The 70423-nt window shown below is 48.9% G+C and overlaps 2 protein-coding genes across 3 annotated transcripts; one reads left to right on the top strand and one right to left on the bottom strand.

The window, feature by feature from the left end:
* Positions 1-29095: 29095 nt before the first annotated feature.
* Positions 29096-39021, top strand: AQP8 (aquaporin 8). The gene is made up of 6 exons (XM_002711852.5): positions 29096-29254; positions 29383-29630; positions 34156-34282; positions 35364-35578; positions 37186-37320; positions 38507-39021. Exons 1-6 carry the CDS (start codon positions 29243-29245, stop codon positions 38553-38555), a joined length of 786 nt encoding a protein of 261 aa, XP_002711898.2. The 5' UTR covers positions 29096-29242; the 3' UTR covers positions 38556-39021.
* A 1649-nt stretch (positions 39022-40670) lies between these two features.
* ZKSCAN2 (zinc finger with KRAB and SCAN domains 2) lies at positions 40671-66648 on the bottom strand. 2 transcript variants are annotated; one of them, XM_002711853.5, is made up of 7 exons: positions 65405-66645; positions 64252-64438; positions 62445-62536; positions 61981-62107; positions 55390-56073; positions 52357-52848; positions 40671-49446 (listed from the first exon to the last, which is right to left on the bottom strand). In XM_002711853.5, the coding sequence occupies exons 1-7, from the start codon at positions 65807-65809 to the stop codon at positions 48524-48526; spliced, it is 2910 nt and encodes a 969-aa protein (XP_002711899.2). In that variant the 5' UTR covers positions 65810-66645; the 3' UTR covers positions 40671-48523. The 2 variants fall into 2 exon arrangements, with proteins under 2 accessions (XP_002711899.2, XP_051703488.2); XM_051847528.2 differs by lacking the exon at positions 55390-56073 and having other exon boundaries at positions 65405-66648.
* Between the last annotated feature and the right edge of the window lie 3775 nt (positions 66649-70423).

Raw genomic sequence — 70423 nt, 5'->3', positions numbered from 1 at the left:
TCATCAAGTAGCCGGGCAGCTCTCTGGGACCTTGTGTTCTTGGTTTTATCCAGCCATTGTTTCCCAACTGTGGATGAGTGTAGTCCTGGACGTTTAAGCGGCGAGGGTGGATACTGGCTTTTGGGGGGCAGGGAGAAGATTTAAAGATACAGGGGTGGTCGTTGTGCGGTGTGTTGAGCCACTGCCTATGGTCCCATATCGGCACTGTTTGAAATCGCTGCTCCACTTCCCATCCAGCTCCCTGCTAATGCGCCTGCGAAAGCAGCAGAGGATGGCCCAAGTGCTTGGGCTCCTGCACCCACATGGGAGACCTGGATGAAGCCCCTGGCCATTGTGGCCATTTAGGGGAGTGAACCAGTGGATGGAAGGTCTCTTTGTGTGTGTGTGTGTGTGTCTCTAACTGTGTCTTTCAAATAAGTAAGTCTTAAAAAATAAAAAGAGTGAAAGGTTAGAAGCCAGGACTCAGGAAAGCGGAGGCTGGGATGGTGGGATACAGGAATCAAAGAACAAGACGCTGGGCCTGTCCTGGAGAAATGGCGTTGAAGGGAACGTCCACATCTTGTCTGGGGCAGGAGTCTCAAAGGGCCACTCTCTTGCTGGTGATGTGTCGGCCACGCGCCGGCAAGAGGTGTGGGCACGTCCTGAATTGCGGTTTGCCGATGGCCATCGTGACTTTCAGAGCCACTGAAGTCACAGTGTTTGGGGACAGTTTGTTACCGCTCAGTGGATCACCAGCACATGCCAGGGTAGGGGTAGGGCTGGGGGAGGAAGACAGGGCTGCTCACCCTGTGGATCCTTCCCGAATGCTTATTTTGTGCCAAGCCACGTGCTGCGGTCAGGATTCGGTTATGAGCACCATAGACCTGCTGTCTAGGCTCAGAGCACTGTCCTACAGCAGCTCAAGCTCAAGCTCAAGCTCAAGCTCAAAAATTAGTTCCTTTTTAAAATTTGTTAAAGGTTTATTTATTTATTTGAAAGTCAGAGTTACACAGAGAAGGAGAGGCAGAGAAAGAGAGGTCTTCCATCCGATGGTTCACTCCCCAACTGGCTGCAACGGTTGGAGCTGCGCCAATCCGAAGCCAGGAGCCAGGAACTTCTTCCAGGTCTCCCATGCGGGTGCAGGGGCCCAAGGACTTGGGTCATCTTCTACTGCTTTCCCAGGCCATAGCAGAGAGCTGGATCGGAAGAGGAGCAGCCAGGTCTCGAACCGGCGCCCATATGGGATGCCGGAGCTTCAGGCCAGGGCGTTAACCCACTGCGTCACAGCGCCAGCCCCTCCTTTTTAAAAATTTTTTTAAAAGTTGTATTTATTTATTTGAAAGAGAGCAAGATAAGGATTCTCCATCTGCTGGTTCATTCCCCGAGATGGCCACAACAGCCAGCACTGGATCAGGTGGAAGCCAGGAGCCAGGGGCCTCCTTCGGGTCTCCCACATGGGTAACGGGCTCCAGCACCTGAACCGTCCTTTCCCAGGCCGTTACCAGGGAGCTGGGTCAGAAGTGGAACAACCAGGACTAAACCAACGCCCATATGGGATGCTGGCACTGGAGACGGCGGCTTTATCTGCTAAGCCACAATGATGGCCTCTACTGGTTCCATTTTTTTTTTTTTAATTTATTTATTTGAAAGGCAGAGTGGCAGAGAGAAGAGACAGACAGAACTGCCATTCGCTGGTTTACTCCCCAAATGGCTGCAACAGCCAGGGCTGGGCCAGGCCAAAGCCAGGAGCCAGGAGCTCCTTCTGGGTCTTCCACATGGGTGGCAGGGGCCCACGCACTCGGACCATCTTCCAGTGCTTTCCCAAGCACGTTAGCAGGGAGCTGGTTGAGAAGCAGAGCAGCTGGGACTGGAACTGGCACTCCTATGGATGCCAGCGTCACAGGCAGCAGCTTAACCCACTGTGCCACAAGGTCCACCCCTCACAGCTGGTTCTTAAGGGATAGATGTGTGTGTGTGTGTGTGTGTGTGTGTGTTTAATATTTTTATTTATTTATTTTGAGAGGTAGAGTTACAAACAGAAGGAGAGACAAAGAGAAAGGTCTTCCACCCTCTGGTTCACTCCCCTAAGAGCCACAGTGGCCAGGGCAGGGCCAGGCCAAAGCCAGGAGCCAGGAGCTTCTGCCTTCACAGAAGAGCGCCCATTCCTCTTACTTCAGTCTTAACCCTGGGCAAAACCTGTGGCAGGAGACTGACGAGAAATCCTGGTACTGGTGTTGCGACAGGGAGGGACAGTCGTGACCAGGTAGTGGTCCCCGTTCATAGGTTTGACAAGGGTTCTTTAAGCAAAACTGAATGAGGAAATGATCCATTTGTCAGCTTGGTTGATTGTTTATTTTTCTTCTTTAAGGAAGAGACACGAGGGAGTGGGCCTTCAGCCTCGTGGTTAAGTTAGGGTGGAGTGCCTGGGTTCAAGTCCCAGCTCCCGCTCCTGACGTCAGCTTCCTGCTCTGGGAGGCAGCAGGTGATAGCTGCAGGAGTCGGGTTCCTGCCTCCTATGTCAGAGATGTGCATTGACTTCCCAGCTCCTGGTCCAGCCCAGGCCGTTGTCAGATCTGGGGGACGAACCAGAGGACGAGAGCTTGCTGTCAAATTAAAAAAAAAAAAAAAAGTAGGGGCAGGCCTTTGGTATAGGGACCCCCACATTTCATCCTGAAGTGCCTGGTTCAAGTCCTGGCTCTGATTTTTTTTAATTTTTAATTTTTTAAAAAATTTTTTTGACAGGCAGAGTGGACAGTGAGAGAGAGAGAGAGAGAAAAGTCTTCCTTTGCCGTTGGTTCACCCTCCAATGGCCGCCGCAGCTGGCACACCGTGCTAATCCGATGGCAGGAGCCAGGTGCTTCTCCAGGTCTCCCATGGGGTGCAGGGCCCAAGCACTTGGGCCATCCTCCACTGCACTCCCAGGCCACAGCAGAGAGCTGGCCTGGAAGAGGGGCAACCAGGACAGAATCCAGCGCCCTGACCGGGGCTAGAACCCAGTGTGCCGGTGTCGCAAGGCGGAGGATTAGCCTAGTGAGCTGCGGCGCCGGCCCTGACTCTGCTTCTGATCCAGCTTCCTGCTAATGAGCAGCCTGGGGGTCAGCAGGGAATGCTCAGATACTTAGGTCCCTGCCATCTGGGAGACCTGGAATGAGTTCCTTGCTCTCCTGGCTTTGGTGTGACCCAGCCCTGGCTGCGGTGAGTGGGCATCTGGTGAGTGAACCAGCAGATGGAAGATGTCTCTGTCTCTTTGCCTTTCCATCAAATGAAAGTAATTTTTTTTTAAAAGTAGACAATAGGTTATTTTTGGCATATAATTCAAAAGACATTCAAAAAAGTGAGTAACAGTGCTACAGGAAACCTCTGGCCACCCCTGCTCCTTACTGTTGTGACAGGTCCCCTGCCACGCTGACATCTGTAACAGATGAGAACTAGAAATGGAGTGGGCATGGTGTTACAGTCATCCTGGGACTCGTGCAGTAATTGAAGCAATAAAACCTGTTGTATCCCATTGAAACAGGCAGTTCCGAGGAACTTTTTAAACAATTTTTGACAGTCATCAACATTTATTATTTATTTATATTTTAATAGAAAACTTTTATTTAATAAATATAAATTTCAAAAGTACAACTTTTGCATTATAGCAATTCTTTCCCCCCATAACCACCCTCCTACCTGCAACCATCCCATCTCCTACTCTCTCTCCCATCCCATTCTTCATTAAGATTCATTTTTTTATTTTATTTTTTTTAATCTTTTTTTTTGACAGGCAGAGTGGACAGTGAGAGAGAGAGACAGAGAGAAAGGTCTTCCTTTGCCGTTGGTTCACCCTCCAATGGCCACCGCGGCCGGCGCACCACGCTGATCTGATGGCAGGAGCCAGGTACTTTTGGTCTCCCATGGGGTGCAGGGCCCAAGCACTTGGGCCATCCTCCACTGCACTGCCGGGCCACAGCAGAGAGCTGGCCTGGAAGAGGGGCAACCGGGACAGAATCGGGCACCCCGACCAGGACTAGAACCCGGTGTGCCGGCGCCGCAAGGCGGAGGATTAGCCTATTGAGCTGCAGCGCTGGCCTAAGATTCTTTTTTTTTTTTTTTGACAGGCAGAGTGGACAGTGAGAGAGAGAGACAGAGAGAAAGGTCTTCCTTTGCCGTTGGTTCACCCTCCAATGGCTGCCGCGGCCGGCGCGCTGCAGCCGGCGCACCGCGCTGATCCGATGGCAGGAGCCAGGAGCCAGGTGCTTTTCCTGGTCTCCCATGGGGTGCAGGGCCCAAGGACCTGGGCCATCCTCCACTGCACTCCCTGGCCACAGCAGAGAGCTGGCCTGGAAGAGGGGCAACCGGGACAGAATCCGGCGCCCCAACCGGGACTAGAACCTGGTGTGCCGGCGCCGCTAGGCGGAGGATTAGCCTAGTGAGCCGAGGCGCCGGCCCTAAGATTAATTTTTAATTATCTTTATATACAGAAGACCAACTCTATACTAAGTAAAGATTTCAACAGTTTGCACGCACACAGGCACACAAAGTTTAAAGTATTGTTTGAAGATTAGTTTTACTGGTAATTCTCATAGTACAAATCATTAAGAACAGAGGTCCTACATGGGTTGCAAGTGCACAGTGACTCCTGTTGCAATCAGCATTGCATCAACAAATGCATCAACATTTTTTAAAAAGGTTTTATATATTTACTTATTTGAGAGGTAGAGTTACAGACAGAGAGAGGGAGAGACAGAGAGAAAGGTCTTCCGTCTGCTGGTTCATTCCCCAAATGGTTGCAACAGCCGGAGCTAGGCTGATCCAAAGCCAGGAGCCAGGAGCTTCTTCCAGGTCTCCCACATGGGTACAGGGGCACTTGGCCCATCTTCCACTGCCTTCCCAGGCCATAGCAGAGAGCTGGATTGGAAATGGAGCAACCAGGACACAAACTGGCATCCATACAGGATATAGGCACTGCAGGTAGAAGCTTAGCTTACTGCTCCACAGAGCCGGCCGTTGGTGAACTTACTTGGCAAAGTATTAAGCCTTTTTAATTTTTTTTACTGTAATACAATTTTAAAATATGTTACCACAAAAACTAAAAAAAAGAAAAAAAAGAAGGAAAGCAAGTAGGAGGGAGACAGGAGGAGAGAGGGAGGGAGGAATATCATTATGTTCCTAGAATTGCATCCTCAAATCACATTGTATCTGTTAAAAACTGATCAAAAATTGAAATAAAAACAAAAAGAAATTAATAAGAGCTGTGCAAGCATTTTGGTGTAACGGGTAAAGCCACTCTGGGAAATCAGCGAAAATGGCCCAAGTGCTTGGGCCCCTGCACGCATGTGGGAGATCCTGATGAAGCTTCTGGCTCCTGGCTTTGGCCTGGCCCAGAACTGGTCGTTGTGGCTATTTGGGGAGTGAACCAGCAGAAGGAAAAACCTCTCTCTTCTCTTTCTCTCCCTCTCTCTCCATAATTCTGCTTTTCAAAATAAATAACTAAGTCTTTTTTAAAAATGTAGTTAACAAGAGCCGTAGTTGTCACATGTGTGGCAAATATTTTCCAGTTGACTTTTGTCTTTGTGTGTTGTACTTTTTATGAAACCTGATTTCTCTTTTTAAACTGAGATTTTCATTCTGAGGTCACTATAAATCCACGGGCAGTTGTGAGGCAAGATGCAGAGACACCTGGTCCCTTTCTCGGGTTTCCTCCTGTAGCAAACTGTAGTTCAGGATCACGACCAGGCAGGCTTTGGACAGCGGTGCGGGTGCGGCCCAAACAGAAGGCTCTGCTCCCACAAGCCCGCCCATCCGCTCCCTGCCCCCACCTCCTCAAACCCTGATGATGTTTCTCCGTTTCCGTAACTTTGTCTTTTTTTTTTTTTTTTTTTTTTTTGACAGAGTGGACAGTGAGAGAGAGAGAGAGAGAGAGAGAGAGAGAGAAAGAGAAAGGTCTTCCTTTTTGCCGTTGGTTCACCCTCCAATGGCCGCCGCGCTACAACTGGCGCATCGCGCTGATCCGAAGCCAGGAGCCAGGTGCTTCTCCTGGTCTCCCATGAGGGTGCAGGGCCCAAGCACTTGGGCCATCCTCCACTGCACTCCTGGGCCATAGCAGAGAGCTGGCTTGGAAGAGGGGCAACCGGGACAGAATCCGGTGCCCCGACCGGGACTAGAACCCGGTGTGCTGGCGCCACAAGGCGGAGGATTAGCTTAGTGAGCCGTGGCGCTGGCCAAGACATGGTTTTCAGGATTCTCTGCTGCATACTCTTAGGGGAAAAAAATGGATTTGGTTGAAAGGGGAGGGGAGAGAGAGCGGGAGGGAAGGGGGAATGAGAGAAATAGAGGGAGAGAGGGAGGGAAGAGGGAAAGAGGGAGAGAGAGAGGGAGTGAGGAGGGAGACGGGGGAGGGGGGAAGGAGTTGGGGGAAGAGAGGAAGGAGGGAGAGGGAGAGGGAGGGAGGGAGGGAAGAGAGGGAGAGAGGGAAACTCTCATTTGCTGGCTCACTCCCCCAAATGCCCACAACAGTCAAGGCTGGGCCAGGTGGGAGCTGGAACTCAGTCTTGGTCTCCCACCTGGGTGCTTGGGTAAGTTATCACCTGTTGCTTCCCAAGAAGGAGGAAGCTGGAATCCGGAGTGGCATTAGGGTTCAAACTCCGACAGTGCGATGTGGTGGGGGGGGGGGGCGCATCACAGCAGCGTCATAGTCGGTAGGCAGACACCTGCCACTAAAGGGACTCTTTTTGTAAAAAGTTATTTTAATTTTGATTTATTTGAAACAGTGACAGAGGGAGGAATGGAAGAGAGAGAGGGAGAGAGAATCAATCTTGCATCTGCTGGTTCACTCTCTGAATGCCTGCAGCAGCTTGGGCTAGGTCAGGCTGATGCTAGGAGCCCAGAGCTCAACCCAGGTCTCTGATGTGAGTGGCAGGAATCGAAGCACTTCAGCCTTCACCTGCTGCCTCCCCAGGTGTGCACTCGCAGGAAGCTGAATGGGAAGCAGAGCTGGGACTCCACCCCAAGCAGCAGCTTGCCAGCTGTCCACACCCCCGGCCCTAACTCCATTCCTCACTGCACTCTTGGGAGGAAGCCACCAGGCACAGCCCACTCTTTCTATGAAAACGACTTGGAATTACTTCTGCCTGGGGCATTTGTTTATTCTCCATGTGTTTACTTATTTGGTCACGTATTTGTTTACATCGGTATGCATTTACCCATTGATTTTATGCCTTGGGTTATAATCCAATGCTAGTTTATTTTGTCATAGGTAAATTTTTTTTTCTTTTTTAATAAATCTGTCAAACTTTTCCAGAATGGCTGAGCATTGCCGCCAGCAACCCTAGGGACCCAGTTTCTCTACATCTCTGCCAGCGTGTGCTGTTACTGCTTCTTTTTTTTTTTTTTTTTTTTTTAAACTTCTTCGCCATTTGGATCAGGGCATAGGGGAGATTTCACTGTGGTTTGGGTCTTTATTTTCCTCTTGGGATTGCTTTTGCACCTTTGTGAAGCTTTTCTGCCTTTTTCTGTTATTTTCAGTATTTTGTGTCTTGCTCAGCAAAGTTGTCCCCATTTCCCTAGTAAAAATGCCTGAATCCACATCTTTTTACATGTAAATGTTTGCCCTATCTGAGAATTATTTTGTTAGAACAAAAGAGATAATAAAGTAGTTTTTTTTAATTTCCCCCAAAGATTAGCCTATGGTTCCCACTGATTTGAAACTCTACCTCTATCATCAACTAAAATCCTGAAAATATTTGGGGCTATTCCTAGGGCGTTTATCCAATTCTGGGGGCGAAGGTATCTATTTCTTCCCAAGTCCTGAACTATTTCATCTATTTTCATTGCTCTTATTTGGTGCCTGGTAGAATTAATTTCCTCTCTTTCTCATCGCTCTCCTGGCTTGTTTCACTCACCCTTAGGGAGTCCAGCACTGACAGATGGAGTCAGCCCACCCCCAGAGAGCCTCACTCCCCTTCCGCAGGGGTGAGGGGAAGCGGCCGTCAGAATCGAGGCCCCCTTTCATCTCAGATGTGGCCGTGAGACTCATTCTCACTAGTGGGGTGTGAGCAAAAACGATGTGAGTCCGCCTTGGCCCCATGTGGCTGACAGGTCTGCTTCCCTGGGTGTCCAGTTCTCCCTCTCTGGTGACCCAGGGTGGTTGTGGGGTCAGGCATTCAGCCCCGTGGCTAAGATGCCAGCGCAGATGCCCCCATCCCATGTTGGAGTGCCTGGGTTCAATACCCAATTCCGGCTCCTACCTCCAGCTTCCTGCTCATGTGGCCCCTGCCACTCACGTGGGAGACCTGGACTGTGTTTCCAGCTCCCAGCTACCAGCTACCAGATGGCTGTTGGGGAGTGAACCAGCAAGTGCTCTCTCTCTGCCTCTCTACCTCTCAACTGAGTAAATACATAAATAAATTTTTAAAAAATTAGTGGAGACCCAAGATGGAAGGAAATGGCTTCCTTCTGAATGCCTAGGAATGATTTTTTTAAAATCACCTACCATATTGAAGCCAGCAAGATTAAGGTGTGTGTGCTTATTAGGTGGTGTTATTATAACTAATATATTTAATATAATTTTGCCTAGTTCTCCCAAACTCCACATCCTCTTCAGGGAGGCATTAAACTCAGAGAACTGACATATGGACTGTGATGTCTTTTGACTTAGTTAAGCCTTTCTAATTGACCATGAGTAGAACCTAAAATACAGATTTTTGCACTATTCGAAGATAATGACATTGGTTTCTGTATGTTGGATCATTCTGTGATATAGGTCTTTAATATTACCTAAGTGGAATCATATGATATATTCTCTTTTACAAACTTGTTACTCCAAAATTTCTGCAATACATATATATCTACAAATAGTGATTGGTAGGTTTTTTTTTTTAAACAAAATTATTTATTTTCATTTTATTTAAAAGCAGAGACAGACAGACAGACACAAAGAAATCTTCCAGTCACCAATCCACTCTCCAAATGCCTGCAACAGCCGGCGCTGGGCCAGGCTGAAGCCAACTCAATCCAGGTCTCCCACGTAGTGGCAGGGACCCAAGCAGTTGAGCCATCATCTGCTGTCTCCATGGTGCTCATTAGACAGAAGTTGGATCAGAATCAGAGAAGCTGGGTCTGCAACCAGGCGCTCTGATATGGGATGTGAGTGTCCCAGGTGGCGACCTAACTGTTATGCCACAAAGCACCCTCAGTCTGTTTTTCTTCTTAGAGGGCCACATAGTAAATATTTTAGACTTTGTGGAACAAATGAATGTTATATAGATATCTAATTATTTAGAATATTAAAACCTTCTCCGGCTGGTGCCGTGGCTCACTAGGCTAATCCTCCCGCCTTGCAGCGCCGGCACACCGGGTTCTAGTCCCGTCAGGGCGCCGGATTCTGTCCCGGTTGCCCCTCTTCCAGGCCAGCTCTCTGCTGTGGCCAGGGAGTGCAGTGGAGGATGGCCCAAGTGCTTGGGCCCTGCACCCCATGGGAGACCAGGAGAAGCACCTGGCTCCTGGCTCCGGATCAGCGCGGTGCGCCAGCCACAGCGCACCGGCTGCGGCGGCCATTGGAGGGTGAACCAACGGTAAAGGAAGACCTTTCTCTCTGTCTCTCTCTCTCACTGTCTGCCTGTCAAAAAAAAAAAAAAAAAAAAAAAAAAAAAAAAAAAAACTTTCTCCATTTGTGGTTCATACATGACAAGCAACTGGCCAGGGCTGGCCAACAGGCTGTGGCTGGCCAACTCCTAATCCACATCAGCAATTTAAAAAACTGCTCCACTAGGGATTCTATTAGTGTACGTGGGTGTTGCCTCCATGTTAATTTTGCTGTTATAAATGGCGTGGCATTGAGCAGCCTTGTGTGTCAGTCTTCACAGCTGTGTCCTTGGGGGTCACTTTCTAGAAAGAGTTATTGGTCCTAAGCATGCAATATTTTACTCTTTGACGCACATTGTGTATGTGCATATATGTATATACATGTAAGTGTATGTATGTATGACATATGTGTGTATTTCTGTGTGTATGTGCATGTATGTATGTGTGTATGTGTGTGCATGTGTGTGTGTTATCTCTTCACATCAGATTTGCCCCAAGGTTCCCACCTAACCATTTTGATTTACCAGTCTCCCAAATGAAAAAAGAACTCATATTGATGTTAACAAATTCATTTCTTTCTTTAGTAACCATGAATATCTATGGATATGTTATTGTGAATGTATTATTTATGAATTTTTTGTATCCTTTGCCCATTTTTCTCAGTGACTTTTTGCGTTGACTGAGATGTTACCATGGTAGAGGTAGTTAACACTGTATTTTTATGTCCAGTTTTTCACCCAATTGTTGATTTGTCTTTTAACCTTGTTCCCAGCAATCGTTTTTCTTTCCTGGCTTAGACTTCATCTGGTTCTCACTGACAGAACTCTTTCCTCCACAGGAAGTGTCAAGAACACCTGTCACACCTCTCCCCTTTTCCGGTTCCAGGTTTTCACCCATGTTTTATTTTAGAGCTTTTACGACCTCTTTTACATTTTGACCTTTGGTTCATTTAAAATTTATTTGGAGATAAAGATTTTTTTTGGATGTAGGTCTGTATTTTTCCTAACACTGTTTGCACATCTTTAACCCATGACCATGAACCCCAGTGTAAATACCTTTGCATATATTTGAGTCTAAAAGGACTCATTAAAACAAAAATAAAAACAAACTACCAGCCCCCAAGGAAAGGAATGTTTTGGTTTTTGCAAATTATTCACTCCTGGCCTTCAGTGAAGAATTCCTTGAAAAACAAGGTATGCCTTATCTTTAACTGGAAGCTCTTTCGCTTGGTAGGAAAGTGTATAGCGAAGATAAAAATCCGTGTTATTTAAGCTGATAGGATTGTACGTGTTTACTGTGAGAAACGGAGCTCTGCTCATGCTGTGCACATTTCTCTGTATATTTGTGTAACCATGATTGTGGAGGTGACGTAATCTGCAGAGCGAGTTGCCCTGTCTAAAGGGTTTAGGGAAAAAGATTGTGAGATGACATTTCACCGAGTTTGAGGAGCAAAAAGACCCAAGTCACTGGCTTCGGAAGTTGGCGCCGCTGAGTTCCAACGCTGCTTGTTTGCAGGTGTGTGGCCCCAGCCCACGGCCCTTTAGCCCTCTGGGCCTTAGCTCCCCCAGCTGTAAGGTGGGTATAATAACAATGACGTCCACTTCACAGTGGTGGGGAGGGCTGAATGAAATGAGGCTGGGGTCCACCACTGGTCCGCAGGTGTCCCTGAGCCCTGTGGTCTTCACTTAAAACCCCTTCGCCATCCCACATGGACACCTCTAACTGTGGTTCAGTTTCTACTTAACCATTTAACAAGCCAGCGCGCCACTGCCCGGTACGCTGAGCTGAATCCTTGACCTTCTGCCTTGTTCCTGCCCACCCCATCTCCGCTGTGCCTCACCTCTGCTCCCATTACAAGCCAGTCCTGGCACTTCACGTCCATCTTTATTCCAGCCAGGAATGTCCTGGCCCACCCATGGGTGAGACCTCGTAGCTGCAGCCAGAGGCTACCACACCCTGCGAGCCCTCCAGCTGGGGTCCACATGCTCCTGGCACCTGTCCCTCCCCGCTGACCTGTGTCCCTGAGGCCCTGGGTTGGTGGTGGTGGTGTGTGTGGGGGGCAACAGGGGCCACTACCAGATACCCCATTCTCCCCAGACATTTGCATTCCCAAAGAGAATGGGAATGAAAATGACTCCTCTTATTGTCAGAATTTCTAGCACTGTGACAAAGGAGAGACAGATCCTGTGCGTGGCTGTGACAGCCATAAATTCCAGGGCAGGGTATCCACATGTGGTTTCTGCGTTGTGTAACAGTTCTTTAAGTGGCTGCCCGAGTGGACGGTAAAGTCCGCGAGTGACAGGTTACTCATCCTCCTGCTGGGTAGAGGGGTGTGCCCCGGGCTGACTCAGGTGCTGCCCTGCCCTCCACCAACCACCAAGAGCCCGCGGGCCAGAAATGGCTGCAGCCTCTGGTGCATTCGGCATTCAGAAACCCCAGGAGCAAATGCCGGGGGAGAGGGAGTGTAGCAGGCAGGACAGCACCCGGGCTGAGCAAGCGAAGGACCCAGAACACAGGGGATGGCCCAGGCACGGATGCACCCGGCTCCCGCAGGCTTGTTCCACCCTGGGCTCTGTTGCCCTCCGAGTGGCTTCTTCCTCTTCAGATTCATGGCTCATCCTGGTGAGCACGGATGCTGGTGGCTCCAGCTGTGCATCCCCCCCCTCAGCAATCCCGCGGGAAGGGCTCCTCTCCATCCCCCAAATCCCCAGGAAAATTTCCAGAATTGCATGCGGTTGCAGGCTCAGTATCAGGATGGCCCGGGACATGGGACGTCTGATTGGCTGGGCTCCGGTGGCGTGACAAGCTTTGAAAGGGTGGGGGATGGATTGCAGGCGCTGAATGTTGGCAGGGAGGGGTGTCTGTTCTGCCCCGATCCTTTGAACCACCCATGGAAAGTCAAGAGAGCATAAACCAAGGAAGGAGGAACTTGGTCTTGTATGGACAGCCATGCTGATATCCGTTGCAAGGACAGAATGAGACAGAGAATCTAGATTCCTGCTAATGCTGACCCAGGTAGTTGAGTTCTGCTGCCCCATGAGGGAGACCTGGTTTGACTTCCCGGCTCCCAGCTGCCAGCTGCAGTCGCGGTTCAATGCAGCCATTGCAGGCATTTAGGAAGTGAACCAGCCGATGGAAGCTCTATTTCTCTCTCTCTCTCTTTCTCATCTTTCTCTCTTTCTCTCCCTCCCTCTGCCTCTCAAATAAATACATTTATAAAAGAGCGCAGGAGAATGAGAACAAGATAGAGTCTAAGGGAAGCTAATCACTTATACAGGGGGAGAAAAAGGGATTTTGTAATTTTAAGGAAAAAAAGTGACTTTTAAGACTAATGGAGGATCTATTATCACACCATTGTTCCTAGCAGGGTTGTTCCCAATAACCCAAAGGTGGAAACAACCCAGAGGTCTGTCAGCAGAGGAACGGGTAAACAAACAGTGGTATCTCCGTACGGTGGAATATGGTTCACTCATAAAAAGCAATGAAACTCCAAGGCCAACATCATAGCCCAGCGTGTCCAGCTGCCAACTTGCGACTCAGGCGTCCCCCCTCAGAGCACTGGTTCAAGTCTGCTTCCTTTCCAGCTCCCTGCTAATGTGCCTGGGAAGGCAGCGGAGGATGGCCCAAGTGCTTGAGCTCCTGCCACCTCCGTGGGAGACCCGGATGGAGTTCCTGGCTCCTGACTTCAGCCTGGCCCAAACATGACCGTTACAGTCATTTTGGGGGAGTGAACCAGCAGATGCAAGCACTCTCGGCCACCCTGCCTTTCAACTGGATAAATCTTTCAGGAGCAATGAGATTCTGACACATGATACAACATAAACAAACCTTGAGGATGTTATGCTAAATGCAAGAAGCCAGGCAGGAAAGGACAAATGTTGTAAGATTCCACCATGAGTTGTGAAATTCCTAGAGACAGAAAGTGGAATTGTTATGGGGGTGGGGGGAGCTTGGAAAGGGAGAATGGGGAGTCGATGTTCAATGCGTATGGGGTTTCAGTTTTACGAGGTGGAAAGAGTTCTGTAGCTTGATGCTTGCACAGCACTGTCGTGTGCTCAGTGCCACGGAACCTTACAGATGGCTGATGCCTGCATCCTATAGCACTATGCATGGGTCTGAGGCCTGCCTCTGCTTCTGAACCAGCTTCCTGCTAACGTGCACCTGGGAGGCAGCAGGTGAAGGCTGCACCCGTGTGGGAGACCTGGATGGAGTCCCAGACTCCTGGCTGTGGCCTGGCCCAGCCCTGGTTGCTGCAGGCAGTTGAGGAGTGAACCAGTGGATGAAAGATCTCTCCCAGTCTGTCTCTGTCTCTGTTGGCCTCTCTCTGAGTCTTTTTGCCTTTCAAGTAAACAAAAATTTACAAAAAGGCAAATTTATGTGCATTTTATCACAGTAAAAAATGCATGGGGTCTGGGAGGAAGAAGGCCTTTCTTCCCCTGGCCCCCTTGACCATTCCTTTATCTCCTACTTTGCCTGCTGCATTGCTCTGCAAACAGAAGAGGGGAGAGAGAACGTGCTGGACACATCAGGAAGGCCTGTAGGATGCCCCAGGCTGGCTGTGATTCTGGGCTAACACCGAGCTCATCCACCACACAATGCCCCATGCAGCCCTGAACGCCTGGGTCTGTGCGGGGACCTCGGTGTGTGTCACGGAGGCTTGATCAGCACCACGTGGATGTCAGACAGTGGAGCCTTTTCCAGATAGCCCAGATCCCCTTCTGCTCTCAACCAGCTTGGCCTCCGAGAGCAAATGTCCAGACACATTCTTGGTGGCTACAGCTGGAGCCTCCTGACTCCTACACACACACACACACACACACACACACACACACACCTGGGAGTTATCTGGTCTTCCATGTAGGTAGTGCTGGGGGTGAGCCAGACATTCTTGGTGGCTACAACTGGAGCCCCGGGACCTCTACACACACACACACGCACACACACCAGGGAGTCATCCGGTCTTCCATGTAGGTAGTGCTGGGGGTGAGCCAGCCCCAGAAATACACACACACACACACACACACACACACACGAACACCCTTAACCTACACCCTTCCAGCCATCTTCCTGGTATTTGTTAATTTTCAATGAATCACAAGATGTTTACAATGTAAAAATCCACTTCTAAAATTAGCTTCTTGCTCAATATCCTTTAAAGCAAGGGTCATGCAATAAAATTGCCTTGGATTTGACCCTATGTCCGGGATTCCATCTGACAGGGCAGTGACAGGGAGAGGGGTATCAAGACACCCTCCTGTGATCCATTCAGACCTCAACGGACAGGTGTCAATCAGCCAATCGGACACACGGAACAGGCCTTCTGGGGGTTAGAGACAGGGTTCAGGGTGAGGAATGCGTATTGTTTGACAAAATATATTTCACACTAGCCTACTTGAAAACATTTATGGAAAACAGAATGAAAAGATAACTATATTTTAGTGCAAAACATTTTTGAAATTCATGCATAGTTTTATTCATAATACACATTTGTATAAACTTAGATAAATTGAAAGGCAGAGAGAGAGAGAGAGAGAGAGCGCGCGTGTTCCCATCCACTGGTTCCCTCCCCAAATGCCCCCAGAGGAAGTCAAGATCCAGGCATTCAATTCAGGTCTCCCATGTGGGTAGCAGGAAAGCAGCTACGTGAGCTGCCACCCGTCTCTCCCGGGGTATGCATTACCAGGAAGCTGGAGTCAGGAGCTAGAGTCAGGGATTAAGCTCAGGCACTCGGCTGTGCAGTGTGGATGTCTTCATTGGCACCTTAACCCCTAGAGCAACCGCTCACCTCCCTCCCTTTTTTGAAGACCCCCACATATGGTCAGCCTCATTTTGAGAAATAAACAAATATTGGCTATTTTATGTTTCTTGAAAAGCGGGGTCACTTCGATAACCTTGCAATTGATCAGAATCAAAAGTTAAAATCTCCATGTACTGACAACAGTTTTCTTTAAAGACAAAGTCCTAAAGACAAACGCAGAAGGAGTTGAGTTGCTTATCCCTTGGCTGCTTCGAAAGCGTCACACTCCTCCTGCAGGAGTTAGGCTCACTCTAAGAACTCTTTGACCCTGCAGATTAAAACAACCTGAAAGCTTTGCATTGCATTCTTCATAGCATTTCTAGACCCTTATTCCATTATTTTTAAAAGTCTTAGGACCTGGTGTTTAATTTTTTTTTTTTTTTTTTGACAGGCAGAGTGGACAGTGAGAGAGAGAGACAGAGAGAAAGGTCTTCCTTTGCCATTGGTTCACCCTCCAATGGCCGCCGCTGCAGCCGGCGCACCGCGCTGATCCGATGGCAGGAGCCAGGATCCAGGTGCTTTTCCTGGTCTCCCATGGGGTGCAGGGCCCAAGCACCTGGGCCATCCTCCACTGCACTCCCTGGCCATAGCAGAGAGCTGGCCTGGAAGAGGGGCAACCGGGACAGAATCCGGCGCCCTGACCGGGACTAGAACCCGGTGTGCCGGCGCCGCAAGGTGGAGGATTAGCCTATTGAGCCACGGCGCCGGCCCTGGTGTTTAATTTTTAAATATTTTTTCTTTATCCTTTGGTTCCGCTCCCAGTCTTTCCTCCTAGGACTGGGTGAAGATGCTTTCGCTGGGCTTTTGAGGAAAGCATACTTGCCTAATCAAGCTGTGTTACTCCTCTCCTGAAAGAAGTCAGACATTTGAGGGGAGGAGGAAGAGAAGGTTAAGACAAATCTGGAGAAGATCTCTTTCCCAATTTTGCCCAGGGCAGGAATTTCTCTTCCACAAATCCATTTAAACAAACGCCTTAGTCTCCTCCTTATCAGAGGGGACATCTTCCAAGGCTCCCACTGAATGTCCGAAGCCCCAGATTATAGGAGACACTATTTGTATTATATTTCTTCCTATTCATGAGTACCCGTGATAAACTTAACTTATACATTAGACATCCTAAGAGATTAACAATAACAATAGCTGACAATAAAATAGAATACCTATAGTGATGTATGGTAGCAAAAGTTACTTAAAACTTGCAAGCTATTTATTTCTGGAATTTTCCATTTACTGTGTTTGGCCCGCACTTGACTCTGGGAAACTGAATTCCGGGAAAGTGAAGCTGCAGATAAAGGGGTGCTACTGTACCTCCAAATGAGTCCGTCAGAAGATGCTACTGGTTTCTGGTTCCAGATAGCCCAGCCCTTTGGAGCGCTATCCCACCTGTGGAAAGTGCAGTCTTGGAGTGGGTGTTGTGGTGCAGCCAGCTAAGTTGCTGCTCGGGGCACCTGCATCAAGGCTCACCTCTGCTTCTGATTCCAGCGTCCTGTGGATGCACCTGAGAAGTCCAAGTACTTGGTTCCTGCCACCCATGTGCGAGACGGGGATGGAGCTCCTGGCTCAGCCGTTGCTGTTGTAGGCATTTGGGGAGTGAATCGCAGCTCTCTTTCTCTCTCTGTGTCACTCCCTTTCATATAAACACACAAATACATTTTATTTATTTATTTTTTTCAGAAAGTGGCCTTTGGAGTTCACAAACTGATTCGGACCCTACTTCCGCGTGCGCTTTACTGAATTTGAATTTCAGTTTCCTGTTAGCAAAATGGGAATGGCACCACCTCATCAGGTTGACAGGGGGAGTAAACAGAACAGCGTTTGTGAAGGGCTCTACACAGGGCCTATGACTTACCATCTGTTAACCGTAATTGCTACTGATAACCATTTCAGTCACTAGAATAATAAAGCCTTATGCTTTTCTAAAGGTATCTTCTAACTGTGTATGTTTTTATGCTTATATATTAGAGTGAGAAAATGTTATAGTTAACAGCATTGAGATGGAGTTTGGCATTCTCATGTGCCATTAGAGTCACTTATGGATTTCCTCTTGATTATATCTAGAAGTTAAGTTCCTAAGAAATGATTCATTTTATTGCTCCTCTCTCTTTTTTTTTTTTTTGTAAGATTTATTTATTTATTTGAAAGGTGGAGGGCAGGGAGACGGACATGTCCTCTGTCCACCGGTTCACGCACCAGATGGGCTGAGCCAGGCCAAAGCCAGAAGCCAGGAACTCCATCGGGGTCTCCCATGTGAGTGGCAGGAACTCAAGCACTTGGGCCATCATCTGCTGCTTCCCAGACTCACCTGTAAGGAGCTGGATCCAAAGAACAAGTGGCCGGGATTTGAACGGGGATGAGGGCATCTCAAGACACAAGCTTAGCCCACTGCTCCCTAACACACGCCCCTATTTTTAATCTTTTTATTCATGAATAACACACACATAGAAAGCTACACAAGTTGTAGCAGCTCAGTCAACTTTTATGAAGTAGACACACTCATGTACCCAGAATCCATGCCAAGAACACACATGACAGCCCTCGTGTGCAGGTGCCTCCCGAAGTTAATGGTAGGTCCAGTTTCATGTATGTTTTTCACTTTGTAGTCTCCAGAGTGTATGTGTATTCCTTTGTGTCTGGCTAATCTCTCTCTCTCTTTTTCTCTCTTTAGATTTTCCTTATTTGAAAGGCCTAGTTACAGAAAGAGAGGGCAAGAGAGAGATTTTCCATCTGCTGGTACACTCCACAAATGGCCCCAACAGCTGGGGCTTGGCCAAGCCAAAGCCAAAGCCAGGAGCCAGGAGCCAGGAGCTTCGTCCAGGTCTCTCATGTCTGGGTGGGGGCCCAAGCACTTGGACCATCCTCCGCTGGTTTCCCAGGTGCATTAACAAGGAGCTGGATTGGAATTGGATCATTTTCGAATTATCCTATTATGGTTGAGACCTGAAGGGGGAGCTGTTTGCGTGAAAGAGGCAGGTGGTCCAAAGGCTTGAACAGCGGAGTCCTGAGGACACTCGGAGAATCTTTCCTAGCTCAGCTGTTTTCATAATGATGCCCACTCAGACTGTTCCTGGGTTTTTTCTACAATAAAAATGATGAAATCGATGTCCCTGTACATACACTCTCACCTACTAGCATTTTTATTTCTGTAGATTTCCCAATTTGAGGTTTGCTGAGTCTAGCAGTATATGTGTCTAAACATGCCATAAATATTACAAGTCTGTGTTACAAAACATTGTGCCGGTTCCCACTCCTAACAGCAGTGCATGGCTTGCCTATTTCCCTCACTTTTGTCAGCGCTGAGTGTTAATCGGTTAAAGATTGTTTTGCTAATCTAACAGTGAAAATGTTACTTCTGGGGCCGGTGTTGTGATGCAATGGATTAAGCTGCCACCTGTGACGCTGGCAGCCCATATCGGAGTACCGGTTCGAAGCAGCTGCTCCACTTCCAATCCAGCTCCCTGCTGATGAGCCTGGAAGGGCAGCAGATGACGGCCCAAGCCCTTGGGCCCCTGCACCCACATGAAGCTGTGGATGGAAGACTTCTGTCTCTACGTCTCTTTTTCTCTGCCTTTCAAATAAATAAAGAAATGTTTTCAAAGACAAAAAAAAAGAAAAAAAGAAAAATTTTTTAAGAGAGAGGAGAGACGGTGGAGTCGGAGGGAGCGGAGAGCTCTTCCATCCACTGGGTCACTCCCTAAATGGCCTCAACAGCCAGGGCCGTGCCAGGCTGAAGCCAGGAGCCAGGAACTCATGGGCAAGAGGGACCTAAGTATCTGGGCCATCCTCTGTTGCCCTCCCAGGTGCATTAGCTAGGAGTTGGATAGGAGCGGAGTAACCAGGACTCAAAATGGCACTCTGGTATGGGATGCTGGTGTCTCAATTGGTGAGCCAACCCCTTGCCACACAACACCAGTCCCTTTCTGTTTTTTTTTTTAATTGAATAATTAATTTATTTATTTGAAAGGCAGAGTTAAAGGGAGAGAAGGAGATATCTTTCATTCACTGGTTCACTCCCCAAATGGATGCAACAGCCAGGGCTGGGCCAGACCAAAGCTAGGAGCCAGGAGCTGCTTTTGGGTCTCCTACGTCAGTGCAGGGGCCCAAGGACTTGGGCCATCTTCCACTGCTTTCCCAGGCCACAGCAGAGAGCTGGAGTGGGAGTGGAGCAGCTGGGGCTTGAATTATAGCCGATATGGGATGCCGGTGCTGCAGATGGTGGTTTAACCGGCTACGCCACAGTGCCGACCCCCGCCCCCTTCTGTTGTTTTTGAAGTTCTGAAGTTTTTGAGGTTTGTAGTTCTGGCTGTTGGAGACAGGAAATGTCTTTTCATGTTTATTGACCGGTAGAATTTCCTCTTCTGTAGTTATTAAATGTGGATCATAGAGAAAAGGGTTTCTGATGGTTTATATGAAGCACGTTCCAAGTGGCAGGCTCCCAGGAGGTCTTCCATGCGTGGAAGCTGCTTTTACGCCGTCTTCGCTGTTGTTACGCAGAGCAGGTGGCCAAATCATGGCCTGCTGCTGCTGCTGGGACCCAGCTGGCCGCTCCACCTCTGTGCCGCGCCTCTCTGAAACAGCCAAGCTGCCTGGTTAGCGTGCTGAGCTAGACATTGCGGGCCAGAGAGGGAGGTGCTGGTGACTGCTGGGAGCAAGGAAGAGGCTCAGGTTCAAACTAACCCACGGTGGGAAGAGACACAGGTGAAAGCCGGACTCACCTCCAACGGCTACGATGCCCCGGGTTCCAAGTGCGCAGATGCGGAAAGCAATGGTAGAGCTATTTTACCCAGACTCAGGGGTGCGGTTTCCGGAGAGCAGAGAAGTTCTGCTCACGGCTTCTGTGATGGTCCGAAGAACACAAACCTCAGGTTCCGCCTGAATTATTCACAGGGAAAGCCGGCCTCTCTGCCACACTGGGGATGACAGAGCAGCTGAAATGCTCTTTCCTGCATGGACTCCAAGTAAAAGGGCGCGCGCTGTTTTTGCCAGAGGCTCCCCAAACCTTCTTGCTTTATACTCCGCATCGGAGTCAAGAGAAACACCTGCTAGTTCTGTTTACTAAGTAGTGAGCGCCCCCACTCCCCCAAATTTTAATGCTTATGTTCTAACAGCTCAGCAGCCATTTGGGAAAAAAATAGCCCAAGTGCACTAAACACACACACATACAAACCCATTGTACACTCATACAATAACACAGGATTGAAAATAGCATGCTGAGGCTGGCGCCGTGGCTCACTAGGCTAATCCTCTGCCTTGCGGCGCCGTCATACCGGGTTCCAGTCCCGGTCGGGGCGCCGGATTCTGTCCCGGTTGCCCCTCTTCCAGGCCAGCTCTCTGCTGTGGCCAGGGAGTGCAGTGGAGGATGGTCCAAGTGCTTGGGCCCTGCACCCCATGGGAGACCAGGATAAGTACCTGGCTCCTGCCATCGGATCGGCGTGGTGTGCCGGCCGCAGCGCGCTGGCCCCGGCGGCCATTGGAGGGTGAACCAACGGTAAAAGAAGACCTTTTTCTCTGTCTCTCTCTCTCACTGTCCACTCTGCCTGTCAAAAGAAAAAAAGAAAAAAAAAAGAAAAGAAAATAGCATGCTGAATAATACACAGACATTAAATGCACGTTTCATTTGTATTTTGTTCGTTCTTAAGTAACTCATTAAATAACTCAATCTGTGGGTTCTTGAATGACTCTCATTCTTAGAGGCTACAGTGACTTTCCACGGAATGCATGTGCCTTTGGGACACCGCCCCATTTCTCAGTCCTTGGAATTAGCCCGGGCACTGCCGTCCTCATTCCTTCTTCCTCACTGATTTTCTTTTCATCTTTAAAAAAAAATTTTTTTTTTAATTTGATGAGGTGGGTGCTGTAGTGTAGCAGGTTAAACCGCCATCTGCAGTGCCAGCATCCCATAAAGGCACTGGTTCGAGTTCTGGCTGCTCTGCTTCTTCTTTTTTTTTTTTTTTTAAGATTTATTTTTATTTATTTGAAAGACAGAGTTACAGAGAGAGGCAGAGACAGAGAGATCTTCCATTCTCTGGCTCACTCCCCAGATGGCCGCAATGGCTGCGGCTGCACCCTTCTGAAGCCAGGAACCAGGAGCTTCTTCCAGGCCTCCCACATGGGTGCAGGGGCCCAAGGACTTGGGCCATCTTCTACTGCTTTCCTAGGCCATAGCAGAGAGCTGTATCAGAAGAGGAACAGCTGGGACTCGAACCAGCGCCCATATAGGATGCTGGCACTGCAGGCAGTGGCTTTACCTGCTATGCCACAGCGCTGGCCCCTGGCTGCTCCATTTCTGATCCAGCTCCCTGCTAATGTGCCCAGGAAAACAGTGGAGGATGGCCCAGATCCTTGGGCCTCTGCATCCAGGTGGGAGACCCAGTGGCTTCAGATCAGCCCAGCTCTGGTCATTGTAGCCATTTGAGGAGTGAGCCAGTGGATGGAAGACCCCACCCCCAACTGTGCCTTTCAAATAATTAAATAAGTAAACTTTAAAAAAATAAAATTTTATTTGAAAGGCAAAGAGTAGTACAGATATATGGGGGCAGAGGGAGGGAAAAATGGACAGAGAGATCTTCCATTTGCTGGTTCACTCCCCAAATGCCCACAAGAGCCAGGGCTGGGCCAGGTCAAAGTCAGGAGCCAGGAACTCACTCTGGGTGCAGGGACCCCAGCACTTGCACTGCCCCCACCAAGGGTGAGCATTAGCAGGACACTAGAACTGGAAGCAGGTCCAGGACTGAAACCAGTTACTTGGGTATGGGATGTGGGCATCCCAAGCAGCATCTTTTTTTCCTCCTTCAAGATTTATTTATTTATTTGAAAGTCAGAGTTACACAGAGAGAGGAGAGGCAGAGAGAGAGAGAGAGGTCTTCCATCCACTGGTTCACGCCCCAATTGGCCACAACAGCTGGAGCTGCACCGATCCAAGACCAGGAGCCAGCAGCCTCTTCCAGGTCTCCCACGCGAGTGCAGGGGCCCAAGGACTTGGGCCATCTTCTACTGCTTTCCCAGGCCATAGCAGAGAGCTGGATTGTAAGTGGAGCAGCCGGGACTCGAACCAGCACCCGTATCCTAGCACTGCAGGCGGTGGCTTTACCCACTATGCCACAGCGCCGGCCCCAAGCAGCATCTTAAACCCTGCACCGAATGTGCAGCCACTTCCACCTTCACCTTCAGGCGGCACTTGCCTTTTCTCATGACAGCTGCCATAAAACCAGCTTTGCACGGACACAACGTCACCAAAAGGAACAGAGGGGCATCTGATGTTAGACCGTAAATGCTCCTGTGCCCCCCGTAGTGTGAGCGGTGACTGACAGACATCGAGAATCACTGTTTCCTTTGAAAGTTTTAAATACCCATAGCCCCACTGTGAGCTGCCTGTGGCTCCCTGGGGTGCCCTGGCACACGGCCTGGGAGCTGCTGGTTCATTTAACAGGAAATCTGGAGTGGGTGGCCTTGGGTTGGTCTAGCGACTTGGTGATATATCAAGAATCCACCTTTTGGCAAATGGCGACACATTCTTACACTGTCTCTCCATGCAAGAAAGAGGTAGAGGGCCATGTGCCAGGCAATTGCAGAGGGAGAGAGAGAGAGAGAGAGAGAGAGAGAGATCCCATCTGCTGATTCCCTCTCCAAATTCCTGCAACAGTCTGGGCCGGGTGGGGTTGAAGTCGGACAGAAGCAGGGCACCCGATCCAGGTCTTCTACGTGGTGTTGGGAACTCCGCTTGAGCCAGCCCTGCTCTCTCCCAGGATCTGCATTAGCAGGAAGCTGGAGTGAGGTGCTGAAGTCAGAACTTGAGCCCAGGCCCTCCAGTGTGGGACCCAGGGGTCTTAACTGCAAGGCCCAGTGCTGGCGCCATGTCTGGCTTTTGCACTCCTTTTGGGCCTTCTGGTGAATGATGCACAGATGCTCCTGGGTGCAAAGACATCTTTGCATTGCTGTGCAGACAGGGATAAAAATCAGAGGACTTGGTCACGTTCAGTCAGAGTGGGATTGCAAACTTGGGAAGTTTGCCAACTAAACAGTTTCTTTGGAAGACGACATCTCTGGGCTTCCCAGGTCTTTAGTGGTTTAGGGAGGCCAGTACGTTGTATTTGGGAATGGTGGGACGTATAAGAATCCCCCTGTACTGTGAAGAAGTTGTTTTACCTGCATGGCATTGCAGACTTCTCTGGAAAGCCACTGGCTCCGAACCTATGCAGCCCAGCCTTGGCTCTCCAAGGGAGAGGCGTGTCGAGATGACTAATGTCTCGTTGGGTCAGGAGCCATGGAGGCTGTGATACCTGGTCTGTGGTATGAATGCCAGGGAGTTGGCCAAGAGGGCCAAAGAGGACTCCAAACAGAGGGAATGGCATGGGCAGGGAGGGGTGAGGGCGGGTGGCTCATCTGGTGAATTATCTGTGGATCATGTGACAAGAGGTGAATCAGGGGCTGCGACTTGACACCTGTGTGGTGTGGCTAAGGGAGTTTGATTTCGCCCAGAAAGCACGGGAGGCGCTGCAAGATTTGAAGTCCGAGAAGGACTCCATCAGGCTGGGGACCTGCAGCAGCCACCACGTGGCGGGAAACTGCGCGGGGCTCGCACCACGTCTTCTTTCCCTTCCTGCACACACAGCCCCACTGGAGTCTGAGGGGTATTTGTTGTGTCTAGGGGTCACCCAATAGCCACCTTTTGCACAATCCTCTGCCTTTTCTCTTTCCCCTTTTACTGAAGATTCTTGGCCGTGGAACCTGGATCACTGAGTTGCTGCGTGGCAGAGCGCCCGATGTGGACTGACTGTCACGTGAGCAGTGGACCCATCTTTATTTTGCTAAGGCTCAGAGATGTTGGGGTTATCAGAGCAGGAAGCCTGCTGCATGACCAGCCATGCCCATGGCTGCTAGTTTTTTTTTTTTTTTTTTTTTTTTTTTTTTTTTTTTTTGACAGGCAGAGTGGACAGTGAGAGAGAGAGACAGAGAGAAAGGTCTTCCTTTGCCGTTGGTTCACCCTCCAATGGCCGCCGCAGCCGGCGCACTGCGGCTGGCACACTGCGCTGATCCGAAGGCAGGAGCCAGGTGCTTCTCCTGGTCTCCCATGGGGTGCAGGGCCCAAGCACTTGGGCCATCCTCCACTGCACTCCCAGGCCACAGCAGAGAGCTGGCCTGGAAGAGGGGCAACTGGGACAGAATCCAGCGCCCTGACTGGGACTAGAACCCGGTGTGCCAGCGCCGCAAGGCGGAGGATTAGCCTGGTGAGCCGCGGCGCCGGCCTGCTGCTAGTTTTTGAATACTTGCTCTGAATTGGGCAGGTGCCAAGTGAATTGTCTTCCTCCATCCACACAACAACCCTAGGGGGTGGGCTCCACGGTTAGCCTGTTACAGAAACCTGGTGTGGGAAAACTCTCTTTGTTCAAACAGTGGAGGATCCAAGCAGTTTATTACGCCAGCAGGCTCAGCTGGAGTCATTTCCCGAGAACTGAGTAGCAGTCCCAGGTTTCTTACAGTATTCATAGGTTCATCAGCATCATACCTTAGCTGTTACAGCACTGGTGGGTTTAAATTGCAGCCTGTGTGACTTAGGACCACACTGCCAATGGTCGGTGGGTCTGGTATGTTTGTAAAAGAGATACCAGGGGCAGGTTTATTAGGAGAGATTTATGACTGGAGTTGACAGAAGCAGAACTCAGGACGTCTTCCCTCCCTAGCCAAGATGACACTGGGCAGCTGCTGCACTAGCTAACGGCGATCGGCCGCTTTTCAAGGTTTGTGTTGGGAGGAGGGGTCCGCTTTTCTGCCTTTGTCTCTGGTTGTGGCCGTGTTTCCTCTACAAGTCCACTTTTACAGAAAAGGACTCTGAGGCTGCGAGGGCAGATGGTGGGTGAGGGACAGAGCAGTCTGGTCCCCAGCTCTGGACTCAAGGGCCAAGCTGTGTCCTGCTGCCTCCCAGCATTGAAAGAATGGATGCAAACTGGGACGAGGTCAGATTGGGAGGTCTTGCCTAGGAAATGGGGGAATAATAGGTTATTGCAAATGTTAGTCAGGAGTTTGTTAGAAATATCAATTAAGGGTCCAGAGCTGTGGCGTAGAAGGTTAAGCCTCTACCTGCTGTTCCGGCATCCCATATGGATGCAGGTTCGAGTCCTGGCTGCTCCACTTCCAATCCAGCTCCCTGCTAATGTGCCTGGGAAAGCAGTGGAAGATGGTCCTAGTACTCAGACCCCTGCACTCACTTAGGAGCCCCAGAAGAAACTCCCATCTCCTGATTTTGACCTGGCCCAGCCCCAGACATTGTGGCCATTTAGGGAGTGAACCAGCAGATGGAAGATCGCTCTCTCTCTCTCTCTTTCCTTCTCTATCTCTGCCTTTCAAGTAAATAAATAAATCTTTAAAAAAAATTTAATAGGTTGTTATAAATATTAACCATTAGGTTATTGTAGATATGAATAGGTTAGGCCGGCGCCGTGGCTCACTAGGCTAATCCTCCACCTAGCGGCGCCGACACAGCGGGTTCTAGTCCCGGTCGGGGCGCCGGTTTCTTTCCCGGTTGCCCCTCTTCCAGGCCAGCTCTCTTCTGTGGCCCGGGAGTGCAGTGGAGGATGGCCCAAGTGCTTGGGCACTGCACCCCATGGGAGACCAGGAGAAGCACCTGGCTCCTGCCTTCGGATCAGCACAGTGTGCCGGCCACAGCACGCCAGCCGCGGCGGCCATTAGAGGGTGAACCAACAGCAAAAGGAAGACCTTTCTCTCTGTCTCTCTCTCTCACTATCCACTCTGCCTGTAAAAAAAAAAAAAAAAAAGATATGAATAGGCTATTGTAAGTCTTAATATGCTATTGCAAATATTGAGAAGTTATTGTAAATATTAATAGTCCTTAAGGAATGGTTATTTTAAGTATTAACCCTTAGGCTATTATAAATATGAACTAATAGGTTATTGTAAATATTGAGAAGTTATTATAAATATTGTTTCCCTTATGAAATGGAGGAAATAATAGGCTATTATAAATATCCATAGGTTATTGTAAAAATCAATCAATTCTTGTGACCATCACTGAACAGAATGTCGTCATAGATGTCGTCATTGAGAGGACGCATCTGAGGGCGTGGTGCAGGGCCAGCACCTCTGGCTGGTGCAATGAACGCTCTTTGGTGTGTTCCCAGAGACTGGGCAAGAAGTGAGGACGGCCTGGGGAGGAGAGCCCAGCGCGGTTCTGCAAGCAGGCCTGGCGGGACTGGACCTGGCCTGTGCGGGGCGGGGAGGGACCGGGAGGCGGAAGGCCGGCTTGAGAGCATCTCCTACCGCGGGCTGCGATAGGGCGGGGGGCGCGGGGGCGCGGGGGCGCCGGTGGAGAGCGGGTGGGCTTGGAGATAATCAGTCGGCAGCAGGGCCTGAGGCTTCCGGGGCGGGAAGATGCAGGCTCCCCCGCAGACAAAGGCTCGGAAGCCCTTGTCGGAATGCAGGCGCTTGCAGACTAAGGCTTTTGTCCGTGCCGCCACCGCCACCTGGAGCAGCGTCTTCAACTTATTTGTGCCTTGCGTTTATCATCTGAAGACAGAGATAGTAAGTCACAGGACTTGCAAAGTTGTCATAAGAAGATTCAGAGCGCTTAGCTGGCTGTGTAATGAACGGATCATAAAGGGTAGAAATTGCCATTCAGATTCCCTGATCTCTAACACGATGTGTCCATGCAAACAAACCATGGATGACCGCTGTCAGAATCCTGGCCTGTCTTGTTTGCTGCTGCAGCTTTAGCCAGCTCTCAAAAACAGTAATGAGCTCACAGCAGCTATTTAAATATTTGTTGAGGGCCTGATGCTGTGGCCTAGCGGGTAAAGACACCACCTGCAATGCCAGCATCCCATATGAGTCCCGGCTGCTCCACTTCTGATCCAGCTCCCTGTTAATGCACTTGGGAAAGCAGTGGAGGATGGCCCAGGTGCTTGAGCCCCTGCATCCATGTGGGAGACCTAGATGAGGCTTCTGGCTTCTGCATGGCCCTATCCTGGCGGTTTTGGCCATTTGGGGAGTGAACTAGTGGATGGAAGATCTCTCTCTCTCTCTCTCTCTCTCTCTGCCTCTCCTTCTCTATAACTCTGACTTTAAAATAAATAAATAAATCTTAAAACATTTGTTTAAAAAATTGTTGAATGAACCAATAAATAAACCCATCTCGCTGTTTCCCTCCCTTCCCTTCCACCTCCTTCCTTCCAGGAGGTTCTTCTGGGTCTCCCACATGGGCACAGGGGCCCAAGGACTTGAACCATCTTCTACCGCTTTCCCAGGCCATAGCAGAGAGCTGGATTGGAAGTGGAGCAGCCAGGACTTGAACCGGCACCCATATGGGATGCTGTCACTGCAGGCAGTGGCTTTACCCACTAAGCCACAGTGCCAATCCAATTATCTATTAATTGTGTAAAATAATCAGGTTCCTACCACCCAAGTCGGGGACCCAAACTGAGTTCGGGTCCATGGCTCCTGGCCATGGCACTCCACCAAATAAATAAATAATTAAAAAAATGGCAATGGAGTATGATAGCTTAGCCTACAAGCTCCCCACCCCCCACAGTACTAGAATAAAGGTAATATGACATTTGCCATTTTAGCCACTTTGAAGTGGACAGCGTGTGGTTAAGTATATCCCACTGAGAATGCGACCATCAGTGGCATCCCTCTCTAGGCCTTTCCCATCTTCCCAGACAGAACTGTGCCCTCTGAACCCTAACTCCCCGTTCTCCCTTTGCCCTTTGCCCCCCCTGGTACAAGCCACCATCCTCCTTCCCGTATCTGTGAGTCTGACTCCTCCAGGAAGCACATTATGTAAGTGGAAGCACATTATGTAAGCACATTATTTTTTTTTTTGCATGAGCCCAGGGTTATGCAATCAGGTAAGCTGTGTGGTCACGAGATAGCAACATGCCCAGAACTCTACATCCTCATCTGGAGAATGGCCGTGATCATAGACTTGCTGTGAGGTTTAAGTGAGGCGATAGGTCTAAGGTACTTAGCCCAGTACTTGGCATGTAGAAAGTGTCCTTTAAATGGTAGTGACCCTGAACTTCCCTACGGAAATGGGCACAAGTGTTAGGTTTGTTATGTGTCCGGCACCACCCTGAACTTTCTGCATTTATCAACTCATCTTAACCTCACGTTGACTCTGTAGCATTGGCTGTATTACTGTCATCCGCACCTCACCCAGGAGAAGGCCACAGAGAGGTTAAGAAAGGTGCTTCTGGCTGGGCAGCCAGCTCAGAGCGGCGCTGGGATTCAAAGGCAGGCAGCCTGCTTCTAGAGTCCACTTGGCTTTCCCAGTGCACCACGCTGCGTCTTGCTGGTCCCTGCTGCCTCCATCCGTGTGTGTGTGTGTGTGTGTGTGTGTGGTGGGGAGGGGTCGTCCTTCAACTTCATGCTGGTCCCGGGACAGGCTGTCGGGGTGCACGTGGGTGTCCGGGCCCCAGGGAGAAAGGAATGTCTGTGGGAACCATGGAAAAGTCATTGAAGTTGACTTCGCTGTTACTTACCACACAGTTGCACCCCGTGGCGCCTTCCTCGAGCCCATTTTACCTGGACTGCGGGGAGCTGGGCTGCTGGATCTCCAGCGCCTACTGTGTGGCCCCGGATGGTGCCACCATGTCCATGCTTTTGCCCCTCCTTGGCAGAAAGCCCAGCAGTTCTTGGCCACCCCCACCTCCCGCCCTGCCCTGTTGAGATAAAAAAAAAAAAAAAGTTTGCTCTTCTCAGCCTCAGAGCCACCTCCCACCCAAGGCTTTATTGCTTTCTCAACACCCTCGGGAGCCTCTGCAGTTGTTTAAAAGGAGCAGCGCCTGTAGCAGGATCCACAAGCCCTGTCCCGGAGAGACGCCTGTACCGCACAGCAGGTGCAATTTCCCAGCAGCCCTGGCAAGAGCCCAGGCCCTGTACCACCTTACCCCGATGTCTGGCGAGGTGAGCCCACAGCTGCCATCTTCTGTGGCAGCCTGGCAGTGTGTGTGTGGGGGTGGCTAGGGGGTCGGGGCTTCTGTCTGGGCTTGCATCCCACCTCCCGTGTGCATCCTGTGCCTTCCCCCACACAGGCAACCATGAGTCACTCTGAGCTTGGCGACGGCAGGGTGAAGGAGCTGACCCTAGGCAGCAGGTATCGGGAATCCTGGTACGAGCGGTTCGTGCAGCCCTGTCTGGTGGAGCTGTTGGGCTCGGCCCTCTTCATCTTCATCGGGTGCTTGTCGGTCATCGAGAACGGCCCGGACACCGGGCGGCTGCAGCCCGCCCTGGCCCACGGGCTGGCCTTGGGGCTTGTCATCGCCACGCTGGGGAACATCAGGTGAGAGCAGTGCCGAGCCTTCAGCCTGGTGCGGACTGCGGGGGCTGGGAGGTGGGGCACAAAGCTGTTGGCAGGGACCCCTGGACACACATGCAGGGCTGAAGGAGCACCATGGAGAGGTGGTCAACTTCCCGGGGCTCTCTAGTCTGTGAGTCTTGTGGCTTTGGGGCAAATCACTCTCCAAATAGGAATAATCAACATCTTAGCTCATTAAAGTATCACTTAACTGACATGTGAAAATTCTGTATACTTATGGGATACCATGAGATATTTCAAGAATAAGAATTTTAGGAAGGATTTTTTTTTTTCCAAGCCAGAATGCACGGATTGCTGACCAGGTACCAGGTGCTTACTCTAAGCACCGTAAAGCCATCAATCATAGAACCCTGGCAGCCGCCTTGTCGGCTAGGAAAGGCCGTGTAACCTGTCCAAGGTTAAAGGCAAGAAACTGACACAGCCTGGAGTTAAATCCAAGCTGTCTGGCTCCCGTGTCCAATCCCGCATGCTTCGTGGAAGCGGGGCACAGCCCGAGAAGAACTTGGAGGCTGTCGCCTACACAGTCACTAATGACTGCTGTGTGACTGTGACTGTTGGGGCGTGGGGTGAGGGGGGCTTTGGGTAGCGGACACGTGCAGCTGAAGCGAGCAAGGAGTGTTCCCACTTGGTAGACGGGCAGCTGCAGTGGGCGCAGCCCGCAAAGAGGGGAGGTGCTCCCCCTGCTTCATGCTCCTCTGGATGGGAGCTCCTTGGAGGGGGCAGGGGGAGGTCACTGGGTCCTCGGTGAGCCGATGACTTGCATGGGGCACCCGGCAAGGGGATCAAGGCCCCACAGCTGCTCTCTTTTAGTCTCAGGAAACTGAAACAGTGTTGCTGAGAGTGGGAGAGGAACCTTGAACATCTCTGCAAACACCCGAGGGAGGGAGGCTGTGGTCGGGATGCAGGGTACACAGTCTGCGGATCAGAAGGATCCAGGGTGGAATGCAGCCTTTGTCCCATTTTAGCTGGTGGCCAGGGCAAGCTGCTGAACCTCTGAGCACAGCGGTATAAAGGTGGATAATTACAGCAGCTGGGATTCGAATCCTGAGTACTAATTAGATGGGTGCTACCAGGTGCTGTGCACGGATCAATTCATTTGACCTTTGCAACGGCCTTATCAGGTAGGGATCATGGAGGCGACAGGGAGGTTATGTAACTTGCCCAGGTCACACAGGTGCTTGTAGCAGAGCTGGAGCTGGGGTTTGAACCCAGGCCATGTGGTGGGAGAGAAATCTCCTAGGCACTGCACTGTATTGCCTATCTGAAATGCTTTTTTTTTTTTTTTTAAATTTGAAAGGCAGAGATATGTGGGGTTGGAGGAAAGAAAGAGAGAGGTGGAGGGAGGGAGAGATATCTTCTGTCTGCTGGTTCACTCCCCAAATGGCTGCAGGAGCCTGGAACTGCATCTGGGCGTCCCACGTGGGCAGCAAGAGCCCACGTACTTGGGCCCTCATCCACTGCCTTTCCAGGCACATTAGCAGGAAGCTGGATTGGAAATGGAGCAGCTAGAACTCCAAACCGGCACTCTGATATGAGATGCCGGTGCCGCAGGCCGCGGCTTAACCTGCTGCACCACAACGCCAGTCCCTGCAATACCAGCCCTTCATTCTATCATTGAGGTCTTCAGCAAATATTTGTACAGCCTTGACTTTGAGGTTGCTGAATGGATCCAAGATAAGGTCTATAAGGCACCCGGTACAGCTCCTGGTATACAGTAAGCGTTTAATAAATATCTGCTGAGTGATGAGTGAGTGAACTCGGGGAACGTCTTGATCACTTTACTGTTACTGAGTGTGTGGTCACCTGGGAAGCTCGTGTGGCGCTCGAGGCGCACAGCCCCCTCCCGGGGTGGGGTTGGGGGGGCACGCTGAGCATACAGGGTGTAGGGGGTGGAGGCTGAGAGCATCTTTTATTTTGATTTGTTTTGATTTTTTAAGGTATTATTATTTAAAAATTTCCAGATTAACAAGGAATATCTTAACCTGAATATGTATACTTTATGAGAGGAAATATTTGCAAATTATGCATCTGATAAAGGATTAATATCCAAAATATATAAATATTCACATGGAACAGAAAACCTCAAAAACTTAAGAAATTCAATGACAACCTAACAACCAGTTAAGAAATGGGTGAAGGATCTGAATAGACTTTGTGCATTTTTGGCAAATGTTTATTTTTCATTTATTGAAAGAGAGAGAGAGCGAGCGAGAGAGAGAGAGAGAGATCCTCCTTCTCCCCTAAATGCCCGCATCAGCTGGGGCTGGGCCAGGCTGAAGCCAGGAGCCTGGAACTCCATGTGAGTCTCCCACACGTGTGGCAGGAACCCAGGCACTGGGGCCATCGTCATCTGCCTCCCAGGGTGCGTTAGCAGGAAGCTGGATCAGAAGCGGAGTAGCTGGGACTTGATCAGGCGCTCTGATAGGGAGTGTGGATGTCCCAAGCAGTGGCCTAACCAACTGTGCCACAGTGCCCAGCTTGAACAGAAATTGTTTTGAAAAGAAGAAATAAAAATTGCCAAGGAAAACCAAAAAAATGTCCAGTATCACTAGCCATCAGAAATGCAATAAAAAAACATGATGAGGTACATGCCCACTCCTGTTGGGATGGCTGTTCTCAAAAAAGGCAGGATAAAAGCCGGCGAGAATCTGGAGAACAGGGGGTCCTAATGCAGGGCTGGTGGGAATGAGCATTATTACAGCCATTACGGAGCGCAGTGTGCAGGGTCCTCAACAAACTAACGACACATCCATCCTATGACCCAGCTTCTGCTCTGGGAAGCTGTCCAGAGGAAGGGAGATTGGCTTCTGACAGAGGTTCCTGCACTCCCGGGTTTATCGCCCCCCTGTTCACAATAGGCCAGATGCGAGATCAATCTAGGTGCCCATCACAGGGAGCGTGGATAAGAACACACGCTGTGTGGGCACCAAGGAGTACTACTCAGCCACGAAAAGGAACAAAATCCTGACATTCACAGCCGAACGCATGGACACAGAGATCACTGTGCTAAGTGACATAGGCCAGGAACAGAAAGACAGGTACCGTGACAGTTCCCTCCGACGTGGACTTGGAAATTATAGGCTGCAGTGTGACTCCGAGAGGGCTCTGAGTCCCCACCCCTCCACTCCATCTGCAGGCTGGGGGGCCTGGCTGGCCTCTCTTCCTGCCTTGTGAGAGTTTCCCTGTGGGCCTGGGCCCAGCTCCGGCCAGGCAAGGTAGAGCCAGCTGGTCTGGGGGTGTCCGAGCCGAGGTCTCCTGTGCCAGCCTCTGTGTGTCTGTGGGCTCTTAAGATTTAGGGGCGCTGTGGCTGGTGTGTGACACGGGTGGAGGGTCTTTGGGGTCACGTTTCCTCCTCTGGGGGTACCCATGCTTGGGGTTCAGAGAGTTTTAATGGGCCAGCCCCTGACAGTAGTGCCTGTATCAGAGTGTGACTGGGTGGGATATGCCTGGGTGTGCCAGAGGCTTGGGGGCCTCCTGGCTTTGGGCCTGTTCTGGTTGAGGGCTTAGGTGGAAGGGAAGGCTCTTTCCCCATGACCCCTGGAGGGGCCAGTGAACCTGAGTGTGCCCTTTGCCCCTGAGTTCTGGCTTGTCTCACTCCCGTCCAGGTCCCTCCCTGACCTGATGGTGAACTTACGTCCCCACCCAGATCCTCAATGCCATTTCCACCTTGAACTCCTGATCTCATTGTGACACTCGACCCGATTTCAGACCAAAACCAGGATCTTTATTGGCTGAGAGTTCAACCAATCAGCTCCTATTCAGGGCTTGTCTATATTCTTTTAAGACTTATGGTGTTAATTTGAAAGGGAGAGAGAGAGAGAGAGAGAGCCAGAGAGAAAGAAATCTTCTATCTGCTGGTTCATTCCCCAAATGGCTGCAACAGCCAGTGCTGGGCCAGGTTGAAGGCAGGAGCCTGGAACTCCATCCGGGTCTTCCATGGGGGTGGCAGGGGTCCAAGCACTTGAGTCTCCTGTTGCTTTCCCAGGCACATTAGCAGGAAGCTGGGTAGGAAGCTGAGCAGCCGGGACTCAAACTGTGCTCATATGGGATGTCAGTGTCACAAGTGGTGGCTTAATTTGTGCTGTGCCACAAGGCACACCCTGCCTGGCTACTTCTACAGAGAGGCCAGGATTCCTCTCTCTTGGGCTACTAATTTGGAGCCTGGGACCTCAGTGTGACCTGCGGCTCACTGCAGGGAGCTGTGAGGGAGTCTGGACAGCCTAGGGGACGGTATTTCTACATCTTCTGTGGTCCAGGCTGGGGGTACAGGGGCTTCTCCCTTCCCGGCTCTCCCTCACAGCCCTCGTCCCACCACCTGGCACCCCGGGAAACCTGGGAGGGATCGGGTGCCTGTTCCTGCCGGGGTCAGCCCCAGTCTGACCCTGCCTGTGTGAAGCTGGCCTTGGGCTGCGGCTGCGGGGCTGCCAGGGACGGGGTCTCTCACCTTTCACCTTGACCTCATGTCGCCTTCTGCTCTTGCTGCTTCCAGTGGCGGACACTTCAACCCTGCGGTGTCCCTGGCGGCCACGCTGATCGGAGGCCTCAACCTGCTGTTGCTCCTTCCCTACTGGATCTCGCAGCTGTGCGGGGGGCTGATTGGGGCCGCCCTGGCCAAGGTGGGTGCCCCCGACGGGGCTGGGCTGTGGCTTCAGCTCTGATGGTGGGTGTGTCGGGGGAGGTGGGGAGCCGGGACATGTGCAGCTCTTTGCTGGTTTCTCCCAGTGGCATTGGGTGGCCCTGTGCTCCTGGGTGGGTGGGTGGGTGGGGGACCTTCCCAGGGCTTTGGGTGCCTTACAAAAGCACCCAGCTGTGTCCTGATCAAACCCTCCCCTGCTCGGAGCGGGAAGCAGATTCAAGACTTGGCAATTCTCTTCCTGAGCCCGTTTCTGGCTTTGGAGTGGATCTGGGCAGTTCGCAATGCTCGATTCATTTGCTCATTCACTCATTCATTCGGTCACCTGCCCATTCATTCTGCTCACGGCCAGAATTCAGTGTCAGTGTATTCTCTGGTTTGCTGGCCTTTCAACTGAAATACCTTCAATGGCAGTTGCTACTCAGCTTGCATTTGGAATCCTCCCATCCCCGCAGGAAGGCCACAGACTTTGCAAAGCTCTGTGCGTGTTCAGCAGCGATGCAATTTTGTTTAGCAGATCTTGATCCGCGGTTGGGAGGACCCACTGTGTTGTGCTGTCATTGAATCTCCCAGTCCTGAGAGAGCGCCCACTGTGGGCGAGCGAGGAGCTGTCACGACCATCCCCGTTGCATAGCTGGTGGAAGCCAAGGCACGAGCAGCCAGGCAAGCTGCTGCACGCCCACCGTCCTCTCTCTCTAGGAGCTGCACCCATTTCCTGCAGAGTTCATTGGGTTTGCACTCCCTAGGGCTCTCCTTGCTCTGCGGCTGGGGTCCCATGGGGGCCTGGCAATGTGTCCCCTGGCCCTGTGTGAGTGGCATATATGAGTAGGATCTCAAAGAGAGTGGCCCAAGTGACCCAGGAGTCAGGCCCGTAGCCCCCAGAGAACCTGTTGTGTTACCTGCAGATGAGCAAGGCAGCCTTGGTGAGGTCAGCAGCAAACACTGGCGATCCCAGGCAGGGGACCCGGATCTGTCCACGTACAGACTGACCCTGAGGTGGGCGGGAAGCACTTGTAGGGCCCCCTTGCCCTGCTCTGAGGCTGAGCGGCTTTTCCTCCCCGCAGGCCGTGAGTCCGGAGGAGAGGTTTTGGAATGCCACAGGGGCGGCCTTTGTGACGGTCCAGGAGCATGGGCAGGTGGTGAGGGCGCTGGGGGCGGAGATCGTCATGACGACGCTGCTGGCCCTGGCTGTGTGCATGGGCGCCATCAACGAGAAGACGCGAGGCCCCCTGGCCCCGTTCTCCATCGGCTTCTCCGTCGTCGTGGATATCCTGGCGGGGTGAGTGTCCCGCAGAAGGGGGCTGCTGCGTACTGAGCTGGGCTGAGAGTTGGCCCCTGAGGCGGTCAGGCCTGAGGGTGGTGCACACACTCGCTGGGAGGAGCCAGGAAGGGGCTTGCAGCACTGGGCAGACAACAGGGGGTGGTGGGGACTGTGGCATCCGAGGAAGCCACCACGCGTCAGGGCTAGTGTGGGTCTGGGAGGACTTCCTGCTCATTTCTTTGCAGGAGAGTCAGAAATCTGGATTTTTACATAAAATGTTCTCCATTTTTCCGTGGCGTGAATAGGACATTCCTACAGGCTGTGCTCACTCCCTGGGTATGGCTGGGTGAGGTTTTAGCCTGAGACTTACAAACAGCATCCACCCCCTTTGCTTCACTTGGAGCCTCTCAGCAGGCTGGGGAAGGGATCCAGGAGATAAAGTTGAGTCAGGGATTATTTCCTCCCATTTTAAAGATGAGAAAAATGAGGCACAGAGAGGACAGGAGGGATTTAAGGTGATGGGGCCACGGCAAATGAAGTTCCAGACCTGAGGCAGGTGCCCGTATCTGCTGGAATGGACGAGGGAGCTTCTTACCAATGTCCAACACAGAACGGAGTCAGGGCTTTGCTGGGCTAGGGTGGAGGGGTGGGCAGGGCGAGTGATGAGTTACTGCCCTCTAGTGGCATTTGGCTCACTTACAAGACTACTTTTCAAAGACTTGAAATTACTCCCCCAATAGCCACAACACCAGGGCCTGGGCTAGGAGGAAGTCAGGAGCCAGGAGCCCCAGTCACGTCTCCCAAGTAGGTGACAGAATGCTTGAGCCATCCTCCGTGCTTCCCAGATGTGCGAGCATGGAGCTGGATCAGAAGTAGAGTATCTGGAACTTGACCCAGACTCTTGGATGTGGGACGCAGGTGTCCTGAGCAGCTGCTTAGCTCTCTCTCGGCCACACAGCATCCGCCCCACTTACAAAGTCCTTGAATCCTGACTTTGGTTACTGGACACAGGGTCGGGAGAGGCCTGTGGGACCTCCAGCCAGAGTTCAGACAAACCCAGACACGGAACCAGAGAGGGGCCCTTGGAGTGCAGGCCCCACAGAGGAGATTCTGGGTCCCACACTTGGGGTGCAGCAGGGCTGAGTCAGCGCGAGTCTAGACAGCGCCTGCTGTGCGTTAACTGGATACATGAGACATGGGCTCCACTTATGCGTTTTCTCATTCACTGCCCACCACCAATGGGACAGGTCCCTTCACCTCTGTGGAAACAGAGAGTGTAAACAGAGCTCACACAGTGGGACTAGCTCAGCTGGGTCAAGTTCATCAAGTGCTCGACCTTGCTTTATAGACTTGGACCCCTCTCCTCTTCCTGCTGTCACTGCTTAGCCATTCCTTGCTGGCTGTTCTAGAAGTGTGGGGAGTGGCCGACTGTCCACGCAGGGCAGGGAGGAGCCACGCTGTCGCCTCCTATTGCCAACAGCCTCTTCACCTTCTTTGAAATCTACCCAGGAGCCCCTGACCGGGGAGTGGGGTGGGGGATCAGCAAGGGTTTCAGGGTGGGGTGTGACCAGGCCTACGTGGGGGCCTGCCTGGGCGCCTGTGACCACGTGGCTGGGTGTTTGCAGGGGCGCTGTGTCGGGAGCCTGCATGAACCCTGCTCGTGCCTTTGGACCTGCTGTGATGGCCAACCACTGGAGCTTCCACTGGATCTACTGGGTGGGCCCTCTGCTGGGCGGCCTGCTTGTTGGAGTGCTCATCAGGTAGGAGTGTGACCCGCCTGCTGGGCCTGGGGATTCGGCTCCCATGGAGTCCAGGGCTGGAGGGCCAGGCTCTGGCCCGGGTCTGAAGAAAGAAAGAGGGTGCCTTCTTCAGAGGCCAAAACCTGGCTCTATGGGGGGACTTTGGTTGCAAGTGACAGAGCCCCAGCCCAGAAGGGGAGGTTCACTGGTGCTGAGGACAGAGTTCACAGGTAGCACTGGCTTCCTGTAGGCCGGGGTTGGGAACGTCCAGCCCTTGGGCCGTATAAATGGGCCCACGAAATCACCTGGTCTGGTCCCGCTAAGGCAACCCCAGATGGGACTCAAACCTCAGTACGTGCACAGCAGGTTCCCTGTTACGTGGATCATCGTGTGCGGCCTGCCAGCGATGCCTACACATCTAAACGGCCCTCCCCTCCTCCGGGTGCGCATGCTCAGGCAGTGTCCCCAGCAGAGGCCCCGGGCGCTCGGGAACCACCCCAGGCTCGCGTCCCAGCCGCTGAACAAACTCCAGAGGGAAGAGAGAAACAGCTCTAGCAAACGGCCTGCATTTGACGGCCGCTGGCGTGGGCTGGCCCAGCCCGGGGGCGTGGGTGTACCCCAGAATCACTCACTGCAGCCATGGGGGTCAGGCAGTGTCTGGAGCACAAGTCTCACCTTGGGGTACGGTTCAAGGTCAGTCCGATGTGAACAACTGGGAGTAGGACCGAAAGCAGCAGATGGGTATCCCCCAAGGGGCAGCTGTACACCGCCGGGGCGGGGGGCTGTCCACACAGGGAAACCAAGAGGAAGCCTGTTGGGAGGTGCCATTCCTATAAAATGTGCTGGGAGCAGTTCTCCCTCTGCCCGCGTGTCCTCTCTTCTGATACCCAGCTCCCTCTGCTCCTGGGGGCAGGGCTTGGTGTCTGGACTTGCACGGCCTGGGAGGGGACAGGCACCGGGGCGGACCCGTCTGTGAGCACCTGGCGGCCTCTGTCTCAGTGTGTAGCCTTGCTCGCTGTTCTCTGCTGTCAGAGGGCAGCCACGTGACATCTCCCCCTCCCCACGGGCGTCTGGCTGTGGAGGCTGGAAAGGCTCAGGGAGGCCTCTCTGGAGAATTCTGGGCCAGGAGATACATGACGGAGGGCTGGGTCTCTTCCATTAGACCCCACAGGCACAAGGCCACCTTTTTTTTTTTTTTCTTTTGTAGGTTCGTCATTGGAGATGGGAAAACCCGCCTGATCCTCAAGGGACGGTGAAGCGCAGCTGGTGGGATTCCTGCTGTCCCACGTGCCCTCAGCTGCCCCACCCTGGGCTGAGGCCAGCACGGCTTCTGCACTTCCCGCCAGGGCCGAAGCCCACAGCAGAGGCCGAGTCACTTCCACTGGCTCAGGCCCGGCTTCCCGGGCCGTGCCCGCAGCAGGCTCTAGGCTCTGGGAACTCCTTTGGTGCTTGGCAGAGACCTTGGCCTGCGGGAGGTGCTGTCAGCGCTGCCCACAGAGAGATGGAAACAGCACGGCAGGAGGGTTGTTTTCCTGAGAGGGAAGCTCACAGGAGCAGAGCAGCACTTGGAAGACGCGGCTGTCCACGCACATCGGCTCTCCCGCCACCCCCTTTTGCTCTTGTCTTTGTGTTCCTTGAGTCCTGTTCTAGAAGGGCCTTCTGGGGCCCAGCCACCTCCTTGCTTCCCACAATGCCGGTAATAAACTGTCCCGTGTTTCCTAATGTGCACCTGTCGGCTTGCCTTTCTTTTACCAAATGGGCACTGCAGGGGAAGGAAGCAAAAGTTTGGGCTTGGGGCCTTGGCTGCCCCAAGTGTGGCCAGGCCTAGACCCCAGCCTAGAGTCCAGTGCCAGCAGGGGCACTCGGCATGGAGTCCAGCCTGGAGCCTGTCCCTACCCAGCCAGACCCCTCATGGAGCTCCGAGTTGGTTCTAGAATGCGGTCTGGACAGCAGTTGGAGTCCGCTCCAGGTCAGCGTTCAGGACCCTGCTGAGGAGCCCAATGTGGAGTCCAGGATGCAGCTGAGTGCCCCAGCCTGACCTGGGCACGGGTCAGCCCGTTCACTGCCCTCGTGCTGGGGAAGGGGTGGGCGCAGCGCGGGTCAGGGCTGTGAGGAAGCCCCGAGGGGGGCTCCTGCGCAAGTGACAAGCACAGGCCTGGAGAGACAGTGGCTTAGATGGAAGGCAGGAGCCGAGTGAGCAAGAAAGGATAAAAATTTACTTATGGAGGTGATCAGTATAAACAAGACCATAACAAAGTGCCAGGGAAAATCACTCTCAACAATAAACAGAACTTCGCCCACATTTTTTTTAAAAATAAAGATTGTTCATTTGAAAGGGGAAGAGAGTCAGTCAGTCAACCCATCTGCTGGTTCACTCTCCAAATAGCCAAAACAGCCTGCATTGGGCCAAGCTGAAGCCAGGAGCCCAGAACTCCATCTGGGTCTCCCAGGTGGGTGCAGGGGCCCAAGCACTTGGACCATCTTGCTCTGCTTTCCCAGACGCATTAGCAGGGAGCTGGATCAGAAGCAGAGCAGTTGGGACTTGAACCTGCACTCCGATGTGGCTTAGCCCATTCCACCGCAATGCTGACCCCCTTACCCACCTCTACAAGAGGAGCAAAACCGCTTACCTGACTTAAAACATGAAGGAATGCGCGTGGGAAAAATTCAGTAATACGGTATGATTCTGCCTGTTGACCAAATGGCTGCACTACATCTCCAAACACCCCAAACGGTCTCAAAGCAAAAGAGAGTAACAGAAAGAAAAACCACCACTCTAAGCAATAGAAAAAGTGAGGAGAGAGATGATAAAATCAGAAACAAGCAAATTAGAACACTTACAAAGAGGAAGTAAAAAAAAAAACCTTCAAAGCTACTGATTCGCTTGGTGAAATATGAAAATAAAACTTGGAGAAATCTAGCAAACAGCAAGACAGTCAAGCGTCCGCAACCACATAGCCGTACAGGTGCATGGACTCAAGGCCGCCGTGTACCGAGTGTTTAAGTGCTGGGTACTGGGCTGAATGCTTGCTCTCCATCATGCCACTCACTCCCCACAACAATCCTGCGAGGTAGTGTCCTGGGAGGAACAGTGTGGTCTCCAAATCCACGTCCACCTGGAACCAATGTGAGCTTATTCAGAAACAGGGTCTTTGTAGGTTAAGGTAAGGGTCAAAAGGACATCATAGTGGCTTAGAGCAGCCCTGATCCAATGAGAGTGCTCCACTGAGGGACAGAACTGGGTCTGTGCCCCCCCCGCCCCCACCCAGGGGTGCAGGAGAGAGGTCCATGTGAAGGGGGAGGAGGGGCTTGGAGACTTTTTTTTTTAAAAAGATTTATTTATAAAAAAAAAAAAAAAAAAAAAAAAAAAAAAAAGATTTATTTATTTATTTGAAAGGCAGAGTTACAGATAGGCAGAGGCAGAGAGGAGGTGGGGAAGGTCTTGCATCCACTGGTTCACGCCCTAAATGGCCACAATGGATGGGGCTGGGCAGATCCAAAGCCAGGAGCCAGGAGCTTCTTCTGGGTCTCCCACGGGGGCCCAGGGGCCCAAGGACTTGGGCCATCCTCCACTGCTTTCCCAGACAATAGCAGGGAGCTGGATCGGAAGTGGAGCAGCCGAGACTTGAACCAGCGCCCATATGGGATGCCGGCACTGCGGGCAATGGCTTTACCTGCTACGTCACAGCACGAGCCCCAGGGCTTGGAGTCTTACAGTCACAAGTCAGCCCCGAAGCCCACAGAAGCTGGAGGTGGTGAGGCCAGGGGAGGAAGGAGCCTCCCCTTAGACCTCGGCAGGGAACACGGCCCTGCCGACACCTCAAGTTCGGACTTCTGCCCTCCAGAGCTGGGAGAGGATAAACTGCTGTAATTTTGAACCACGCGGTTGGTGGTCGTTAGTTCCCGCGGCTGCAGGAAGCTAAGCTTGGAGGGAGCCTTGCTCTCCTCGTCTTCCAGAAGAGCTCCTGGAGGTTTTGCAGTTGGTGCCTCGGTGGAGCCCACACTGGAGATCGTGTATTTGGCTGCAGTGGCCACAAGCTCTGTCATCACCCTTTGCTGTTTGTAAAGAATGGACGCGTTAGATCTTCCGCCTGGTTGCCTACTTGCCTAATTAGTCCTCCATTCAAAAGAGGACACAGGGACAGGCGTTTGGTATAGCAGTTAAGAAGCTGCTCGGAATACCCGCATCCCCTATCAGAGTGCTTGGGTTCGAGTCCCAGCCCTGCTTCCAATTTCAGCTCCCTGCTAATGCACACCCTGAGAGGCAGCAGGTGATGGCTCAAGTACTTGGGTCCCTGCCACCCATGTGAGAGGCCTGGATGGAGTGAGTTCCAGGTTCTGACTTCTGCCTGGCACTTGGGCATCTGGGGAGTGAACCAGAAGATGAAAGATCCATCTCTCTCTGTGAGTGTATCTGTTTTTGCCTTTGAAATAAAATGAAAACAAAGGTGTTTATTTTGGGATAAGAGTTGTGGAAATCCATGCATAGTTTCTCATATTATGCATTTCCCAAACACTTTTTGAAGGGCCCTCTTATTTATTTTAGACAACTGCTCTCATATAAGGACCTCTGAGCCTCTAAAGAGAAAGTTTAGGAACCCTCATCCTGGCCAGCTCCCAGACTCAGAGTTAAACAAAAGACCATAGTCATGCAGTTGTCTATCAGCAGAGCCCATTCAGAATCCAGGATCTGGGACACAGTCTAGGGTCTTGTCTATGGCCATGGGCATGTATCCAGACCCTTAGGATACACAGACTGATTCATTTCCATTCAGCAGAACAGGCTGCGCTGTTGGGAAGCCTAGTAGTACACTCTTGCGTCTGTCCCTCACCATACTGTCCAAGAACTCTGGGGCCCAGGGGCTGATGATGTGGCATGGCAGGTAATGCCGCCGCCTGCAGTGCCGGCATCCCATATGGGGCACCGGTTCAAGTACCAGCTGTTCCACTTCCGACCCAGCTCTCTGCTATGGCCTGGGAAAGCAGTAGAAGATGCCCAAGTGCTTGGGCCCCTGCACCTGCATGGGAGACCTGGAAGAAGCTCCTGGCTCTTGGCTTTGGATCAGTGCAGCTCTGGCTGTTGCAGCCATCTGGGGAGTGAATGAGCAGATGGAAGACCTCTCTGCCTCTCTGTAACTCTTTCAAATAAAAACAAACAAGTAAATAATTAAAACAAAACAAAACTCTGGGGCCTTAAGCAATCCTGAAGGGAAGAGTCACGTTACTTATTACTGAGCGCCTGCAGTCACTGCCATTCTCCTCCCTACCACATGGTGCCGCTGTTGTGCTACAGACAGGTCACTTGCCTAGGCCACAGTGGTTTCTGGAGAGTGCTCCTGTATAGTTAACTCCACAACATCCGCTTGCTCCATGGGCTCTATGGTCGTGTATCCAAGCAATCCTTAAGGCCTTTCCGATGCCTCCTCTCCCTTTGTTCCCTCAGCTCCCCCGAATTTCTCCATTTTCCTTCAGAGTCTTATGGCCCCAGAGTGGGTGTAGGCTTTTCCCTGTCTTGGAACCCAAAGGCACTGTTCTCGTTTCCTGGACCCATGACGCAGTTTGGGGGCTGTGATTAGCCGTGCTCCTTTTGGTGTGGGACACAAGCATTCATTCTTCTTCCTTAAAGTCTTAACAGCCTCAATGGACTTACAGGAATTGAAAATTTCCAACTCTTGGGTGATTTTTTCCCCCCTCAGGTATTTAAGTCCCAGAGTTAAATCTCTGAAGAAAGGGGTGGTCAGGTAACCTGTGGGAGAGCCCTGCTCTGACACTGTGCAGGAATTTTATGAGCCTTTATCTTGATGGTCTGCAAAAAATGATTGCAGCCACTTAGTCAAGAAAAAAATACAGAAAACCTACTGAGGGCTGGCACACAGTGGGTTAAAATGTCACTTGCAACACCAGCATCCTGTATTGGAGAGCTGATTCAAGTCCTAGATGCTCTGCTTCCGATCCAGCTTCCTGTTAATGCACCAGAGAAGGCAGTGGATGATGGCTCAAGTGCGAGGGCCCCTGCCACCCAGGAGGGAGACTAGGATAGAACTATTGGCTTCAAGCTGGCCCTGACCTGCTGGAGTGGCCATTTGGGAGTGAATCAGTAGTTGGAAGATCTGTCTCTCCCTTGTTGATCTGCCTTTCAAATACATAGATAAATCTTAAAAACAAAAAAGTCCACTGGGACTCTGCAGATATCAACACCCTAAACATACAGACTCAGCAGTTTCTCTTGAGGTCCTTGGGTGCTGTTGCAGTCTGCTGCACAGATTCCAGGCTTGTAGAACCCACGTTTGAGACTTCAGAATCTACCTGTTTAGCGAAGTGGTTCTGACTCCATCCTGTGGTTCTTCCTGCAGTTCCCAAGAGTAGGGTTGGAAACTAATCCTCATTAAGTGGCAAACATCTCCCCACTGGCTCTCAACACTGTGAAGGTGACAGAATAAGCCACCCCAAAACATGCTACTTTTTGACCTAAGGGTTATTCTGAGCTAAAGGCACTTGAAAAACAGTTCACGCAAAAGGGCAGCACCAACTTTCCTTTTCTTCCTTAAAGCAGGAGGTAAATCTCCCATGTGAGAGAGGCCCTCCCTACAGCAGGAGGAAAGAAATGGTCTCATTGCCCAAGACAGGGAGTTGAGGCTACAAGGATTCTGTACAGACCTTGCTAAAAGAACTTGTACTTTCTTTTGGTCTTCCCGTTTGAGTCACTTGCCTACAAGTGCCATTCTCTGTTTAATCCAGGGTGTAAGAACTTAAGACTGTGCTACTTTTTTGGGTCTTCGCTTCTTGTGGAGACACTCATGTACACACAAAGAAAGTCTGTGTGCTTCTCTCCTGTAATGTGTCTTGTATTCATTTCCTCCTCGGGATCAGCTGGACACCTTGTGAGTACCGGGCTCTTCCTCCCCTACAACTGTCTTCTTCCACCCTTGGGCTGTGGGTGATGCTGCAGTTAGTGTGACCCAGGCTGACAACTATCAGAGGACTGTGCAGGAACAGCGTGCACTCACAAAAGATGCTGGCTGTGTGGAACAGCGGTCAACTGAGACGGACATTCTCTTTTTTATTAGCGACTCTGATTGGCTTTTAACTTCTTGGATTAGGGTTTTTATTTTTTCCCCAGCTTTAATAGAAGATATCCTTTACAGCACGGAAGAAGCCAATGGGAGCCAGTTATTTTAGACATTTATTTCACATACAAGTCTTCAGGACATCTAAGTGACCATTAATACAAAACAATGAACAGACAGACACTTATACTTGGTCTTGGGAAGCATTCATCAGAGAGAAGCAAAGCTTTACAGTTACAAGCTACTCGCTCCTTCCACTTGGGAACTCCCTGGCTCACCCATGGCTGCCTGACCTCACAAAACAGACTCTCTTCCCTTCAGCTACCTGCCTCTGGCGACCCAGGTGCCTGGGGGCTGCCTGCTGTCTTGTCCTATTCCTTACTGAGCAAGCTCCTAGCTGCCTGCACTATCACAGTGTCCCCTTCCTAAAGCAGGGAAGACATTCAGAATACCTGGATGCGGCACGCAAGCTGGGAGCCTGGACCTGCGACCTCTTCCTCATCGTCGTCACACCCCACAGTCTCATGAGACGTTAGATCCTGAGTGGTCCTGGCAGTCAAGCTCACCTTCTCTTCAGACAAAGTCCAGAGGGCAGCTTGCATCTGTCAACCAGCACTCAGGCAGGGGTAACCAACGACAGGACTAACACTTGTCTCTTTTGGCTTCTGCTCTAATGCTCATTCCACAATGGCAGGCTATCCTGAGCTACTCCTGCGTATGTGTGAAGCTTTCCTCTTACAAAACAAAACAAAACAAAACAAAACAAAACAAAAGATTTCATTCCCAATGAGTGAACTGGGTTGAGTTTGTAACAATATCACCAGTAAGTTATGGAGGTTTTTGTGGGAGTGGCAAAGCAAGTCTACGCAGGAAATACAAGCCTCATTCTAAAATGTCTAGGTAAGATGTCAGAGAATAAAATGTTTATTTGCTTACACTATCTTTTTAAAAAATATGATTTGAGACAATCTTCAAATAAATAAGGCAGAATTAAATAAATAGAGGATTAGGTAGCTGGCTGAGGGGGACTGTTTGGTTGAGCTTCCCAGAAGCCAGAAGAGAGAGAGAAGCAGTATGTTATAAAAATCACAGTGTTTATAAGAGTAACTGTCCCCCTCGCCTCCTTATTTTTGCTTATGTTCACAGCATTTCCTGGTACTGAGATGTGGAAAAAAAGCTTTTCCTTTGGGCCTTCATAAAAGCAATGCGATGTGATATAAAAAACACATTACTTAAAACATTTTAACTTCCATGCCTCAGCTGAAGAGAGAAAATTCAGGAGACAAGTTGCCTTGGTCTCAGATGGTGATAGAATGTTTTATTTCTTCAGAACAGAGACAAGTTCTTGAATTAGTACAAACAGTCCATTTTCCTTTAGGAATATAGGTAGCGAAACCTAAATTCTACCTCAGCTGGAACCACATCTGGGAGAATCAGTTTGTTCCACCAGAGTTGGAATGGGCCTTGAACCCTTCCTGCCACTGGGAAATCTGACAGAGGTGCCAAATATGGTTTGGGGCAATTTAGAGAAACTCTTTGGCAAGGGAACACAAGGGAAGATGATTTTCTGCTGATTGAGTTACTGACTTTTAAAACAGGCATGGGTGTAACCATGTAGTTACCTTTTGCCATAATACTTCCTCTATCATATATATTTTTAAAGATTTATTTATTTATTTGAGAGGTAGAGTTATAGACAGTGAGAGGGAGAGACAGAGAGAAAGGTCTTCCCTCTGTTGGTTCACTCCCCAGATGGCCGCAATGGCCGGAGCTGTGCCAATCCAAAGCCAGGAGCCAGGAGCCAGGAGCTTCTTCCGGGTCTCCTACGTGGGTGCAGGGGCCCAAGGACTTGAGCCATCTTCTACTGCTTTCCCAGGCCACAGCAGAGAGCTGGACTGGAAGAGGAGAGCTGGGACTAGAACCAGCACCCATATAGGATGCCAGTGCTGCAGGCAGAGGATTAACCTACTATGCCATGGCGCCAGCCCCTCCTCTATAATATTTTTAAGTTCCTTGAGAACTGTCAACATGCCTCCTGTTCAAATTTTCATCTCTCACTGTGGCTAGAACATGACCTAATACGTAACAGTGCTTAATAAATATTTATGAATAAGTCATCTACTTTCCTGAATCATGCTTCCACGTAATTATCAAGCCTGTGTACATATTACTAAGCGACAATCCCTATTTATGTGCATCTTCTCTAGAGCTGGAATTCCAGAACATCTACACGATATAAGCACGGGCCCACTGGCACCACACACATCTCACTGTGCTAGGCACACCACCACCATGAAGCTACACGCACCATCAGACGTCTATAATTCAGACAACACAGAGGAAATCAACCTACTGGGGTGTGAGCAATTTTAACATGGCTAACAAATGTAAATCAGAAACGTTCATCAAGGTTTACCTGAGTCACCTGCCTTCCAACAGGCCACACCCTCTTCTGGCAACGTAAATCCCATTCTTCCTACAGTGCCCTTGGTACTTTGCTGAACAGTTCCAAAGTATCCAAACATACTCAAAGGAAGAATTTTATCTCTAGATGTCTTCAGATGAGAGGACATTTGAGAAAGAAAGGAAGAGGTAACAGCAAAATAGTAATTTACACACAGTTCTGACTCTGGTTATCTCTCCACTAAACTCCTGCCTTTTCCTTCCCCAAAGCAAACTGCCCTGGGTCATGCATGTAGGAAGGGTGCCAGTGCCATGAGTCTCACCCTGAACCAAGTGGCGCCAGAAGATGGAATCCCTGGATTTCAGCTGGAACCTCATAAATGAACTAACCACCCTGCCTCTCGTCTGACTCTTCTTCAGCATTTATGGGGCTAATGCTAGCGATTTCTCAGATTTTTTTTGGGACAAACAGGTAAATGAGGAAAACAAAAGTGGTGCTTTGGTAAGCAAGTTTGTATAAGTATTTCAACTTTCACTCAATGGGCTGTCGGGCTGTATAAACTACTCAGGCTTCTACTGAGGTTTATCCTCCTGTGAACAGGGAGTAGACACCTCAGAAATAAGAGATGGTTTACCTAACAGCCAGCCCTGGAAGTGCTAGTCTGGAATGAGGTGATTCTCTGGTCTATAGCAGGCCTAAGGAATCTAACTGGGCTCAGAAATATTCAATTATTTCAGTTCTCAATTGCACACTTTTTTCCTAACCCCTTAGTGTTTTAGAAACACTATTATACTCTAATATTCTACTGAAGTGTGGGGGTGGGCATTAGATCAGCTCTAGATAAGAGCCAGGGGAGCTACAGGGTAGAACGAAGATGTGCCTGAAATTCTATTTTATTTTAAGGAGACACACAATGAGCATGCGACCTGAGAGAGGGCATGGCAGTGCTGAAGTCAGACGAGAGCACCCAGGACAGTTAGGAGATCAGTGCAGGACTTACGGCAAACAGTGGGAGGAACACAAGTTGCTTGTAGCATGGAGAAGCAGCAGCCAAGGGGATTTAAGTCTTCAGGGACAGAAAAGGGTGATGGGTGATCAACTGCTCCTCATCTTGATGAAGGGCCAGGCAGTAACACAATTTCAGTGACAGTACAGGGATTCTACCCTACTGGGATCAACTTCTTGACAGAGAAAAGGGATGCTGTAGCAGACTTCTGAAGGAAGCTATCAAATCTTCACTGTTTTTTTTTTTTTTTGTGTGTGACTATCTTCAAAAAACAAGAGATTTGATGTACTTTTGAACAGACTCCTGAAAATTCTACCCAAATGTGAAAATCCATTTTCAAGTTGCATCCAGGATCTCATATAGATAATAATAACAACAACAACAATAATAAAACCCTTTCAGTATGTTTTGACTCCTTGAAAACAATTCACTCACAATGAGGGAGCTTGAATGTTGCTGAAATTAGCAATCCAGTCAATAGCAGTGGCTTCAACTTGCTGGAGAAAATTTCGTTCTGAACTCAACTGTGTCTTCTCCGCTTTATTAAAGGAGCAGCTGAGACACAGAAGGAGAGGAACAGACTGATGGAGGCAGAGGCAGAGGTGAGGACGTGATACAAGTCTTTAGTTTATTTACATTCTCATTTGTCTTGGGAATTACACTCTATAGCTAAGAAAAGATTGCTTCCAAGAGTGAGAGTAGCGTAAAAATGGCTAAAGGGACAAGTATGAAGAGAAGAAACCATCATCAAAGTGTCTTCCTAAATTCATCAGTCTTGCCCTTCAGTGGGTTCTCTGGGGAGTACACACACGGAGGGTATGACAGGAGCTTTTCTTTCACATGGACCTCCCGGTGTTTGGTAAGAACGGAGCTCTTACTAAAACGTTTGCCACATTGGGCACATCCATAGGGCTTCTCTCCAGTGTGCATTCTCCGATGTTCTCGAAATCTTGTACAGTTATTGAAACTTTTCTCACAGTCCACACATTTGTAGGGATTCTCCCCCGTGTGGACTCGCCGGTGGGCGCTGAAGTGAGAACTGTTGGTAAAGCTTTTCCCACACTCCCCACACTGATAGGGCTTCTCACCAGTATGGGTTCTCTGATGTATAATGAGACTAGAGCTTTGACTAAAGCATTTTCCACACTCTCCACATCTGTAGGGTTTCTCTCCCGTGTGGATCCGCTGGTGGGCACCAAAATTTGAGGAGTCATTAAAGCTTTTCCCACAGTCGAGACATTTGAAAGGTTTTTCTCCTGTGTGAATTCTTTGGTGTCTGATTAGGCTTCTGCTTCTACCAAAGCACTTTCCACAGACACTACACTTGTAAGGGTTTTCCTTCAGGTGGGTCATCCTGCACATAAGACGAGCACTCCTTCCAAAGCTTTCTCCGTATTTGAGAAGTCTATAGGGTCTCTTCCCCATGAAAGGCCTCTGATGCACTACAGCTTTCCCTAAGTCTCTAGGCTGAGACATGGGTTTTCCCTGTCTAATTCCTTGGAGGTTTTCCCATTGTCTTCCTGAGATGCATTCTCTTTTGCGACACTTACTGGGATCAGCATTTGGTGAAACAACTCTTTTAGACTTTTCTATTAATGCCCTATGTTGTTCTATGTCCTTATATATTATCTGTGTTGGATCCTCCCGGGTACTACTTCCAATTTCAAAATCTAAAAAAAGAAAAGAAATGATGATGTAAATTTCACACAACTCATATATTAACATATATAAATAATTAACCTGGCCTGGCCTGTAAGGTTTGGTATGTTACAATCCCTAGGGACCAACCTGGCCTCAGCTCCTGTGACTCTTACTGGATTCCTTATGCAGTATTTTCTCTCAGCTCCATGAACAAGACAGTAACATCTAGTACAGAGTGAACCTTCATAAATGTTTCTTGAATTAAATTATAATTCCAGCCACTATCCCCATTCATATTGATTCTTAACTTGGGAACAACTTGGCTTATCTGGCTGAAGTTATACTCTAATTCGCCAAGCTTTTATTTTACATCTATATGAAAACATACTATATCACAACAGTCTGAGATTCTAGTAACCAAGTCCAAATTCCTCAAAGGACTTCTCAATTCATTAATGCCTAATTATATTCTACCCAAGAGTACTTCTTTCTTCTTTACAGATGTCTCGTTGCTGTGTTTTCCTAGCTGTCTCACAGATCACACTAGCTAAAATCTTAATTTTCACTGTTCCCCAAACTGGAATTACCTTCTTTTTAATCTCTACCCTACCCCACATTCACTAGAAGATACATCTTAGAACAAGCTTTGCCATGAAGTTTTCCGGACAAAGAGCATACCACGGAGAGGACACACAAGCTTTGGATTCATGCAACTCTGGTTTTGGTATCATCCTGGTCACCTATTAACTGTGTGACTTCAGCATTAACTTTTTATTATGGGAAATCTGAACACACAGAAAGGTTAAGAGAAGAGTTGTATAATGAGTTCCCAAGAACCACTTACTTGCCTTTAACAATTATCTATTCATGGAAAATTCTGCTTCATCTCTATTCCCACATACTCTCTCTGCTCCTCCACGGAGACTACTTTGAAGTAAATTCCAGACATCATATTCATCCATACATATTTCACAAGCTGTGCATCTCAGGCCCACTGAGGCTTGTTTGATCCCCAAGCCCTTGTTATTAGGCATCTGCTAGACTGCCTTGCTTCTACCTGCCAGCTTCCACATTACTTTCCTTCCACCCTTCCAGCTGAAACTGCTGCTAAGTCTCAAGTCTAAGACCGGTGGCTGTGGCATGAGCTGGGGAGAGGGGGCAGCCACCCATCCACTCATCAACTGGAGCAAAAAGCCCTAACAATGTCATCTTTCACTGAGCAGTGGTTCTTTTGAGGTTCTGATTGAATCCAATGTTGTCTGGGACTTGCAGGAAGTCACAGCCTAGTAGTTGACCCAGACAGAGCCTGAAAATTTGATGATAGGTCAGGAGTTTACCTTTTTTTTTTTTTTTTAATTTGACAGATAGTTAGACAGTGTGAGAGAGAGACAGAGAGAAAGGTCTTCCCTCCATTGATTCACTCCCCAAATGTCCGCCACAGCCGGCGCTGTGCCGATCCGAAGCCAGGAGCCAGGTGCCTCCTTCCAGTCTCCCACGCGGGTGTAAGGACCCAAGCACCTGGGCCATCCTCCACTACACCCCTGGGCCACAGCAGAGAGCTGGACTAGAAGAGGGGCAACCGGGACAGAATCCGGTGCCCCTATGGGATGCTGGCACTGCAGGTGGAGGATCAACCAAGTGAGCCACGGCACCGGCCCCTGGAGCTTACCTTAAAAACAAGATTCACTAGGACCTTATTTCCAGAGTTCTCAAAACCAGGGGTATATGGGACTGGATTTAAGCTTTTGTACTATAATTTCACATGTAAATATTACCAGAGAGTGTATGCGTGAACTCCCTTCTCTAAGGTAAGTGGGCATTACTTTCTCTTGCTGGGCCTCAGTGCCACAGTCCATTCTGGCAAAGTAGTACTGTAGTACTTCACATACTCCCGTGCACCCTGTGGGCTTAATGCAGTGCCGCAGGAAGACAGAGCTCTTGTCTGTCAGGTGCTCATCATGTACTGGGGGATCTCAGGGCCAAGTGTTCAGTGGCATAAAACAGGGAGACAAAGTAGGGGAGCCGAGAGTGAGAGTTTAGACATGGACATACATGGAACTGACACTCAAGTCGAGGGAGCATCATGAGCTGAAGTTTAGATGAGCTTAGAGTGCATGTGGGAAGCAGCAAGTTTTGAATAAGGAAGGAGTGTAGAAATGAGAACACTAACATACAAGGCGAGGAGAGTAAGATGAACTTTGATTAAGGATGGGGAAAACTGACTTGGAGGTTTTCACAATAGTCTAGGTAAGAGAGACACAGAAAAACTGAACTAGGTGGGGGACCAAAGAGGGCACAGAGATATGAGGGTTTGTGTCAAATGATGAATAAGGAGGTATTCAAATCACCTCTGGCATTCTAAGTCTGGATGTGCAGTGGGAGCACACAGGGAGGAATCATGGTGTGGGATTCCAGTTCTGACATTTTAAGTTGGCTCACCTGGAGAGGCGCCAATGAGAGTACCTGGGAGTCAGTGGGAAACATGCAGGTGGAGTGCAGGGCCAGAATAAACACCAGAACATCACTACACTCATTACCATACTCTCACTGGGTCTCTGGCACATCACACGGTCTTGAGATACTCGCTTTGAGCTCACAGATAGAGCTCCTTCCTGTAAGTTTTTTTCTCACATATAATTCCAACTTCTCCTTGTGCTCAGTGGTTTCTAGGGATACAAAACACTGACCAATACACACAAAGGCCAAGGCTGAGATCCCAGACTAAGCCACTAGGATGGAGTCCCTTCTTTGAATAGAAGCATCACAAGAACAGGAACATATTACTCATTGCTATATGCCCTGTTCCACAAATAGCACATGGCACTCAAATATTTGTTGAATGAATAAATATTCACAAGCAAGCACTGTGCTTTATCAAATGACTTCCAGTGAATTATACTGGCCCCTCTTTTTGACTAAAATCCCTTGATGATCCTTACCATTTGGGCTTTGCAGTCGAACTGGTGGTCCCTGGAATTCTGGTTCTTCCAAAATTTCCTCCTCACTCATTCTCTCACTGCCAGAATCTTCTATTACTGCCTCCTGTGAGGTCTCCTCAGGCTCCCAGCCTGTAGGTTCCTGGGGTTCAATCTCAATAACCCCTCTTTCTTGCCTTGAGGGCAAGAGGATCTCCTCTGGGGGGGTGGTGGAAGGGGCGGAGGCCCGAGAGTTGATCAAGGCATCCATCTCCTTGTAGAATGCACAGGACTCTAGCACGTGGCCATTTTTCACTTTGCGGTAGCTCTTCTGGAGGCTTTTGAACTTAGTCCGGCACTGCTCTGGGGTTCGAAGGAAGCCACACTCTCGCAGCTGTTCGGCCACAGCCCCATACAACTTGCTCTTCCGATGACAGGCTTGCAGCGCTTCATAAAACCGAGTCTCACGGAGGATGTCAAGAAAAGTCTTGGTTTCTTCATAGCCCCAGTGCACACCTGCCATTCAAGGATAAAGTTCAAAGATGTAAGAAAACCGTCTGTAGTTTTTACGCCATATATATCAGGGGTGAAAAAAAATCCCATTCATGGCAGTAACAAGAATTATGATTGGCCTGGGAATATGCTTTGCAAGAAATGAGGAAGTCTATATAAAAACAGTATAATTTTTTTATTGAAAGATACAAAAGAACTAGAAAAATGAGACACTATGTTCCTAGGTAGGAAGATTTAAGCTGTACAGGTTTCAATTCTCAAACCAATCTATAAAGACAAAATCCCAACAGGATTTTTTTTTTTTTTTTGACAGCCAGAGTGGACAGTGAGAGAGAGAAACAGAGAGAAAGGTCTTCCTTTACTGTTGGTTCACCCTCCAATGGCTGCTGCGGCTGGTGTGCTGTGGCTGGCACACCGCGCTGCTCCGAAGCCAGGAGCCAGGTGCTTTTCCTGATCTCCCATGTGGGTGCAGGGCCCAAGCACTTGGGCCATCCTCCACTGCACTCCCGGGCCACAGCAGAGAGCTGGACTGGAAGAGGGGCAACCGGGACAGAATCCAGCGCCCCGACCAGGACTAGAACCCGGTGTGCCAGCGCCACTAGGCGGAGGATTAGCCTATTGAACCACAGCGCTGGCCCCCAATGGGATTTTTAAACTGAAGTTGATAAGCTGATCTCAAAGTTTATTTGGAAGAGTAAAATGTAATCCCTCAAATCTGTCATTGCTATGGGATTAACTTAAGGATCTAGTTGCATAGAGTGTTTTTTCCCAAGGGGTTAAGAAACATGGACTAGAATATTCGATTGGAAGCATTTTTCCCAAAAGGTCTCATCACTTTAACCATTTTCCTTGAGGAGAACTGTGCCTAGTTCAGTTTTTTATGCCACTGAGTCCTCAACTTTGAGAGGTGACACAATCAATCTATAAGACAAGCAGATGTTCTGTATTTATGAAAGAATAAAATTTCAAGACATGTCTGACTCTAATTAAGCATGCTTCTTGTACATTCTGGAAAAAGCATGCTTTTTCCTTTACCTTACTGGATGGTCTCTTCCAGTCCTTTCACTGGATTCCTGTATCTGAGACCATCCCAAGAGCCCCAGCCTTGTGTTTATAGATGTTAGAGTTGGTGAGCACCTGTATTTGCATAATGCACCTTCCTGTCTTTTAGCAGGTGTAGTCAGGAATACACTTGCAGCTCTCCTAGCTGATTTATTTTTCCTTTCTATGTAAGAACTTACCATCTTTTCATAAGATTGAGTGGAGAAACATTGCTAATAAGTGAGGTCAGGCAATGGTATATTGTACTTCAGCATTTTCAAAACACCCTCATCTACATTCCCTCTTAACACTGAAACAACCCTGTACTCTTAAGTCATATTTTACAGAGAGAATTTCATGAGAAAATTGAAACTCAGAGCAGTTACACGGTATTTCTACTGTCACATGGTTATTAGCTAAAAGCTTAATTCTGCATGTCCTAGTCCTCAAAATTCAATACCAGTTTACTCTAGCATGATAGATCTTGCTACTGTTTTAATGTCTGGTGTTTATACATTTAAGATATATCTTCTGTAAGCTACATGTAGATGTTTTCAATTTCTAGTGATCTTATCTTCTAAGTTTGTAATTAATGATACATTGGGCTTACCTTTATTGTGTTACTATTTTTTTTCTTCTTTTTTAAATTTTAAGTTTTTTTTAAAAGGATTTTATTTATTTATTTATTTATTTATTTATTTATTATTTGAGAGGTAGAGTTATAGACAGTGAGAGGGAGAGACAGAGAGAGAGGTCTTCCATCCACTGGCTCACTCCCCAAATGGCTGTAAAGGCTGGAGCTGAGCTGATCTGAAGCCAGGAGCCAGGAGCTTCCTCCGGTCTCTTGCATGGGTTCAGGGGTCCAAGGATTTGGGCCATCTTTTACTACTTTCCCAGGCCATAGCAGAGAGCTGGATCAGAAGATGAGCAGCCAGGACTAGAACTGGTACCCATATGGGATGCCAGCGCTGCAGGCGGAGGATTAACAACCTACTGTGCCACAGCACTGGCCCCTACTATTTTTTTCTATTTGATTCTATTTTATGTTCTTTTTTCTCTCCTTCTTTGTCTTAAGTAAAAATGTTCATTTCATTATTTTCACTCTTTTGTTACATATTCTTTTGCAACACAGTACCTGATTGTCCCGGTACTATAACAATGCATCCTTGACTTATATGATCTAATATAAATGGTTGTACTGTGCCAATTCTCAGATAATCTCAATCCTTAGGACACTTATCTCCATTTACTTTTCTCCCACAAGTCCCCAAATACTCAAAATTCATGCTGATCTCAAAACTTAGAAAGAACTTTCTGTGGCCACTCTCGCTGCTCTGGAGATAGCAACAAACACCCGAGCGGGTTTTCAGTATGTGCTACGTTGCAGTCAAAGTGGCAAGGCATGCGTGGCAGCACTCCCCAGGGCTGGTCACTTCCAATCTATTCCTTTTTCTACAAGACTACACATCTGTTTTTATACCAGAAAACAAGCATAATCCTTACCACTCAGGTTTTGAAACAAGACAGGGGCACCACGAATCTCAGACTTGCGGATAAATTCAACGCCCATTTCATCACTCTCAGATTCTTCGGCAGCTTCCTCCTGCTCCACTACACTGATGTGTTCCTTAGCACCAATACTGATTCTCTTTAGTCTGGGGAGAGAGATAATCTCCTTTGGTTTATCAGTGGATGAAGCATGGGCTGCAGGGTTCAGTAAAGCATCCATGTCCTCAAAGAAGGCACAGGGCTCCAGCATGTGGCCATTTCTCACTTTTCGATAGCTCTTCTGAAGACTTTTGAACTTGGTCCGACACTGTTCTGGGGTTCGGAGGAAGCCACATTCTCGCAACCACTCAGCCACAGCACCATATACTTGACTGTTTCGGGGACAAGCCTGAAGTGTTTCATAAAAGCGAGACTCTTTGAGGATTGCTAGAAAAGTCTTTGTTTCCTCATAGCTCCAGTGCACACCTGCTATTTTTTCATCTTCTAAACCCCACTGCTGCTGCTCCCTCCATGTCTTTCCTGCATTCCTTGCAGGGATCTGAACAGTATGAACTGACTTTTCCTTCACGTAGTTGCTTCGCAGGATATTCCTCTTGTTAGAGGAAGGCAGACCTACAGTCCACGGCTCCTTTCTTTGTTCCAACCGGGCTGTCTTGTTAGAGGTAGACACTGAACTTCCTATAGTAAAAGAAACATACTTCATTGTAGACAGAGAAGTCATTATTGCACGCTTCAGTCTTTTGCTGTAGCAGGTTCTCCTGGGCTGCCTGTTCACACTAAAGCCTTCCTCAACCATGATAACGCATGCTGTGGTTACTCTGACACAATCATCCAGTGTACACTATCATTTTACTTCTCACATAGGCACCATTCCTTTTCTTGTTCTTAAGAGAAAAACTTTAAGGGTAAGAAACCTATATTTTATTATATTTCATTCCCTTTCAGTGGCTAACATTATGTTAGCTCCTAAAAGTATGATCCTAATCGTATCTGTCAAAATCGTATCTGTCAATTATAAAATAAACCATGCTTATATCTGCTCCTTACTTTCTATGACTCCCCCCCCCCCGCCGCCACATCCATGGGCTATGAGAGATGTGAAGTCAAAAATTTTTGTAAAACTATGTTATAATGCTACAGTAACCAATAATATGGTACTGGCATAAAAACACGAAGAGCAGTGGAACAGAATAGACCAAGAAATAAACAATGCATATATGGTCAAATTAACCTTTGACAAGGGTGTAAAGAACACACAAATTGGGAAAGGACAATCTCTTCAATAACTGCTATGGATAAAACTGGATATCCACAGGCAGAAGATTGAAATTGGACCTTTATATTTTATCACCCACAAAAATTAACTTGAGATCAAATGTAGAACCTGAAATGGTCAAGCTCTTAAACAAACATCAAACAAACAAACAAACAAAATAATCAGGGAAAAAGCCCCTGACACTAAAGTCTTGGCCATTATATTTTTGATGACACCAATGCGCAATAAACAGGGGGGACTATGCCAAATTAAAAGCTCCCGGACAATGATGAAAACAACCAAAAAACTGAAGGGGAGAAAGTATTTACAAACCCTGTATTTGGTAAGGGGTTAATAACTAAAATATATCAGGAACTCATGCAACTCAAAGCACAAAAAACCAAAACAAACAAACAAAAATCACACAAAAAAACCAAGACAAATAACCTAATTAAAATGAGCAAAGGACCTGAACAGACTTTTTTTTTTCCCCAAAGAAGACATACAAATGGCAAACAGGTATATGAGAAGATGAAAAGGTGCTTATCACCACTAACCATTAGAGAAATGTAAATCAAAACTACATTGAGTTATCATCTCCCAGCTGTCAGAATGGCTATCATCAAAAAGACAAAGGTAACAAGAGTTGGCCAGGATATGGAGAAAATGGAACCCTTGTGCACTGGTGATGGAAGTGTATATCAGTATAGTTATTACAGAAACCAGAAGGTAGGTTCTCTTTTAAATTTTTTTTTATTATTATTTTACTTGAAAGTCACAGTTGCACAAAGAGAGAAGGAGAGGCAGAGAGAGTGAGCAAGAGAGAGAGGTCTTCCATCTGCTGGTTCACTCCCCAAATACCTACAACCTAGGTTATCTTCATTAGATTAATGGACGAAGAAAATGTGACACACATACACTATAGAGCACTACTCAGCTTCAAAAAAAGAAGGAAATTCTGTTATCTGTGGCAACAAGGATGAACTGGAGGACGCTGTGCTAAGTGAAATAAGCCAAGCACAGGAAGATAAACACTGCACGATCTCACATATCTGGAGTATCTAAAACAGTCAAACTCACAGGAGTAGAGAGTGCTATGGTGGTTACCAGAGCCTGGGGGAGGGTGAGGAAAGGGATGTTGATAAAACGGTACAGAATTCCAGACAAGAGGACTTAGCTTTGTTGATCTACTGTACAGAATGGCAGCTACTGTAACACATTGTAAATCTCAAAACTGCTAAGTGATTTTAAATGTTTTCACCACAAAAAAACAAGTATGTGAGCTGATGGATCTGTTAATTAGCTTCATTTACTCATTCCAAAATGCAAACATGTATCAAAGCATCACACCATACTCCATCAATGTACACAATTAGCAGTTTTAGAAAACAGCAAGATCAGTGCTGGTGTTGCAGAGAAATGGAGGCCGCTGTGTGCAGCTGGCAGGGATGTAAACTGGTACAGGCATTATGGAAAACAGTGTAGCAGTGCCTTGGAAAATTACAACCAGAACTACTGTATGATACAGCAACCCCATTTCTGGGTCTACCTCTTAAGGAAACAAAGTCAGTATCTGAAGGAGATGTCTGCCCTCCCTTGTTCACTGTAGCATTATTCACAATAGCTAAGACATGGGAACAATCCAGGTGTCTGCTGACAGATGAATGAATAAACAAAACATAAAAACACGGAAAATATATTTATCCAGCCATAAAAACGGAAATCCTGCCATTTGGATGAATGGAGGACATTATGCTAGGTGAAATAAGCCAGAGAAAGACAAACGTTGTACTCATATATCTCAATTATATGTAAAACCTAGAAAAAAAAGAAAAAAAAACCAAAGAACAAAAAAAAATCAATTATATGTAGAACCTAAAAAAGTTGACCTCACAGAGAAGACAGAATGGTGGTTGCCAGGGGCTTGGGGGCAGGGAAATGAAGACATGCTGGTCAAAGCTGTAAGATGATTAAGTTCTGGGGATCTAATAGACAGCAAAATGACTCTAGTCAACAATACTGTATTGTATACTTGAAATTACTTTAAGTGTTCTTGCCACACACACACACACACACACACACATACACACACACAACTACATGAGGTGATGGTTGTGTTAATTAACTTGACTGTGGTAAATCACAATGTATACGTATATAAAATCGTCAAGTTGTCCATCTTAAATGAGTACATGAAATTTTATTTGTTAATTATACCTTAATAAAGCTGGAAAAATTTTGACAGGAGAATCTAATTTTCAAACAGTTATGGGGGTCCATAAATACACATATCAAAGAAATGATGTGAGGGGCTGCTGCCTGCTGTGCCGGCATCCCATATGGGTACCAGTTTGAGTCCCAGCTGCTCCACTTCTGATCCAGCTCTCTGCTATGGCCTGGGAAAGCAGCAGATGGTTCAAGTGTTTGGGCCGCTGCACCCATGTGGGAGACCTGGAAGAAGCTCCTGGTTCCTGGCTTCAGATCAGCTCAGCTCTACCCATTGTGGCCATTTGGAGAGAGAGTCAGTGGATGGAAGATCAATCTCTTTCTCTTTCTCTCTGCCTCTCTGTAACTGCGCCTTTCAAATAAATAAATAAATCTTAAAAAAAAACACAACATGGAGTTGTTTTGCTTAAGGAGGTTGGGAGGTACAGAAGAGATTTATAACTTAGCTTATTATCCTAAGCCACTTAAAAGATAACTTTCCCTCAAGGATAGTGAACTCCAGTTTTCATTACATGAAGGGGGAATATTATCTGCAATGTCATATTCTGAAATAAGCATTTTTAATAAGTAATTATTAAACAAAATTTTTCATTAACTGACAAAAATCTTTTGGAGACACTCTGGAAAGGCTAATTAGTAAGAGCTGTAAGAGTAGGATTGGAATTGATAGTTTGCAATGTGATAATACTGAAGAGATCAACATGTTTTTTGTCTTCTTTTTTAAAATATTTATTTATTTGAAAGGCAGAGTTACAGAGAGGCAGAGGCAGAGAGGGATAGAGAGGGAGAGGGAGGGACAGGGAGGGAGAGAAAGGTAGAGAGAGAGATTTTTCATCCACCGGTTTACTCCCCAAATGGCTGCAATGGCCAGGAGCCAGGAGCTCCTTCCAGGTTTCCCATGTCAGTGCAGAGGCCCGAGGAACTGGACCACCTTCTCTTGCTTTCCCAGGTCATAGCAGAGAGCTGGATCCGAAGTGGAGCAGCTGGGACTAGAACCAGCGCCTACAGGGGATGCTGGCACGGCAGGCGGTGGCTTTTACCTGCTATGCCATAGTTCTGGCTCCCATGTTTTAAATTTGAATCTTAGCTACATTGCTTACTAGACTTTTTGATCAGGACAAGTTTCTTAACCTCTCTAAGTCTCAGTTTCCTGGAGAATGATATCATCTATTCCAACAGGTCCTGGAAAAATTTGATAAATGCACATTTAGAAATCATCCAAAGCCCGATAGGCAGTGTCTAACATTCAGCTTTCTTTCCCAGACAACACACATAGAAGCTTCAGAATTCTACAGAAGCAATAGCAAACGGAACCCTCTGACAGCACCCTGGAGATGGAGATTTACTCCATTTCTACAGAGAAGCAGGTATGGAGACAATGTAAGTCCACACCCCTGAGGGACTGGGCAGGCCAAGCCAATGAGAAGGTGGCTGGGGTGATAACTGAGCATGAACCCTTTACTCAGCTCTGGCCAACTGCTGCCATACAGGAAGGTGGGCTCATGGTGCTCAAGTTGGATTTATAAAGATACAGTGGAAATTCAGATTTATAAACTTATTTTACATTAAAGCACCAGGCAGGCCAAAATATATTCACATGCCAGAATCAGCTTTTAAGCCACCAGCTTATAATCTGCAATAAAAGACAGGGGTAGGTGTCTCTGGAACTGGGTTGTTTCATATGAAATTATGGTTTAGGCTAAATCTGAATTCTCAAAGAATGATCCATTCCCAGAAGTAGCAGACTTTCCCAAGGACTCTAGTGTAGGATTTTACTAGATCTGGATGTTGTGTGAAATTTCCAAGGAAATGGTAGGGAGACATGTATTGTGTATGCAGCAGGGAGAGAGCAGGGAAGAGTGCTTTGTTAGTCATGTGACATCTGAAGTTAGCCAATTTTTCTACTACTTCAACTGCTTTCTAATGATAAACACTGCTGGTTTACTTTTATCCATTCAGTCTGAGAGTGTTCACTTTATAATCTCTGTATGTGTAATGTCTGTATGTGGCTTTGCCAGTAGAACATTCGGAGATGAAGGAAAAATTCTGTCATAGTGTTGTCCAATATAGCTATTAAATGTCTTAAACATAGTTGTTGCCACTGAGGAACTGAATTTTTATTTAAGGCAGCACATTTAAATAGCCACATGTGGTTGGTGGCTACCTATTAAAAAGCACTTATACAGCATTTATAATATGGATTAGTGTACATTTCTGACCTATAATTTTATTCACAAAAATTTTTGACTTATGAATAAAAGTTCACATATGAATGAATCACACCTTATCTCTAACGCTAAAGTGGATAAAGATAATTCTCCAAAGGTTTGCTTGTAGAATGACACCCAGTGGGTGTACATGCCTATGCTCCACAGAAGTGTCTGGGTTCAAATCCTAATCCTCCTCACTCCAGCTTTCTGCTATTGCACATGGTGGGAGGCAGCAGTGATGGTTCAAGTACTTGGGTCCCTAACGCTCATGTGGGAGACCCAGACTGAGTTCCTGGCTCCCAACATTAACCTAGCTCAGCCTTAGCCACTGTGAACATTTGGGGAATGAACCAGCAGATGGGAGTGTTCTCTCTCTTGTTGTGTGTCTGCCTCTTACATATGCAAAACATTTTTCAAATAATTCACCACATGCTATTAAGGTTGCTTCCCACCCCCCTTCCTTTGTGAATAGTTCCGTTCATCCAGCAAATATTTACTGGGCATGCACCCATGTGTCCAGCTCTGTCCCAAGTGCTGTAGTTGCTGTGGTAAAATAAAAACAAATTCTGAAAAGACCGTGCGACTTCTGGAGCTTTTAGTCTAGTGGGTGAGTGTAAATTTTTAATAATATTTTTAATAATATAAATAGGATAGTCATATACAACTCCTCTTCCATGTTTTAATCATTAAATACTAATTATTTAAATAATAAATAATTTAATAAACTTAATAAATATTTTACTGGAAGGAGGAAATGGGTGAGGTAAGAGAAAATGGATAAGTGACATGATAACCCATGGAGATCCTTTAGGTGTTAACATGTATCATCAACAATAGAAATGACTATATTACAAATCCCCAAGTCTTTTCTTTGAAAAGGGGAAGAATGCTTACCCAAGGAGACCACGTTCCTGACACTCTCCCTCCTGATATCCCGGCAGAGGTCTCTGTGAGCAGGAATCTGATGCAGGCTCTTTTTGTAGGGAAAACCTCTTGTCACGTGGACACCTTTCACTGGTTCCTGCAACAACACTAACACCAATGACTACCATGGTAACTGCATGGGTCCTCCAAGCACAAACGATCATGGCTGAAGACGAGAAGAGCCCTAAAGAAGAACTGGAATCCATGAACCAAGTTCATGTTACGTGCCAGATGAAGCTGAAGATACACTCAAGAATCCTGAGACACGAGAGGTGACTCAGCAAGGGGTCCTGTTTCTCAGAAGACTGGGCTCAGTCTCCTCCAGAAAAGGGATGAGGACAAGGTCTTTAGTAGGGAATGTAAACATCTGAAGATTGCGAAGGCACAGAATGTGTGACTGAACATCTGAGAGCCAGAGAGGGCAACTGCCTTACCTGGGGCGCAGCAGCAAGACGTGTGGCTGTCACTTCCTGATCTACGATGCTCCATTCATCGGCAGCAACAGCAACCCAGGCAGAAGGCCGAGCTACAGAAAGAGAAACAATTAGTACTCTGGGCTCTGGCCTCTTCATTCATGCTGCTTCTCCTTCTATGAGTGTATATTAAAAATAACCCAACAGACATGAATGGATCATTTTCTCAATGAGTTCGGAGCAATGCCCCCAAATAAAAGGGCCCTGCAGCCAGACTCACAAACTCAAATGCTTTCAGGGGAAAAGCTGGAAAAGCACATGATAAAGGCGCTGAGTAAGGACTGTGGGGAACTGGAAAGCACAGGTCCCACAAAAAGGGCACAGCCAATGCTCAGCTGCAGACGACGGAACTATGGGAGAGACAGAGCCTCTTATATTTTCAAAAGAAGCCAGAAAGAAAATCTGGATATTTGTGAGATCTCAATTCTCACCCCTTTGAGAACTAAAGCCAACAAAGCCTCCAAACCAAAACTGTAGGTAACACAAAACAAGTCTGACTTGGCGGACAAATTACCAGCTTGAGATTTCTAGTATGAATTAATCCCTGAGTGAGTACTGTCCTAAGAACTCAGTATCCACAGACACACAGCAGTGAGCACTGCAGGCAAACACACCATTCTGAGGGTGGAAGGGAGATGTAAACACCTGTACCTAGCACAACCTGCAAAGTAACTTCTTCTGTAACTGCCACTTGTGACCAAGAACTGAAAAGCTTACTCCACGACTTTCTATAGATGTGAACGGAATTACTTCCTTGGAAACATATTTCCCGAGGCACAAATGGCTGAATTCACACATCTTCCTTTAAAATGAATTCACCTTTCCATGTAGTCCTCAAAATTTCTGATTTCCTATACCAATAGTTTGTTCAACACGAACTTTCCAGTTTAAGAATTCCTTATCATGCAAAATCCAGAAACACCATAAATAAGTATTTATTGTACTAAGCTTATCAGCTAACATCATGGGGTCTTCTATTCCATGTGAACATGGGGGCTTTGATGATAGTAAACATACTTTGGGTAATTTAGAAACCATGGATATTTTCAATACATTCTATCACAATGTGAATTTGGGGTGAAAGGGTGGGGTATGGTCGTGGTGAATCTTGCCTCTTGGTAAGGCGATGTGTAAGCCAGACAGAACTGGAGTTTAAAAGGTCATTAAGAGAGAATGGAAACTAGTACTTATCAGGCACTATTATGCATTGGCTCTTTCATGCTGCCTCACTTGGTCTACAGTAATGATGGTGGTATTTTCCTTTTACAGATGGGAGAACAGAAAGTTTGAGAAGTTAGGTAACCTGACCAAGGCCACACAGAAATACAGAAGAGTCAGGTTTTGAACTCAGGTCTGTTTGCCTTTAAAGACCAAGCTTTTAACTTCTATGCATTAATGCTCTTTGTCATACTGCCTGCTTAAGATCACAAGGAGTGAAAGTCTTGCTTCTAGGTCCTGTGATCTTGCCAGTCCTCTCTTTAAGTTTGAGATAGAGACACACTTGAGGGGACGGAGAGATCACTGGAGACTGGGTGAAACAGGTGTTCATCTCCTTATATTTGATTCTTTAAGGTCTAGAGAAGCTACCGACATCGGTGAAGTCTTACCTTACTGGTAACCCTTTTCACATGCCACCTCTGTGATGTCTGGATTTGTGTGTGTTCCCAACTCCTGAAGCTAATATTCACTTTGTTTTCAAATATGTATCGGAGGGACCCTACACTGAGCAAGACGCAGTGACACCATCTGCCAGCGTATCTGCACTTACCAGTCCTGGCTAAGAGCTGCTGCTCTCTCTTTTGGCTCAGCTGCTCCTGGCGCTCTGAACGAAGGTTTCCAGCGTCTTCCCGAGACACCACCCTGTGTTGGTTCGCCACTCGTTCTGGCTGAAATTCTGTTACTTCCCAGGCGTCTCCAAGTGGGGCTTGCTTCTCTGAGTGTACAGGACTGTTGACCTGGGGAACAAGGTCAATGCCAAAATGGAAAGAGGGAAGAGAAGAGGTCCAAACTCCTCCAAAAAAGATACCAAATGAAAGAAGACATGAGAAGGAATAAACATTTCACTCCATTCCCAGTAGAGTTTCTGAGGGTATTGGGTTAACAGTAACGGCCATGAGTTTGGGCAAAGGAGAAGAGGAGGCTACTTTGACTACTGTATAGTGGGGGAAATCTGTCAGGGGTGAAATACAGAGCATCCTTGTTCCTAGAGTAGACGCTGAGTCCTCACGTTAGGTGTACTGGGGGAATAAAAGTGATCAGAACACAGATATATTCACTAGCAAAACTACAAATCCCATCCTCACAGCTATCTGGCCATCCCTGACCAACACAGCAACTTGCTGTTAGTCAGATCTTCACACAGCGCAAATCCCGGGCAAGGCGGAACTGCAGATCTTGCGAATGCTGCGGGATTTCACGAGGTCAGTGAAAAGGATGCTGAAAGACAGAAGAGCATGCCAAGCCCCTGAGACACGGAGACCTGCCCGTTAACCGGGAGGAGAGTGGCAAGGATGGCGGCACTGAGAACACTTCAGAAGACACTCACTGGAATATGAAAGGGCTACAGACGGCCCCGGGATAACAGATGATTCTCCCCAACCCTTTTAGGATCAAGCTGCAAAAGCCAAACTCTGTGAAGCATACATAACCATATCTCCTTTCCTGTTACCTTGTTGGAAACATCACACCAAAGATTACACACACGAGTGCATAACGTTTACTTTCAAGATAATATTTCAATCAAAGTCTTTCTTCCTACTCAATATGAAATCCTGACTCTCTTTTACAGGGATTCCCTTGAAAGATTTTCAGTAGTTTCATTCATCTTTCCACAGGCAGCCCATCCTGCAAGGCTCCCCGGTCTACCTCCCTGTTCCTCCCCCTTCTTTATAAACAGAACATTTTGCAAGGTCCTCTCTCACCTGTTGTCTCAGTCTTCCAGTCTCTTTTTCCAAGTGCACCACCAGGGCCACCGCCTCCTCTCCGCTCTCCGGACACTGCCTCTGCGCCCACGCCTGAATCTGCTCAGGTAAAATGGTGAGAAACTGCTCGATCACCAGCAGCTCCAGCATCTGCTCCTTGGAACGCGTTTCCGGCTTCAGCCACCGGCAGCAAAGTTCCCAGAGTTTACTGAAAGCTTCATGGGGCCCGGTCACATCCTCGTAACAGAACTGCCTGAAGCATTTGCGAAAGGTCTCAGACTCGGAGCTGCCCGATTCTTCTAGAACCGGCTCCGATGCCCACTCGGGGGCCTTTTCCACCTTCATGATGACACAGCCATCCACCTCCAGGGAGGCGTCGATGTGAGAATTCAGGGCTGCGGCCATGCTCACGTCTAGCTTAAAGCGGGGTCCTGGATGTGCTCTCTGCTCGTTCTTCAAAGTGTGGGAAGGTGAGGAGGTAAAAACGGCCGGATTGGCAAGCACAGGGTACCCCCTCTCCCCGCCCGCCCAGGTGCCTTAACCAAATCTATCCTAGGCCCCTGAAAAGGTGACCGGGGACACTAAGGTCCAAAAAAAACCCTAGTCTCTTCCCCAAACAAAATGTGTCCCTGCCACTTGGTTTTCCAGGGTGCATCCCTTTTAGTGCAATGTCGGAAACGGGGAGGAGGAAACCTAGCGGACTGAGGGGAGATGGGGTGCAGGCGGCCTGCCACGAGAGGGGTGTGTCAGACACCCCGGAGTCGGGGACTCCCGGTGGGTGGGGCCGGATGTGCGGGCCCCGCCCGGCCTCGGGTTCCGGCCTCTGGTCACTGAGGCGCGCCCGGGCCGCTGCGGCTGTCTCGTGGAGCCCGGCAATGTTCCATCACCCCGACAGTCCCGGGAAAACCTCCTCACGCCGATCAAAGGCCGCAAAGCGGTTCCGCTCCGGAGAGGAGCGAAAGAAAGAAAGAAAGAAAAAAAAAAAGAAAAAGCCGCGAGCCGAAGCGGGGCCTCGCAGGGGGCGGCTGCCGGCCGGCGCCCAGCGCTCTGCCTCGTCCGCTCTGCCCCGTCCGCTCAGCCCCGCGGACTGCGCGAAGGGCGCTGGGAGCCGCGGCCACGCATGCGCCGTCCGCGACCCGCGCGCCGTGGGGTCCGCGCGCGGCTTCCTAGCGGGCGAGGGGCTGGGGGAAGGGGACTGCGTGGCCGCCTCTCGCGAGAGCGCGTAGCGCGGCGACTTGCCGCTGAGGGCCTCGGAGGGTCTTCCCCGGGGCGGAGGGACACAGTGGCACTGTGGCGCGGCTGTACGTGACAGAGAAAGGGGAGTGGGTTCCTCCTCCAGCGGGGGAATGTCGGGCAGCGGAAAAAGCTTTTGTGAGGCGGAGGCTTTTGTCGGCGGCGTTGCGTCCTTTCTGCTGCCGAGGGAGGACGCGGGGGCGGGGAGGGGGGACTACTTTGCCTGGCGGAGGGATCGCAGCCTTGGTCTCAACTCGCAGTCCCGCGCTTGGGGTTCGGACCCGGGCTGTGGCCGAACCTCGGGGCAGCGCTGTCCTCCTCAGAGGGACGCGGCGCAGGTTCTGCAAGGCCCAGTGAGGGGCGCCCCCGGCCCCAGCCGGCCGCGCCAGGTGTTGTCCTGACTTCCCGAGGAAGTCCTGGGGCCTGGCAGGTGGCAGGGAGGGGGAATGCCTGGGCCGGAGTGTCTCTCTGACCTTGTCCAGCTCCCTCCCTCCGAGAGGGGCCGCCCCTTGAAGCCCCCGCTAGGTGCGGGCGTTCTGGGAAGCCGGCCCGTCCAGCTGGTGGTCCCCGAGCACTTCCTGTCTACCAGGCAGCGTTCTGGGCCCTCGGCAGGCATCCGAGGGCAGACGGCCCTGTTGGAGGTGGCAGCTCCTTAGGAAACACAGCTTAGTGACTCGATCCTAAAGTCCGAGTTACAACGTGGGCTAATGCTAGCAGCGCCCCGAGGCGTGGGAGGGCGCTTCAGAGAGGCTGTGGGGCACCTGTATGCCCACAACTGCGAGTGACTACGCAGTTTCCTGTCTTGAAACTTTCTAAAATTTTAAAATGGTTATTTATTGAGCGCTTGGGGTGTGTGCCGGGTAGGAAGGAGTGGCAGGTGGTTTTGAGCGAAACCCCGGGCCCTCTGCCCCTGTTGAGGTGGGAGAGGCAGACATTGTTCAGGCCATCTGCAAATTCATGTGCACTTGTCGCTGAGAGAGACCTGGGTGTATTCGGGGGATTTGGTCTCTTCAGGAGGTCTGCGAAGGTTTCTTTGAAGACGCTTGGCTAGATAGGTACAAAGACAAGGCTAAGAGCTAATTAGGCAGAGCCCGGTCCCCATAAAAAGCCCGGAAGCAGATGATTGTCTCCTGAGTTCAGGATATTGAGACCTAAGTAAAGCGACGTAGCTTCCCAAGGACACTGCAGTTGAGGCAACTAAGATTCAGAGAGATAACAGGGTTTTCTACAAGCTCTTGGGCCGGTTGGTTTTAGGGGATGTATCACAACAGCTCAGGGACATTAGAGAATGGGTCAGAAACTCGAAAGACGCCAGAGCGCAGGCAGGTCGCAGAGATAGAGGTAGGCAGAGATTAAGACAATAGAGAGGGGCCGGCGCTGTGGTGTAGTGGGTAAAGCCGCGGCCAGGAGTGCCGGCATCCCATGTGGGCGCTGGTTTGAGTCCCGGCTGCTCCATTTCCAGTCCAGCTCTCTGCTATGGCCTGGGAAAGCAGCAGAAGATGGTCCTTGGGCCCCTGCACCCACATGGGAGACCTGGAGGAAGCTCCTGGCTCCTGGCTTTGGATCAGCTTAGTTCTGGCCATTGCGACTAACTGGGGGAATGAACCAGCGGATAGACCTCTCTGCCTCTCCTTCTGTGTGTAGCTCTGACTTTCAAATAAATAAATAGGGAATGGTGGGTACTAGAGAACCAGAGGCCACATGTTCTCTCTGAAGGAAGCAGCCCTCATGTCCAGCCTCTTGTTGCCATGCTGGCGTGAGGACAGAGCCTTACCACATCTGAATCTTTTAAGGAAGCTGGCAGTTAGTCTTTTTAGGTGATAGTGTCACAATTTTAAATTATTGGCAGATATATTTATCTGTCTCTGCCATCAATGAAGCAATATTTTTTTTAACCACTCTGTGCTGGGAGCTTAGAACAGTGTGTTCTGCATAGTCCATACCATAGATCCTCTTCTGCTGTTCAGAGCCTCTGGGCAAGTCCATGTGTTCGTGGTTTCTGTCACTGGTTCCCTCCTCAAATGCCTCAAGCACCCAGGGCTTGGCCAGGGCCAAAGCCAGGAGCTGGCGACTCAATACAGGTCTCCCACTTTGAACCCAGCTACTGGAACCGTCACTGCCTACCTCCCAGGGTTTGTGTTATTGGGAAGCTGGAGTCAGGAGCTACAGCTGGGTATGAAAACCAGGTCCTCTGATAGGGAACGCAGGCATCTTAGCTGGCATCTTCACTGCAAGGATAAATGCATGCCTGTGCATCTATTTTCTTCTTTTGTCCACCATCCTCTCTGCTGGTTCCACGTGGGTGCTTTGCAAAAAAGCCCCTAGTAGATTTCCACTGGGGAAGTCACTGAGGTGTGTCTTCCTTTAGTACCTATCTGCTCTTTCATGTATCAGTGCATGCCAATGTGCTTGACATCATATCCTGGTCCTACTTTTTTTATATCCCAGTTTATATTTAAACAATATTTTTGTTGTTTTGGACCTTGCAGACACCACCTCAAGCTGGTATCTGACCCTTAACACCCAGCTCCAGCCCTTGCTACTTCAGGCTGCTCCCAGCTGCTGCTTGTCAGGGGAAGAGCATGGAAAGGGGTCATTTCTCAGAAACTGGTCTCGAGGTATCTTCTCCAGAAGAAAGTGATCATCCTTAGATAGCAGAACTTTGTACTTTGCAGAATCGCACAACACTACATCTCAAGTGTGCAGGACAGTAATAGCCTAGGTTTCTTAATGCTTCTCTTGTAGCAGTGAGTGTATGGGCTTGCTCTCCCATTATCCCTTAGGATCCCTTGTGATCTTCAGGAATGATATGTTTTGGTGGCCTCAGTAACATATGCACTGGATACATATACATATATATTATAAATTTGTATATAGATATTTTAATGGAAAATCACAGACATATAAAAAAGAATTAACTCGTGTTCCTGTCCTCTGGTTTAAAAATGAGCAACTCATGGCCAATCTTATATCACTCATAATTTTGTTGCTTTATAATACCTTGGGAAGGCTACTTAGGAAGGAACTAGGGTTGTTTTCGCCACAGTTTGGAGGTTCAAAGTCTTCAATCAGGTGGGCCCCTTTAGGCTGATGTTTGACAGAGACTGGCAGTGGTTTAGTGTGTACTGAGGAATATCCCATGGTGAGCCAGGATGCAGAGAGAGCAAGAGCGAGTGAGTGAGCTAGGTCAAACCTGACTTATAAAACCAACCCTCCTGCAAGAACTACCTTCTAAGGGTGTGCTCCCTTCTCCCACCATCCCCACACTCGATGACCTAAAGACCTCCCACTGGGCCCACCTTTTTTTGGACCCCATGATTGTGTCAATTCTCCATCCTTAATCGATTGACCATTAACATAAGACTTTGGGAATCAAAGCTTCAATAAATGAGCCATGAGGGGACACTCAAACTGCTCCGCTATTCAATTGTAACACTTGTCTTCCTTACATTTCAAAGCAAGTCTTGAATGCCATATTATTTTGTCAGAATGTATTGCAGAAAACCAAGGACTGTGATATTAAATGTAACTTGACTCCCAACCTAAACACTCCCAATTGCATCAACAGTTCTTCAATATCATTTTTTTAAAGCTTATTTTACGAATGGTTTGCAAAAGGTAAAAGGGTCACAGACACCTTCATTTGCCAATTAGGTATTTACATTTAGTTCCATATTAAAATGTCCCTTAGGAACAGAAGAGCAGGTTGTTGCAAAAGTAGTGATTCCATACAGGTCGTAAGTGAGGGTCATGCTACTTGGAGACATCTTGGAGTGGTTATTTCCT

Source organism: Oryctolagus cuniculus, chromosome 19 (assembly GCF_964237555.1).
Source record: "Oryctolagus cuniculus chromosome 19, mOryCun1.1, whole genome shotgun sequence".
NCBI lineage: Eukaryota > Metazoa > Chordata > Mammalia > Lagomorpha > Leporidae > Oryctolagus > Oryctolagus cuniculus.
Note: the sequence above shows the minus strand (reverse complement) of the source record. Positions and strands in the feature narration are given on the sequence as shown.

Excerpts from the sequence above, each read along its gene's own strand:
- ZKSCAN2 (XM_002711853.5), bottom strand. The coding sequence starts at position 65,809 with ATGGCCGCAGCCCTGAATTCTCACATCGACGCCTCCCTGGAGGTGGAT. Across the intron at positions 56,074-61,980 it reads CAGGAACGTGGTCTCCTTGG|GAAGTTCAGTGTCTACCTCT; the intron begins GTAAGCATTCTT and ends CTTTTACTATAG. Across the intron at positions 49,447-52,356 it reads TCGACTGCAAAGCCCAAATG|ATTTTGAAATTGGAAGTAGT; the intron begins GTAAGGATCATC and ends TTCTTTTTTTAG.
- AQP8 (XM_002711852.5), top strand. Across the intron at positions 29,631-34,155 it reads GCCACGCTGGGGAACATCAG|TGGCGGACACTTCAACCCTG; the intron begins GTGAGAGCAGTG and ends TGCTGCTTCCAG. Across the intron at positions 34,283-35,363 it reads TTGGGGCCGCCCTGGCCAAG|GCCGTGAGTCCGGAGGAGAG; the intron begins GTGGGTGCCCCC and ends TCCTCCCCGCAG.